Here is a 72,089-nt window from a genome sequence, read left to right on the forward strand (position 1 = left end):
TACATGTCATGATCTGACCCATTTAACTCGAATGGTCAAACTAGGGTGACCCACGCCTCAAAGGTAAAAGCAATTCAGCCTCTAGGTTTATTTTTAAAACATTGTTGTTGCCAACAGTCCAACAGTTGAATGAGACAAAAAATGCCCCTTTTAATGATAGATTTTTATGAAGCTTAAAATGATCATTGCCTTATTTACATGGGAAATAAAAAACATGGGTAAATGCACTTACCCGGGTAAGTGTTTCCCAAGAAAAACTTACCTAGATAACTGTATTTACCCGAGTAATTAATTTACTGAAAAGTGAATATGGCCTTTGGAGGGAGATATTCCCAATATATCGACAATCAGGCATAAATTCGATGAACTTGGATTTGATCATAATTGAGCCGCCTCACAGCCTTTTTGCAGTCGTGCATTAGAATCATCTTTGTATTTGCATTTTTTATTGAATGAGAGATATTCCCATTGCACGGCTGAAATGGATTATGAGGATAATGTGAGGTGGCTTGTGAGGACTAAATACGAATTCCACTGGAGCCCTACCCATTCCTACTCACACCACACATTACAACCAAGATGTTCACGATGTGCGTATGTGGTGCATATCCATAAAGCAAAGTGTGTATGAAACACATTGATAACACGAAAATACAAATTTACAATTAGGGTAAAATACAAAACCTCCCTTGAGGTTTTGACAATCATAAAAATATCCCCTATAGTTTCACTTTAATAAAATCCTCCCTTTGAATTTTTAAAAAATTCAACAAAAACCTCCCTTCTGTCACTAATCCAGGTGGAAAAGCATTAAACTAGTGCATCAAAAATTTCCAAATACCCATTTTACCCTAACAAAATCGGTAGCAACACACCCAAAACCGCTATTGTATTTTCGTTCTAGTCAAATAATGCAGCTCTTCCCTATGGTCATCGAAACAATAACCCTCTCTCTCATCCTACTCTTAGTCGGGGTCACCGATGCACACAATATCACGTGCATCCTAGCAAAGTACCCCGAATCTCCATCTTCAACCAACACTTAGCTATCACTCAACTCGTCGTAGAGAACAACCAATGCGAGACCATCATGATCTGCGCAATCTACAATGGCAGCATGTCAGACCTCCTACCCAAGCACCTCTCCATCTACACCATTAAATTATCAAAAACATCCTATCCCTTCATGTTCTCCTCGATAATTTTGGTGCACAGAAGTTGCATAAAATGGCAAACAATATGGTCTTGACTACCACTATGTTCCAAGCACTGGCTCCGCCCCCAGCTCTTCTAGCTTCGTCAATATCCCCGATCTCAAAGGCAGCAAGGTCGGCTTTGGAGTTGAATCCAACCATGGCAAGGTCATGGCATCCATTGAAGATGAAACCCCCACTCCGGGTCCCAGCTAGCTAAACCTCACATCTCTAATGTCAGAGCGAGGTTGTAAGGTTTCCGCGGATATGCTAGTGGCTTCCAAAGCTGAGTAGACATTTGACAACAACATTGAAGGAGGGTTAATAGTGTTCTGCCCCACTAACCAGGTGTTTAAGGACTTCATGCCCAAATGCAATAACCTAACAGCGGATGGGAAGAATTTGTTGTTGTATCATGAAATTCCTGTTTACTATTCCATGAAAATGTTGAGGTCGAACAATAGAGTTGTGAACACGTTAGCAATAGATGGTGCCAATAAGTATTATTCCAAAATTAAGAACAACGGTGAGTTGGTAAAATTGGAGAAGATCGTGGCGTCCAAGATAACGAGGATGTTGCTAGACCAACATCCTCAGGCGATTTACACGATTGACAAAGTGTTGTTACCCAAGGAGTTATTCAAGGCTTTGCCAATGCCAATGCTAACACTGGCTCCAACATTGGCGCCTATGGTTGCTAAGTCTTCAAGGCATTAAAGCATGCATCACCACCAGTACCAGAGTCTATGTTTTTGAATGGTGAATTGTTTCATCAAACCCTAGCTAATGTCAAATGGCATTGTTAGGAGATGGACAATAGTGGTTTTGGATATGTTGCTTCCGACTTGGCTAGGGTAAAATGGGTATTTGGAAAATCTAGGGGAGGATTTTGTGACAAAAGTGAGATTTTTGTTGAATTTTTTAAAAATTAAGGGGAGGTTTTTGTGATTGTCAAAAACTTAAAGGGAGGTTTTTATATTATACCCTTAAATTATATGATTGAGATGAGACGGATCTGCTCCTCACATATGGCGCCTCACACACACATCCTACCATGCATTGGGAGCATCTCCCGTACTTATGAATTATTATTCACGGGAGATGTTCTCAATGCATGGCGGATGTACATATGAGGCGCCCGTTCGTGAGGTGCAGATAGATATTGTCTCGATGGAGATTTAGACTCTATCTCGTCTTAGTGACGGGATCTGCTCCTCACAAATGGGCGCCTCACAGGCATATCCACCATGCATTGGAAACATCTCCTGTGAATAATAATCAATGGGAGATGTTCCCAATGCATGATAGGATGTGCGTGTGGGGCGCCTGTGAGGCGCCAAGTGTTTGAAGCTGATCCGGTCTACATTCGACATGACTCGGGATTTATATGACTTGTGAGCCAAGTCAAGCGAAGTCTCCAACTGTTAATCTATAATCAAACTCGGACGGCCTAATCCTGTCCGTCATTTTTGCCATCCGTTTCGTTTCCAATTTTACCGAAAAGAAAAACTGAGCGGGAAAATAAAAAGAAAATCATTCAAAAGATAATAAAACCAGCGCCATCATGCGGTTATTCTTCTGCCTACCCGTTCAATGGTTGGTTGTAAATGTGGACCCCAGTGCCAAGCAATTGGATTTAGAATGGTGCAGGCTGTACCTTAGAAACCCCTTCTTCACAGATGGCAGTTAGGTGGGACCTACACCATTCCTTCTTTTTTCTTTGTTTTGGTAGTAAAGAAGAACTCACCATTAAGTGGGTACAATACAACATGGATAGGTCGCACATTGAGATTTTCATATACCTTACAATGTGGGCGTTCGAAGAGATGGCCAGGATATCTACTGAAAAAGATGAAAAGAGACATTCTAGTATTGAACGGATGGGATTAACATGGGCGTGAACCATCTATGTGGAATGAGCCAGTAGTAGTTTATCTACAATGAATTTAGATTATGCAGTATTTCTGAGCTCCAACCCTATGTCATGCAGAGAGCTGGTTTGGTCGACTCGCAGTCGAGAACCTACTGAAGCATGAAATTGCGCCATTACACTGAACTACATTCCTCTGCCTTTTCTCTCTGTTCTCCTTCTTCTTTACAATGAATCAAAGAAAGCTTCTTCTTCGTAACAAGGTTGAGGTAAGTCTATTTATCCTTTACTTTATTTCCGTTATTTCTGCTTTCTTTCTTTCCTTTTCCTTTCTATTCTGTTCGATTTCATCATTTCGATGAATTTATTGTTTTACTCGCTCTTCCCAGTAGAGTAATGCATTCGTTCTTCATATAATCTACTGGCAATGAATGCTTTTAGGTTCTACAATGCGTTTTTCTCTAAATTTCTGTCAGGTTTGTAGCTTTTTCTGATTGCCCAAGTTGTAGAGTTCTTTTATAGTTTCTTTTGATGGGTGAGTTTCTCTTATGTTTTAACTTTAACTTATGAGTTTTTCGAAGAGATTGAGTAAAGCTGAGATTGAACCACTATACTGGTGGTGGGTACATATACTCTGTTTTTCTTGTTTTCTCCATGTTCTGTTCATTATAGTCTCCGGGTATCTCGTCATTTCCGTTAATTCGTTGGAACCAAGCGATATAAGGTATGCCAGAGAAAATGTTTTTTTTTTAATAGGCATCGGCAACTTCTTGTGAAATCTCTTTTGCTTCCATAAGCTTTCCTTCATTTATTTATTTTTTTAATGTTAAATTATTGTCAATGTTTGAAGCAGTACTTTAGGTGGCTGTTTGTCGAAATTTAAATTTATCTTTCTGATTTTGATGAAATGCATGAATAGAGCTGAATTGTGTTGATATGGTGGTTGATGCCTAGGTGAGGCAATTTGAGGAAGGTCTACGTGGCTCATGGCATCCTGGAATAGTTGTTGCAGTCTCTGACTTAAGTCGCTCTGTTGAGTATGACGAGCTTCTATGTGACAAAGGTGAGTCAAAGCTTGTAGAGGCCATACCTGTTACAAAAGCGGTGGAGGGCCTCTGCCTCCGCCATCGTGTCCGAACAACCTACCGTGGATGTATCCGACCCCCACCTCCCCCTTTGTCAACTAAAACATGCCAGCGTAAGCTGACTTATGGTCTCTGTGTTGATGCATTCTATGAGGACGCATGGTGGGAGGGCGTGGTGTTTGATCAGGAAGAGGGTTCGGAGGAACGTTCTGTGTTTTTTCCTGACGAGGGGGACGAGCGCAAGTTCAAGGTTGATGATTTGCGCATAAGCCGTGATTGGGATGAATTCTCGGGTGGTTGGAGAGATCGAGGCACCTGGGTTTTGATGGGGTTGGCTGAGGAACTTGAGCGAGATACACCGTTATCTGCTTTTGTGAAGAAGCTTTGGTACAATTTACGAGTTAATGCTGGTTTTGTGGAAATGATTTCAGAGTGGACATGTGGTATCAAGATTTTGTGGAGTAAGTACCTCATGCAGGTTGCTATGGAGATTGCAGTTGAATCTAGTCGCCAAGTGCTTCTTCCACCCAATCTTCCAGCTGGTGTCTCGAGGAAAAAAGGGAAAAAGTCAAAAAATTCTAAGCAGATTGATACTCACTTGCTGTTGCGTGCTCCAGATTTTCAACAAGGCAGCTGCAATAGCTTCCACATTGACACAAGCATAAATAACGTAAAATCATCTCCTGTTTTACCCAAACAAAAGAAGCAGTCAATTGATTTGCAGTGGGTATTGCAGGGCATTCACAACCAAGGCACGGGTAATGCTTGCATGGCTAATAATTCTAGAGGAAAAAATGTAAAGGCAGTTAATAACTCACCTAAGGAAATCAATAAGACTGTTACTAAAGGAAGGAATTCTAAAAGACCAAAGAAGAGTAAGGTCAACTCATGTTCACAGGCTGTGGTAGTTGAGAAAGAAAACTCTGAAAGCATTCTGGTCGACTGCTCTGGTCAGGCTAAAAAGTTGTCTCTTATTTTACTACCTCAACAAGAAAATGAGCCACTTAAGTTGAGACTGAAAATATTGGAACCAGAGTCCCTTGTGATTTCAAGTGGGAAAGAGGAAATAGTGAATGATGCTTCTCTCGTGCACAGTAATGCTACTACTGAAAGTACCTGTGATCCTGTCCCCTTTGATTTCTCAGCTCAGTGTAAAAGAAAGATATCCGGTATCGTTCAACCTAAAGAAAAGAAGAAGCCAGTCAAGAAAATATTGACGCCAAAAAAACCAAAGGGCCTTGTAATTCATGAAACTAAGGATAAGGGACTTCTAGTTGACACCTCAGGCACAGGAAATGAAATGTCAACTGATGTTTTCTTTAAACAGTGTAATGTTGTTGGTAAAGATAACAGAAAACCAATCCCCATTGATTGCCTTGGTCAGAGAAAACGACGGGTATTATGTGTTCCGCCCAATAATAAGAAGCTTAGTGCCCAGACAAAGAAGACCGTAGAGAAACCAAAGGACCTTTTGTTGCACCAAACTAAGGATAATGAATCTCTGGTTGATCACTTAACTGGAAAAAGTGAAAAGGCATTACAAAGCAATCACTCAGTTCTTGAAAGGCAGAATTTGATGGAACCAAATCAAACTGGGAATATGAATATCTTAACAGTGGCATTTCCCATCAGTCACGAGAGAAGGAAGAGAAAGGCTTCATTTTCTGTCACTAGAAAAAACAATTGTCTACATGCAAGAAAAAGGGCCTTTCAAGAAATTCAGCAGGTCAGTGTTAATATCAAATCACAGTCAGAGGAAGATGAAGGGGCAATTGATTTATCCCTTAATCGAGCTGATGGATATATTAAACGTTGTTGTCACTCTCTTCTGTCTTCCAATTCTGACAAAATGGTCAGGCTTAAAAATATGGTATCCTGTCCTCAAAAGCGAAGGAAGAAGTATCATAGTAGCCAACAAAGTGATGCAGTATGCTTTGTGTGCCATTTTGGAGGAATGCTTATTCTCTGTGATTACTGCCCATCCTCATATCATTTGAGCTGCATTGACCTTAAGGTGAGCCTTTTGTTTCCAGAATTATTGATCGTATACCTATTTTAACGAAGGGCTAGAAAAAGAAAAAAAAAGAAAACTATCATCTGAAACAGGTGGTCAAATTTGTCATTTCCAAACTCAAAAGCTATGTTAGTCAACTCTGTAACTTCTATCAATGGTGAAGATCTACTTAAACTATATAACAAATACCTAAAAAAAAAAGGAAACGTTAGTTTGTCAGTTTGTGCTTGGTACTTGAGTTCTCTAGTTTTCTGTAAAAATTCCACTGGACTGAGGTACTCTTTCTTTTCACCAAAAAAAGGTACTCTTTCTCAGGGAAATCATAACTTATCAATTTGTGTAAAAAATTTGAGCCATGATCTGATTAGAATTTTTATTATTTATGTTTCTAAGGTTGTAAAGAATGCTTGATTCAGAGAAGTGACTGGTTGGTTTTGCTAAAAATTTCCAACTCTCAATCTAACTATTAATACACTGAAATATTCAGGGCACCGTATAAGTTACTCAAAGCATCTCACTATTCCTTTCTGTGACTTATAAGTATCATAATATTTTCCCTTTATTATGCCAAAGTTACTAGTATTCTAGGTTCTAACTTTGATATTTCATGGTGGAAGAAATTAGACCAGGTAACAATTCTGGTACAATATGCTTAAGACACAGTGTCTTGGTGCAGGCCTACTTAGGGCCATGTCTGAGCTAGCTCTATAGCCCTTGTGTTAAACACTACCAGAGTCTGACCTGCCCTGAAGGTCACCCTTATGTGGCAGGCTTATAGGAGTCAAATTGTATGCCCATGAGCTTGGCATGGTCAAAGTCAGTTTGTTGGAAAGGTGTTCGCTTGCTTCTTGGGTCATGCCAAGCATATAAACAAGTTGGTAAAGTTGTCACTGTATATATGATGCTCAACGGTTTTTTTTTGGTTAAGCTATGATGTTTAATGATTTTACATACAGATCCTTGCATCACCCCAAGCAGTTACATGGTATACATGCTTTTTGTGGTGAAAAATTGCAGTTCTCTTTGTTGAAAGAGTTCTCTTTCTATTTTTGAGTTGCCAAGTGTTATAATGTTGTGAAATATATCCTTTGGCAGCATTATATGTTCACATTGTCTAAATTGTTTCTGAGGTAGCTTCTGACTTTCTGTGATATAACTAATCTGTGCAGATCGGCAAATATTACTTGTTTGTTAATATCTTCCTAGATTAAATGAGATGTAGAATTTTAGTAGGTATCGTTTCTGAATGGAAAGTGACCTGTTTGATGTTTGTTCTATTTCAGGATGTTCCTGAAGGGAAATGGTACTGTCCTTCTTGTCGATGTGGTATATGTGACTCGAGGGATGCGAACACTGATGGCCAGTCATTCACTGAGATTTGCTATCAATGCACACGCCAGTGTTGGTCTCCTATAAATTCCTTACATGTTTTGGTCATTCTTATTTCAAAGACTAATCTGTTTCTAATTCCTTCTTGTAGACCATAAAGAGTGTCTCGGTAGAATGAAATTGCTAGCCACTCGAAGTTGTTCAGCAGAGACATTTTGCAGTCAAAATTGTTTGCAGGTATTTTGCTTATACTAGCAATTCAAGCCCTCTTGGAAGGTGCTTATAAATATATTTTACATTATTATGCTCTATAGCAGCTTCCTGACGTTTGGTTTATTTTTCTAACTCAATGAAGTTACTTACGATGTGCAAACTGTCTAAATTAAATTTTATATTATGAAATTAGTCATATCAATGAGATATAATCTTGTTGACTTTGTTATTGTGAGTTCTGATTTTGTACAGTAATTAATAATCACCTATGCTCCCTGATTGGTAGTTACTAAGGTTAATGGTGGTAGAATGGTTCGGATCTGGAAAAACAAATGGGCTGTTTGGTTCTGTCAGTACTTGGTAGACCTGTTTCAAACTTGGTTTTGGAGTTGGGTGGTGGGTTGACTTCATTGGGTTTGGTGTGACAACACTGGCCTAACTCAGGTGCTCATGTAATTAAGATATAGTATGGGATATGAATTGATTCAAAAGGATCTGTTGCTGCAAGGTTCCCTAACCCAAAAATCTGAGTTCAAATTTGAGATTCAACATAATCGAGTTGGATTTGGATGTGAAGCTGATAGTCAACAAATAGGGGTGTAAACTATACCCAAAAATCCGAGTTCAAATTTGAGATTTGACATAATCGAGTTGGGTTTGGATGTGACATGATTTGATTTGATAAATATCTCAACTGATTATATATTTATTTTATAATATAAATTACATAAATAATTTATATATATTTATATACTTTATATAAAAATATTTATATGTTATATATTTATGTTAATTGCCTAAAATAATTAATTGGCTGAATTCAGATAAAATCAAATATCCAATTATTTAATTGAATTAGTAGAAGTTCAAGACTGCTATCAGCCTTGAACCCTAATAGATTTCAGGTTCGAAAATAGAAGGAAAATGTAGAGAAGAGAAGAGAGAACTGTAGAACACAAAGGGTTGAAAGGAGGGACAAAATCTGAATGTTCTGCCGCCGCCACTTCTATTTAGTATTTATAGGTTATGCTCATTACATGGAAAGGACGGATCTGCCCTTAGTATTTACATAACAAATAGAACAAAATAAAACTGAAATAAATAACAACTGAAATAACCGACTGACCACCAGCTAACCCTAGGATGACTAGAACACATTCTACCCTACGAACACAGTGGGACCATAGCCGATTGTAGTCTGCTAGCTGCATGTTGGATGTGATGTACGGGAGACACACTTCTTGTGATGAGACCCTCTCTCGTACAAAATGTCGATCAACTTCAATATGTTTAGTTTTGTCATGCTGCATCGGATTGTGTGCTATATTAATAGCCGCTTGATTATTGCAATACAGCATCAGGGGCTTCTCATACTCAATGCCCAACTCCTCAAGTAGTGATCTCAGCCACTCCGTTAGCCATTGACCTGTATTCAGCTTCAACACTAGATCGGGAGACAACACTCTGTTTTTTACTCCTCCAAGAGACAAGGTTACCTCCCACAAGGGCACAATATCTAGAGGTAGACCTTCTGTCATCAACACTCCCAGCCCAATTGACATCCGTATAGACCTCCACCTTCATGTGGTCATTGTTCTTGAACAGTATACCTCTACCCGGGCATCTCTTCAGGTATGCTAATATTCTTTTTGCTGCAAGAAGATGCGTGGTTTTAGGAGAATGCATGTACTGGCTGCTGGCTGACAACACTAACTGCATAACTGATATCTGGCCGAGTGAGGCAGAGATATAAGAGATTTTCCACTAATCGCTGGAACATAACTTTGTCTTCAAGAGGCTCCCCACTCTCTGCACTAATCCTGTGGTTCTGTTCAATGGGTGTATCCGCAGGCTTGACACCTAACTTTCCAGTTTCCGCCAACAGATCTAGAACATATTTCCTTTGAGAGACAAAGATCCCCTGTTTAGATCTAGCAACCTCAATACCCAAAAAATACTGTAGTGCACCAAGATCTTTCACCTTAAACTCTTGATGAAGGAGCTGTTTGAGGGACTCAATCTCATGGCTATCATTTCCTGTCACCACAATATCATCAACATATACTGCAAGTAGTGTCAGAGAGGATTCCACCCTCTTGATGAACAGTGTATGATCTGACTGGGCCTGTACATAATCGAATTTCCCAAGGGCTAGTCTGAATCTATCAAACCAAGCTCTAGGTGACTGCTTCAAACCATACAATGCCTTATTGAGCCGGTAGACCATCTTACCTGTCTCTGTATCATTGAATCCAGGAGGCAAACCGCATGTAAACCTCTTCCTGTAGGTCTTCATTCAGAAAAGCATTTTTAACGTCCATTTGGTACAAAGGCCAAGTATGGCTTGCTGCAAGAGATAATAGAACTCGAATGGTGGTCATCTTGGCTACCGGGGCAAAGGTCTCCAAGTAATCTATACCATAAGTCATGCAGAGACAACACCTTAAGTCATTACAAATGAAACCTTTCTTTAGAAGGTGAGAGGGTGAGGAACTGTGTTTTCGTCTGTTGCCATTGTCTGAGCTGGTGAGAGGGTGAGAGGGTGAGGAACTGTGTTTTCGTCTGTTGCCATTGTCTGAGATGGTGAGAGGATGAAGCAAAGAGAGGGTTGCTGTGAGGGTGAGGAACTGAGATGGGAGAATTTGTGGAGGTAGACCGTTGGAAAAAAGCTTTGAAGATTGAACCTAAGGAGCTCCTATTTGAGGAACTGAGATTAAATGGTCAGCTGAGCTTGAAAATCAGGGAAGCAAAGAGAGGGATGGTGCTGTTAGAAGGGGTGGGGGTAATTGAAGGGCTCAAGGAGTTTGTGGAAGGTGCAAGTAACAAAGGCAAGCAAAATAGTTGGAAAGAGCTCTCAGAAACTGGAAGAAGGTTTGTTGTAGAGTGTAAGAGAAACCTTAAAGGTTATTTTATCTCCTTGACAGAATTTTTTGGCAAGGGTAGAAAGCAGATGATCTGCTTTTCAGAAGGAAGGAAGAGTCAGGGCTGGAAGGCAGTTCATGGTGCCTTATGTGAACTGTTGAAACGCCTGAGTGTTAAAAGAGAAGCAATAGGAAAAAGGAAGATAAGCAGTTCTAGTAGTATGGTGAACAATATTAAGCAAGAGACTCTTTTAGTGATAGTTGGGGTAGGTAATTACAGAATTGGAGTAAACATACAGAGAGGTGATTGGGAAAGTAAACTGATAGTTAAAGCTTCAGCTCCCATTCTTGACTGGAGGAAAGTTGCAGATCTGTTAACAACAAGTTTAAAGTTGAAGAGCACATTTATTTTAACACCTTTTGAGAAGGACAAGGCTTTGCTGGATCTGCTTGAGAACAGAGTAGAAGTTGAGGCTTTAAATATCCAAGCTAAACTTGGAAATTTCACAGTGTCAAGATGGTGTCCGAGATCAAACTCCAAAGATTTCTTGGTTGAAGATGGAGTGCTGGTGCATCTTTTAGGTCTTCCCTTTCACTTGTGGAAGCAAGAAACTGCTGAAGCCATTGCTTTGATGTGTGGAGGATCACTAGGAGGTGCCTTTTGGGGAGACCTTCGTTCAGCTTCCATTTTATTGAATGGAGTAAAACCTAAGGAGGTTCCTCGGAAGATAGAGGTGCTAGTCGAAGGGCATTGCTACTCAGTGTGGCTGGCTTCATCCACTGAATCGATGCTCTGGAAAGAGGCTCATAGGGAGGGAGATGAGATGGTTGAAGAAGAAGAGCTGCGTGGCAAGAAAGGGTTGGGGAATTCAAACAAGAAAAGCACTTTCACTAAAATGGAAAAACATTTGCTGGAGAAACAAAAGGGTAGCAGGCAGGGGGTGGGATTTTCGCGTGTGGAAGCAGTGAACAGTCTGGAGGGTGGTAGGTCCTTTGCATAGGTTGTAACCGGCGCCAATTTGACTTGTTTGAACAAGGAAAAGGGGTTGGTCCAAGGAAGAACCGAACCGAGACCTGTTAAAACCAAACCGAGCCCGGGGTTGGACGTGCGTGACCTTCTTAAAAGTCACGTGAGCTCGCGGGTGTTTAAGAATGGGCCAAAGCAAAAGCCCATGTGGGCCGCTAATGGTATTTTTAAAGGCCCAAACAGGTCAGCGGGCCCGACCCAGCTTGTTAAAAAGGCGTGTGAGCCTTTAATGAAACACGTGACTGGGGTTTCGACTATGATAGACATCGGTTACAGTTTATCAGCGTCCCCAGTCGCGAGCCAAAAGGGGGAATGCGCGTAGCGCCGGAAACTAGAAAAGAAGAGGGCGTTACAGTGGGTCTCCCGGCGCAGTTTGTAGGAGCTTAGCCCCGTGCGAGGCTTCTCAGAGAGGCCGAAGCCAAGTTTCACTAGGGGAAGAACTGAAGAGAAGAAAGAGAAGTTTGAAGGATGGGTGCAGTGCGGTGAAGGCGATGATGAATCGGATGACCTTTCTGTTGATGGCTCTAGCGTGGGCAGTGTAAATGATGAAGGCAGCTGTGTTGGAGGTGATATGGAAGGGTGGAATATTGCAAGATTATTCCAGGGTGAAGACTGCAATCGGCTTATCTCACTCCCAAGACCACAGAGTGCGCAAGGTTTATCAGAAGGGGAAAACCGGGAGAACCGGAAGCAGAGCAGGAATACGCCATCTAGTGGTGACCCAGGGGTAGAGTGGAAAGATCACCAGGTTGATCAAAAGACAGAAGTACTTCCCAACCAACTTAGGAAGATAATTGTTTACCAACCTCCGGAACAAGAGAAGGAGGCCGGGAGCAGTCCTATTCTAGCTTGTCCATCAGTCCCAGGTAACCATGTGATTTCGGTTTGTGCTACTAATGTGTCTCCTGTGTCTTTGGTTCCAGATTCCGTTCCTGTACCATGTTTTGTAGGCCATGAATATGCAGTCGAGCTAATAGGCGGGCTCTCTGAGGAGGGGGAGAGGGGAAGGAAGGATTGTGGGAAGGTGTGGGAAGAAAGGTATAGGAGTGGAAAAGTGTGGGAAATCATTGAAAGAGTGTTTAAGGATGTGGAAGGGAAGCTGATTTGGAGGAGGGAAGGGGAGGAAGGAAGAGAGGAGGGGTTAGTGGAGAGGAGGGAAAGGAATGAGGGTAGAGTTGGAGAGGATTACGGGGAGAAAGCAGGGAAGGAGGGAGGTAACTTTAAGGGGAGGAAGGTTGGAGAGGAAAGAACTGAGGTGGGACTAGAGGAGAGGAAGGAAAGGCAGGTGGACAGAGATGAAGGGGATTTTGTAGGAAGGGTAGGGGTGGTGGAATCGGGAGAGAAGACACGATAGCAGAATTTGTAGGGAGGTTGGGCTGTAGGCTGGAAGATTTGAACGAGTTGAAAGAAAGTTTACAGAAGAGGAAGATGCAGATCATAACAAAGAAGAGGAGGTTGAGTGAAGTAGAGAGATTAAAGAGAGATGTAGAAGGAGACAAGAAGCTCGAGGTAAAAGGAGATAGAAGGAAAGGGGGAAAGTAGTGGGTAGGTGGCAAGGGGTTTGTAAAAAGAAGTGGAATGAGGATTCTTAGTTGGAATGTGAGGGGAATTGGGAGTGCGAAGAAGAGAGCAACAATAAAAGAGGTAATAAGACGGTATGACCTAGACATTGTGCTGCTGCAAGAGTCTAAGAGAATGGAGTTTAATGACAAATGGGCAAGGAGTGTATGGAAAGCCAGGGGGATTAGCTGGGTGGCGGCTCCATCGTGGGGTGCTTCTGGGGGGATTGTAACAATGTGGAAGAGGGATGTGGTTGAAGGTCTGGAGGAGTTGATCGGAAAGTACTCGGTTTCCATGAAGTTTAAGCAGCAAGAGGATGATTATATGTGGGTGCTCACAAATGTTTACAGACCGAATGACTACAGAGAGAGAAAGGAGCTGTGGGAGGAATTGGCTGATGTTAGAGGGTTGTGGGATGGGCCTTGGTGCATGGGTGGGGATTTCAATGTGATTAGATTCTCAGAAGAGTCCAACAGGATTAACCAGAGGGTGACAAAAAGCATGGGGAAGTTTAACAGTTTTGTGGATGCCTTTGAGCTTAAAGAGATTACCCTAGCACATAAGGCATTTACATGGTCAAATCTCCAATCTAGACCCATTTGCTCTAAGCTGGATAGATTCCTGTTCTCTTTGGATTGGGAAGAACATTAGGGAACCTTGGATGCTAGAGCTCTCCCAAGGGTGACCTCGGATCACTGGCCCATAGTGTTATGTAAGGTGGAAAGAAGGTGTGGAGGTCCTACCCCCTTTAGATTTGAAAATATGTGGTTACTTCATCCAGGGTTTCCTAACAAAGTGAGGGAGTGGTGGCATGAGTGTAACCCGTTGGTGGAGTGGGAGGGGATGAGATTCCATAAGAAACTACAATTCTTGAAAGCAAAAATCAAGGAGTGGAATTTGATGGAGTTCGGGAGGACATAAGAAAGAAAGGGAGACTTGATGAAGAAGATTGAAACTTGAGTTTAAAGAGGAAAGGGGAGAATTTGGAGAGGAAGACAATGACCTCAGGAGAGAATTGAGAAGACAGTTAGAGGACTGCCTGCACAAGGAGGAAATTAGCTGGAGGCAAAAATCTCGGTGTAAATGGGTGCAAGAGGGAGATAGAAACACTAAGTATTTCCACTCTCTAGCAGATGGCAGGAGAAGGAAGAACTTTATCTCCAAATTGGTAGTAGATGGAGTTGAGTTAGTACAGCAAGAGGAGATTGCCAGGGCTTGTGTGGAGCACTTCAAATCTATTCTAAGAAGGCCTGTGAGTAGAAGGGTGTGGGTAGAAGGGTGTGGGTAGAAGGGTGTGGGTAGAAGGTTTGGATTGGCCAGATGTAGGGGTGGAGAACAGGAGAAGGATGGAAAGAAGCTTTAATATAGAAGAGATCAAGGAGGCTGTGTTTTCTATGGATAGAACAAAAGCACCAGGGCCGGATGGGTTTACAATGGCTTTTTATCAGGATTGTTGGGATATCTTGAAAGATGATCTCTTGCGGGTGTTTGAGGAGTTTTTCAGGAGAGGAATTGTCAATCCGGGTGTGAACTCTACATTTATAGCCTTAATTCCAAAAATGAAAGATGCATCCCACCCGAAGGATTTTAGGCCAATAAGCTTGGTTAATAGCTTGTATAAGATCATTGCAAAAGTGTTGTCTTTGAGGCTGAAGAAGGTACTGCCAGATATCATTGCACACTATCAAGGAGCTTTTGTGAGTGGAAGACAAATTACAGACCAGATTTTAATTGCTAATGAGAGTGTGGAGAACTTTAAGAGGGATAAGAAGAAGGGAGTGGTCTGTAAGCTAGACTTGGAAAAAGGCTTATGACTTGGTGGACTGGGAGTTCTTGAGGAAAGTTTCAACTAAATTCGGGTTTGGGGCTAGATGGTGTAAGTGGATCATGGGCTGTGTTCGGAATTGTCATTATTCAGTGCTAGTGAATGGGACAGTGGTAGATTTCTTTCCAGCCAGTAGGGGTATAAGACAAGGAGACCCCCTTTCTCCTTTCTTGTTCATTTTAATTGCGGAGGTTTTGGGGAAACTGATTCATAGAGCAGATTCTAGGGGGCTCATTAGAGGCTGGAGGGTTGGGAGGGTGGAAACCCCCGTCACTCACTTACAGTTTGCTGATGACACGATTTTGTTTTGTGAAGGTGGTAATGTGAGGTTTATCAGGAACTTAAAGTCGGTGATACAACTGTTTGAGCAAATGTCAAATTTGAAGGTTAACCTTGGGAAAAGCTGTGTAGTGGGGGTGAATTTGGAGGAGGGAGAGATCAGGGAGAGTGCTGAAATGCTGGGGTGTGAAGTTTCGGGGTGGCCTCTGAACTACTTAGGATTACCATTAGGTGATAATCCCAAGAGAGAGAGTTTCTGGAACCCGGTGATGGAAAGGTTTGAAAAAAGATTGGTATCCTGGAAAAAGAACTACCTCTCTCTTGGTGGGAGAATTACACTAATTAAGGCCATGCTTGCTAACTTACCCATATTTTTCATGTCGGTGTTTAAAATCCCAATGAAGATTGCTAACAGATTAGAGAAGATAATGAGAGATTTCCTGTGGGAGCTGGGAGAAGAGAAGAGGGATCATAGAGTTAGCTGGGAGATAGTGTGTAGGAGTAAGTCATGTGGTGGTTTGGGGCTTGGGAGTATTAGGAGAAGGAATATGATTCTGCTGGGGAAGTGGTTGTGGAGGTTTCCTATGGAGAAGGAGAAGCTATGGGCTAGAATAGTGGCAAGTATTCATGGGCTGGAGCACAATGGATGAGGCGCTGGAATCAGAGCTAGGATCACAAGCAATTCTCCTTGGAAAGCCATTCATGACCTGCTACCAGTTTTCACTCCTAATATCAGGTATGACTTGAATTTCAGTAACTCCATAAAATTTTGGGAACAAACCTGGGTGGGGAGCGCCCCTCTAAAGGATCAGTTTCCGTCTTTGTATGCTCTTTCTGATTTGAAAAATGAGCCGATCTCGTCTTTCACCACCCCGTCCTCTTCCACTTTTGGGATTGGGTGGAACTTGGGTCTAAGAAGGGATTTGAGGGACTCAGACTTCAACTGTATTTCGAGCCTTCTTGCACTTCTTGATAACGTTGTCTTATACCTCACTAGGGCGGATTCTAGAATTTGGACACCTACCCCCAATGGCATTTTCTCTTGTGCTTCGTTCTTCAAAGTCTTAAGTCAGTCCACCAGTCCTACCTTGTCCCCTTTCCCTGTTGGTGAGGTTTGGTGCAGAGCTATACCTCCTAGGGTTGGTAGTTTTTGTTGGGAAGCCTATCTGGAAAGAATCAACACTGGTGATCTACTCCAAAAGAAGAGACCCAATACTTACTTGTCACCTCAGTTGTGTGTTCTGTGTAAAGCAGATGGGGAGACTGGTTTTCACCTAATGGTGTCTTGCCACTTCGCGAGGTCATTGTGGGGTTGGGCTTTCTCCTTATTTGGATGCAGCTGGAAACCCCCATCAGACATGCAGGGCCTTTTCTCACCTTCTTTTTTCAGGTGGCGGTTAAAAAGGGGAAGGACAATGTGGAGAGGACTAAGGGCTGCATTATGTTGGACACTGTGGGAAGAAAGAAACTCCAGGATATTCTCAGAAACTTAGAGAGGAACAACAGATCTGAGGGCTATCATACATTTTAGGGCGGTACAGTGGCTGAAATCTTTGGAAATATTCACAGATTACACTGTGGATGACATGTTGAGGAAGTGGGGTGAAATTGCAAATTGCATGCAGACCAAGTCAGTAATGAGTGTGGCTTGGACCCCCCCACCTAGTGGATTCTTGAAATTAAACTTTGATGGATGCAGTAGGAGAAACCCGGGACATTCGGGGATCGGGGGTGCTTTTAGAGATGAAAATGGGGTCATCTCTGCTATGTTATCAGGCCCAATTGGAGTGGGTGACTCCCTTAGAGCTGAGATATGTGCAGTTATGGAAGGAGCCCGGAAAGCTAAGGAATTGAACATCAAGAAACTTGTAATTGAAGGGGATTCAGAGGTGGTGATAGGGTGGCTGACTAAAGATCAAAATGATTTATGGAAGTATAATAATGAGAAGAGGAAATTCAAATGGCTGGTGCGGGAGATGGAAGTTAAGACATGTTGGATTAAAAGATTAGCTAATTCCCTAGCTGACGGTTTAGCAAAACAAGGGTCAGAAAGGGATTCTTTGTTTTGGGCTAAGCTGTAACGTTAGTGTCTTTGTATCTTTGTTTTTTCTTTTTTCATTCTTGAAGTTCTTTGTGACTCTTGGAAGATAAGTGTGTTTGTCTTCCACTTGTAAATTTTCTACTGATGAATTAATGAAAGTGTTATTGATCAAAAAAAAAAAAATCTATACCATAAGTCTGGTGAACCCTTTTGCAACTAGCCGAGCTTTGTACCTCTCAATGGAGCCATCCGCATTGTGCTTCACAGTAAATACCCATCTGCATCCAACTGGTTTCTTTCCTTTGGGTAGATCAACTAGCTCCCCGGTATTATTTTTCAACATGGCATCCATTGCAACTTGCATTGCACCTTTCCACTCCGGGACTGATAGGGCTTCTTGCACTGTTCTTGGAATAGGGACATTGGCAATGGAAGTAAGATAGGACCTGTCGGAGGGAGATAGGCGATCATAGGATAAAAACTGGGAAATGCAGTGGGCTGTAGATGTGGTGCAATGCCGTTTCCCTTTACGAACGGCAATGGGAAGGTCAAGGTCGTCTGCAGGAGGTGAAGTGGCAACAGTGGAATGAGTTTGTGGGCCCTGGGACTATAATACCTGGACTTGGAGCCGCAGAAGAGGTTGGAGCTGGCCTGGACTGCTGATGACCGGGATCAACTTGCCTGCATCGCCTGTGCTAGACTCTCAACTCCTGATCCCTCTGACCACCCTCACTAATGTTGCCCTCATCACCCAATGGAATAGGTAAGGGAACAACCCCAAAAGTATTAACCCTACCCTCACTGCGCTCCTCCTGAAGAAAAGGACCCAAATCCCCACTCTCATTGCTCTCCCCCTGAGGAGAAACCTGAGAATAATAGGGTGTCTCCTCAAAGAAAGTGACATCCATGGAGACAAACTTCTTCCTTGAGATAGGATCATAGCAGCAATAACCCTTTTGAGTTTGTGCATAACCAAGAAAGATGCATTTGGAGGCCCTTGGTTCGAACTTGGAGTGATGGGGTCCGAGAAGCTGAACAAAACAGGTACAACCAAATGTTTTAAGGGGAACAATAAACAACTCCTCATTCGGGTATAGAAGGGAAAAAGGAGATTTCATATCAAGAACCCAGGAAGGAACCCTATTAATAAGATATACCGCCGTGAGGATAGCATCACCCCAGAAACGAATAGGGACATTGGAGGTAAACATAATACTTCTAGCCACCTCCAAGATGTGCATATTCTTCCTTTCTGCAACCCCATTCTGCTGAGGTGTATGAGGGCAAGTGCTCTGGTGGATAACCCCATGATTAAGAAGGTAAGATGCCAATGGCTTAGCAAAGTATTCCTTTGCATTATCAGATCTAAGAACTTTGATCTTGGCATCAAACTGGGTTAGGATCATTTGGTGGAAGTTTTGGGTCAGGGCGGGAACCTCATCTCGTGAACGCATAAGATAAACCCAAGAAAACCGAGTATGGTCATCAACAAATAACAAAAAATATCTGTATCCACCCATAGAAGGGATGTGATATGGCCCCCAAACATCAGTATGCACAATATGAAAAGAACTATTACTCCTTTTATTACTCAATGAATAAGATTTTCTACAATGCTTAGCAAACTCATAACTTTCACATTTCAACTGGGACAACTCAACAGATTCAAACAAAGTAGGAAACAGACTCTTTAAGGACTGAAAAGACAAATGACCCAATCGGTTATGCCGAAGCATAACCGGACTCACAATCTAAGAAACAAATGACTTCTTATCCACTGACTCTTCCTGATGAGAACTCTCCCCGAGCAGATAGATCCCATTCGTCTCACGGCCAGTCCCAATCACCTTCTTCGTTTCCAAGTCCTGAAAAACACATCGGTCAGGGAAGAAAGTTACTGAGCAGTTCATATGTTTGGTAATACTACTGACTGAAATATAGTTAGTATCAAGCTTAGGAACATGCAAGACAGAGGACAAGGAGATAGTATCCGATAGCTTGATGTCACCCTTGCCAGAAATGGGAACAAGAGAACCATCAGCAATAGATACTTTATCCCTACCAGAAGACAAATGATAAGTGGTAAACAATGAAGGCAAGCTAGTCATATGGTCGGATGCACCTGAATCTATTACCCAACAGGGTTTAGTAGTACCTGGAGCTGAGGCATGGTAGGCTGAGGCTCGAGTACCTGAATGTGCGAAAGCAGATGTGGCAGGGGCTGATGGTGACTGCGGTGGCTGAGCTGAGTTCCCAACTTCCTTTTCCAACTGTATTAAAGCAGCCCGAACTGCAGCTAAGGTCTCTAAAGGTGTGCCTCTTGTGCCAGACGAGGATGCTAAATCAGTGTTCACGGCCACATGAGCATTACCCTTCTTGCTTCTCAACTTTGTTGGGACCAAATGAGGATGCGGTTTCCAACATGTTTCTTTTGTGTGTTTGGGTTTCTTATAATGCTCACATACCACATCTCTTTTATCTTCCTTCTTCCTGTCCCTTTCTGAATCACCTTCTGATTTGGGTTTAACAGCTACAAGGGCTGGTGTAAGGGGCTGAGGTTGCATCATGACTTTCCTCCTAGTCTCTTCACTATGCACTAAGGAGTATGCCTGGGAGAGAGTCACACTATCTCTAGTCAATATCTGTTGCCGCACAATATCATACTCTGAATTCAGACCTGCCAGAAACTCAAACACCTTGTTTGTCTCGACTTGCTTTCTATGGGTCTGTGCATCTTTGGGATTCTCCCACTCAAGAGTCTCTAAGTGATCAATCTCATGCCACAGGGACTTCAAGGTAGAGAAGTAGACCGAAGCCGGTTTCTCTCCTTGTTTAAGAGTGTTCACTTCACATTTCAATTCATAAGCTCTAGCAACATTAAGGGGTTGGGAATAAGTTTCTTTCATAACATCCCATATCTCCTTGGCTGTCTTTGCCCACAGGTAATTTCGGCTGATATGAGGCTGTGTAGAATTACACAGCCATGTCATAACCAAGTAGTTTCTTGGACCCACTTGGTATACATGGGGTCTCCCTTGGAAGGTTCTTTCACATCTCCCAAGAGATACCCTAATTTATCCCTTCCCCCAATAGCCATCATGGCTGATTGGGCCCATTCCAAATAGTTTGATCCATCAAATCCTACGGTTGTAATCTGAAAACCTGTCTTAGAAACACTACCAGAACTGCTGTTCCCAAAACTGCTTTCTGCCTGATTTTTAAACTCCATTTCGTTCAAGAACCAGTAGTCTCAAAAATTAGGGTTACTATAGTTGAAGATTAACACTTGGACTATCAGTCACAATAAAAAATCAGTATAGAACTAATCTGTATTCACGGTATATGTGCATGAAACCGGTATAAGTCTGATCTGAAACCAATTAGCAAACACAACAACAACAGTCCGTACAGTTTTCACCCCTTAAAAGCTCTGATATGCTGAACCAGAATTAGGGTTTTAATCAGTCCTTAAAAAAAAATTCTCAGCCGCACATTCCAAGCAGTACCGTACAGATAAGACTTGTAGTAGGGTTAATATGAAACCCTAAAACTGATCAATGCTGAGAAAAAAAAAACTTAAGAAGAGCTTCACAGGTAGATCACAAGGCTTGGCCCAGCAATAGGGTTTGCAGCAAGATTAGTAGGGTTTGCCGCAAGATCAATATCAAGCCCTAGAGAATAGAAAGAAGAAAACCCTAGAATGGTTCGACCGCCCTTTCTAGATATCCAACCTATCTTCTCTGATAGTACTTCTCTTAGAAAATAAAATAACTTACAAGAGAATGCTGTTCGCTGCCTTCCAAGGTTACCCGAACCCTAGCCTTCTCTGATTCTTCCTGATCACCAACACTTTGCAACCGTGGCAAGTCTTCAACAGCTGCTAAACCCTCTGGCGATCTCCAAGAATCAGTCAACGAACTCTACTTTCTCAGCTTCCAGCCCTAGATGGTTCTCATGTTGTCGGTTGGACTAGACTCACATGAGAAACCCTAACCTTGCTCTGATACCAAGTAAAAGTTCAAGACTGCTATCAGCCTTGAACCCTAATAGATTTCAGGTTCGAAAATAGAAGGAAAATGTAGAGAAGAGAAGAGAGAACTGTAGAACACAAAGGGTTGAAAGGAGGGACAGAATCTGAATGTTCTGCCGCCGCCACTTCTATTTAGTATTTATAGGTTATGCTCATTACATGGAAAGGACAGATCTGCCCTTAGTATTTACATAACAAATAGAACAAAATAAAACTGAAATAACCGACTGACCACCAGCTAACCCTAGGATGACTAGAACACATTCTACCCTACGAACACAGTGGGACCATAGCTGTGGGGCCCACATCAGTGTTCTCTACAGAATTCAAATTCAGTTTTCATTTTTTCAATAACTATTGGATATCGAATTGAATTTGAGTGTTGCTTGATTTGATTTGAATTCACTATGTTTACACCCCTATCAACAAAGGAAGTAGTTGAATTCATTGGTTAAATGGATCATTGTTAGACCTGAAATTAGGAACAACTTGAAATTTGTAAGTTCCAAGTTTTCCTCTTGGATATTTTATATGATGATCAAATCAGTAGAATGTCATTCTTTATCAATCAATTCAGGCATGATCTTGTCCTCAAAGACGTTCTACTAAGCCACTATATTCTATTAATGAGTGCCTTTCAGATTATAGCATGGGAATGGGATGCCATATTTGATGCCTGTGTAAAATGGGATATGTAGATACATTAATACACTTTAGTAATTTAAAGAAGTTATTAAATAATGAAATACAATTATTTTGCTATGGCTTGGTCATGGACAGTGAAGAATATGGATATATTGGTAAGAAGTGCTTTGAAAGGTTAGATATGCTAATATGTTGAGTTGGTTTAAAACAATTTATTAAATAATAACCTTTTTGCAATGGCTCGCACATGTACAATGAAGAATAGCGGATACATCAGTGAGGATTGCTTTTATGCAGGCTCAAGGATCTAAAGGGTTGGTACTTGGTAGAAGATTTACAATGTGGATCAATGTTGTAACAAATCTGGAAAGATGGGATTTGGTGGAACATATTGTCTCTTTATGGGTTGAAATGGCAGACTAATATTTCTATTTTTGACCCAAATGGATAATGCTGATGAATAAGAATTATTATTGGTAATTATGGGTTTATTTATACAGGGGTGGTGATTTTTGATTTTTATTTTACTGATAATAATTTTTAGGATGTCTTATGAATTGCATATCAGTTGATTATAGCATATATGAATGTAGTCTGACATATATTTGTTACTGGTATGGGCCCTAAGGTACTTCTGTTTACAATCTTTTGCAAATGTTGGGTCTATGTCATGCAATTTAAGAAAAAAAAAAGAAAAGGGAAAGCCAAACATATTGAAACCAATCCTTATTGGTGACATGTTTCACTCATTTTACAATAATCCATGCTACATTGACAAGATATATGTGTTTTTATCTTTTGAACTTGGCTTTTCATTTCCTTTTCTCCTTTAGGAAGGCATATGATATGGAATGGTTTTGTTACTTTATTGTCCTTTTCATTTCTTTAATTTTTGTTAAATTCTCATAGCATTTTGATGTGTTTGATTTTGATGGTGCTTTCTATGACTACGTAATTGCTCTTCAGATATTTAAGCATCTTCAGCAAATTCTTGGGAAACCAAATCCAACAAGTGTGAAAGGCTTATATTGGACTATTTTGAGATCAGGGAGAAATGATTGTAGCGTTCATGATTCATCATCAAGGATGCATATCAATATTAAGCTGTCTCGTGCTGTTGATGTCATGCATGAGTGCTTTGAGCCTATCATTGAGCCCCATACAAAAAGAAATATTGTTGGGGATGTTCTTCTCAATAGAGTGTAAGATGTCTATCATTTCTCTATTAGTGTATGTTTATTTCTTCAAGCAAGGATACATATATATGAACAACTATGGCACTCAGGTACTTGTACAAGGGTGTCATGTCATGTTTGATACTTTAATTTTTCAGTATAAATTCTGTAATTGACACCATGCCCAGCAGTCTCCTTTCCATATCTGGGCCACCAATGGTTTGTTGTGGTTAAAATTGTGTGTGTTGCATTCTATGCTTATCATGCTAGCATTTGTTTCTCTATCAAGCCAAGTAGTACTTTGGTGCATAATGGGTTTTTTTAGAACAACAAAAAGATGTTTTTTTTGCTGGAATTATATGTTCAGGGTGCCATATCATGTTTGGTGCTTTTAATTTTTGTCATAATCTATCCTGTTTCTTTTAAGCTCATCATATTTATATTCTTAGTTGCATTCTTTTTTTCTTTTTTGTTTTTTAGAGAAAACTGAATTTCATTAAAGAGAGAGTTGCAATTATGCTCTGCATAGCTGAAATTTGGATTTTGTTCTTTTCTAATGATCTTAATGATGAAGAATCTTATGACTTGGGAAAGACTTAAGATTTCCATTGGCAAGTGATGAGCTCTGGATTTGACAGAATTTCCATTGTTATTCTTTAAAAGATGCTAGGGAATTATAAAGGGTAATCCAATGGTGGTGATGACAATTTTATTTGACTATAATGCTGAGCTTAGTCTTCTCTTTCACCAAAGGGTTGTGTTCAAGGTAGATGGATGAATTTTGTATAAAGTATTATGGTAGTAGTAGAGTGATTTGAGAATCACAAGCAAGAGGCCTGGGGGACTTGATGCAATAGTGACGTTGAGACTTTCTGTAAAATTTGTCCCTGCATAGGGACTTTGTAATTTGTATTCTTTGAAGGGATTCTTTGGAAATATTTCAACATTAACCTAATTAAGGTTATTTGGTCGATTGTAAGGTGATAACCCAGAAAACTCTGTTCTAATGTCTTATGCTCGAGTACTCTGTTTTCTTGAGATCTGAATTTATAACTTAAAGAGATTAAATCCTTGCTGATTAGATCAACGAGGACAGACAGACATGGTATCAGAGCAAAGGCCAAGGGAAAGAAATACAGTTTCTGCATATTGAAGTTTGAATGAGAAAATTGATAGCTATACAGGAATCAAGAAGAAACTGTAAAATTTAAAAACGGATATGGCACGAACAGAATGGCAAAACAGGATTCATGTAGCTTACCCATATAGTTGGAACAAGCCTTTTTGATGATGAATAAGAAATTGTGGATACAAACCTAGGTAACTAAATTGAAGCTAACTTGACTTGTTTTTATTTGTTTTAGTCAAAGGGATTATTTAGGTTTTCTGGAAAATTTGGAGGCTTTTAGGAGAGTTTAGAGGTTGTTTTAATTGGCTTAAGTCTTTTTTTTTTTTTCAAATTCCAGAAGCCAGTCTGGATGACTACATATTTGGAGTTTATAGTTGATTCTAGTTGGGTATGTATCACCAAAAAGGACCTAATTGTTTGGTCATGCCTGCTTTTTAATTGGTATTCTGGTTTATTTTCAAAACTTCAATAAGATATTGAGTTCTCTGAGAGCCAAGTCTACTTTTGGTAGTTGTGAAAAAAGATTTAGAAACAACAGCTTTTGTTCGAGTTATCTATGACTATGGATAAGAATGATATTCTATAAATGATACCTAGATACCTGTACAAGGGTGTCTTATCGTGTTGGATGTTTCATTTTTTAGTTAAAATTTTGTATCTGACACCATATCCAGCCATGTTGTATCCAGGTAACATGACTCCCATCAATTAAATTTGATGGTTCAAATTATGGTGTTTGGCATTTCCACTTCAAATTTTTTGTTGAAAGAAGATCTCAAACCCACTGAGAATGATATGGAAGCTCTCAGACAATGGAGGAATGACAATGCTAAAATTACTTATAAAAATGATAATGCTAAAATTATTTCTTGGATATTGGGTTTGATGGATTTGAGTGTTGGGATTCCCATGCATGGATTACACTACCAAACAGATGTGTGAATATCTTGAAAGGGTGTATCAACAGTTTAATTTAGAAAGGAACTTTTAGATTGAGTATGATATTTTGTTTTGTGCATAAAGGGAAAAGAAGATTGAAGAATATAATCTGAGTTTATGACTCTGGTTGGAATTTAAGATGGCCAACTTAGATGCTTAATTTGGTTGTAACAAGGTATCAAAGAAGATCCCAGATGAGAAGTGAGTTATGCAATTCTTCTTGATGTTGAGACCTGATTATGAATTAATTTGGGTCAATATTTGAATGAGGGTATTCTTCCAGACGTGTATTCTGTTCTCAATGAGTTGCTTCAGGAGGATACATGCATTACTATATGGATAATGTAAGAATGGAAGGAGATGGGGGCTACTGTTTGATAAATAAATTTAAGAGAGAAGCATCTATTTTGGAATTTTTTGTACATAATGTCATGTATACAAGGAATATGAAGATATTGCTTGACATTACCAGGGAAGGATTTTTTTTTTTTGGTACTATGAATATAATGACCATATTGTGAGTGTACTATTGTAACATAGAAGGGCTTTTACAGAGAAAGGTAATAAGGCTTATTGGGCTACTTGAGATGATCATGGGTCAGAAAATAAGGTAGATAGTTCTCCTGTGAGTCAACCACCTCAGCCATGGTGTTTGTTTATCTGATGAAGTTTGTTGGTTGGTCCAGAATTGAATGCCCACGGCCATCTCTCTTCATTTATAACCATTGGATTAACTGATAAATGTTCCTGCTTTTGCTCTCCATCCAGTCCAGTCCTTTGTTGATCATTGATTTTGTCAATTTGGGTATCAACCATTTTACTAGTAATAGTCATAGGTACTCACATTTTGCATGCCTTCTTTAGCTTCTGGTTCTTTTCATTTGTCCAATGTCTTTCTTGTACCTTGGTTGTCTACTAATCTTAATTTGGTTGTTAAGTTAATGATGGTAACCTCGTCACTTTTCTTGCGAAGGTGAAAGGAAGGGGCATAAGATTCATTGTAGGAGTGATCATGGGCTGGGCTCAGGCCCAACCAGGCTTAGCACATATGATAAGGGTTATTGCCCAAGCCTTGCTTTGGCTAATCCCCTGTCCTGGGCTTGAAACATAAACCCAGTTCCAGGCCTACAATTTTAAAACATTATATTAAGTATATAGTATATTTTATATTATGACATATAACATCATCATCATCATCTAAGCCTTGTCTCAACTTATGGGGTCAGCTACATGAATCCTTCTTCTCCAATCTGTTCCATTTAGTGCCATATCCACTGTCATATTATGGGTGCTTAAATCATTTCTTGGTACTTCCACCGAAGTCCTTTTTGGTCTTCCCCTGGCTCTTCTAGCCCCTTCAACTTGTAACAGCTCACTTCTTCTAATGGGATCTTTGATGGTCTTCTATGCACATGACCAAACTGCCTAATCACCTTAGTCTTCTTTCTCTCATTTTATCACCTATTGGAGCTACTCCTAGGTTCCTTTGTATGACTTTGTTTCTGATCCTATCCTTTCTGTCACACTAATTTCTTAGACATGTTTCTTAACTGCCCAACGCTTTTCTCCATACAACATAGCTGGCCTTGCAATTGTTTTATAGAATTTTCCTTTTAGCTGAAGTGGTATTTTCCTATCACATAAGACTCTGGATACACCCCCTCCATTTTTTCCATCCTGCTGGACCTGCTCTAGTATTATGAGTGACATCTTCAATCCCCTTTCTTATGAATTATTGAGCCCAAGTAACGAAAAAGGTCACACTGGATTATCTCTTGGTCTCCAATCATAGGTGTATCCTAGGTTTTCTCTCCTATTACTATTAAACTTACATTGCATATATTCTGTTTTAGTCCTACTTCTTTTAAAACCTCATGTTTCTAATGTACTTGTCCATAAACCTAATTTTGCATTTAACTCTTTGTTAGTTTCATTAATTAATACTATATTATCAACAAATACTAAGTACCACGGGACCTCCTCTTGGATATGTATAGTCAATTCATCTATGGCTAGTGCAAATAAATAAGGACCAAGTGCTGACCCTTGGTGAAGATCCACGGGACCTCCTCTATCATAGATTGCTTGATTGCCTTTGCTTTTGGCAAGCTAGTTTCCTGGGTGGCTGCAGGAGATTCAGGCTTCAGTCCTCCGTTCTCAGCTGAGATCTAGGAATTTTCTTGAGTTATGATGTATTGTAGTTGTTAAGTGAGTTTCGGCTCCTTGTCTTAGGGGCCTTGGTTGTAATCTGCCATTTTTGGCTATTTGAATAAAATTTTACCTTATCTTTTATCCAAAAAAAAAAGATCCATTATAACTGCAAAATCTGATGTTTCCTACAGGTATTCTAATGTTGGTTTTTTGCACCCTCATACATATCCTTAAGTATCTGTACATATTGGGACTCCGTTTTTCCCCCCTTTAAGAACCCATCATATTACCTATCTAGGGACTCCCATACTCTATCTCTAAATCAATGAAAACCATACGAAGATCTCTCTCTGTCTGTCTGTCTGTCTCTCCCTCTCTCTTTCTCTCGATAAGTAACAAAATAATTTTATTAAACTTGTAAATAAAGTGTACAATAATTCTACCCTTACATATACAAAGAAGCCTTGAGAGTATAGTCCATGTTATCTATGCCCAATTAAATCACATTGCAATTGAGCCCCAAAAAAATTAAAATTTTATTTCTATTTACCCCTTGCCTAGCAAGTGAATCACCCAGGATTCCCAAAGCTGCTACCATCAAAATTCGGCTTTATAATGCCCCTTTATGGATTTGTCCACTGCTTCACCACTTTTTTCTTTTTTGAAGAGGATCTTGCAATTTCTTTTTTTTTGTTCAACAGGATCTTGCAATTTACGCCCAACTTATCATGATATCATCAAAGGAAAATCTGAAAGGGATGAGCCTCCCTAACTGAAATACTTTCAATTATTGCCTCCGTAGTTCTCTCATTATCTGGAAATAATCTAGCACTCTTTTCCTCCTTAGTTCAATCAATTATATCACCCTTGTATGATGACATATAGCATATGTATAAACTATATGTTATACTTTATATAATATAAAAATATTACATATAATTTCTACTATATGTGTCATATTATATAATATACAACACAGCTATATATTGTAGGCCAGAGAAGAATTAAGAGAAGGCATGAGGTGGCTTATTTCATCGGAAGAAATCTTCATTTGCTGTTTTGTCGGTGGCTGCTGCTTCTAATGTTCGAAGAAAGGGGCTCTGCTCAGTGATACGCGAAGTTAAAATGAAGTCTAAGAAGTCTAAGGATTTTCTTCAAGGTAAGTTGGGCAAGGTCACGTCCAATGCTCTACTTCTTGAACCAGCTGAAGGTACACAAGGCCCAAGTCCTGCTTCTTGTTCAGAGTTGATACTTGAGAGAGGAGAGTAGGGTTTTTGGTTTTGGTTATCAAGAGGAAGTTTTAGAGAGGGAATTGGGAGTAAGGGGCGTGAGTGAAGTTAGGGTGGAGGCGGTGGAAGAGAGGGTGAATGATGAGACCAAGGACTGAGAGGAGGGAGGTGGCAGCTTAAAAGAAGTTGAGGATGAGAAGGTGAATGATTTAGAATTGCTAAATCAAGACGCTTTGCTTGGGAACAATGCAGATTATTTGGTATCTGAAGTGTTTGTCAGAAGGCTGAGAGTTGATTTGGGCCACAGGGGCAAGGAGACGAGTTTGGCTGGAAGTTATGACGTTTTGGAGACCCCAAAGAAGACCAGAGCTTCAACCAAATTCAATGTGGTGGTTCATGTTATGGAGGTCTTTTTAAGGGTGAAAGATGGTCTAGTGGGAGTTGGGCCGGCCAATAAGTATAAAAGGATTTATAAAAGAAGAGGGATTAAACTCAGGCCTCTGAGTCTTGAAAAAACCCTTGTTGGGAACCTTCTCACTTATTCAAAGTGGATTGAAAGTTGATCCTTCTGGTGGATTCTCATTGGGAGGAGTCGAAAAAGTCTGACCTATCAGAGAATTAGGGATGAATCTGCTTCGAATATGTTGGAGGAAAAGAAAATGAAGAAAGGTAGCATGGACTTGAACACTCTAGTTGACAAAGAGGTGGAAATTGGCAAGTATTTGGGCTTGTTCTTCCTAGGACGAGAGAATTTTTCTAGAAGAGATTTTGAAGCATTGGAGAGAAAGAGGAAAGAAGAAAGCTTGAAAAAGGCTCCTGAGCCTTTAGGGGGAGAAATGTGGTATGAGAAAGGAGGCCAAAAGAGTTTGGTGAGGTGGAAGATTGACCTAAGCCTTGTAATTTCTCTGTTGGTATTGTGATTGCTGTGCAAGATCGATGTCATCTCTTGTTTTTTCTGTTGTTCTAGGTGGTTAGTTGGAGTTGTTGGCTTTGTTGGGTGTTTCTTAACATCTGCCTTTAGGTTGTATTCAGTTTTTTTTCTTTTAATAAAAATTTTCTTGTTACATGTGTGTGTGTGTGTATCATGGCTGGCTAGAAGTGATCACTCTTAATTGGTTGTCTCTTTGCCTTAGAGTTTGAGAAGATTGATATACTGACTCCAGCATTTTTTAGTTAATTTTTTTTTTCAGTTTGAAATAGTTTTGATTATTCTAGTTTAAATATAATTTGACACTTATGAAATAAATTCTTGAGCACTTATATTCTAATAAACTCGGTAATTTATTTCATTCTTGCTTATTGAATAAAAAGTTGTCTTCTTTGTATTAAATTGATAAATCATGCAGTAGTTGTTCTTTTCTACTATGCTGTTCCCTACATGCACATCTATTTCCACTACAGTTTTTGATGCAATACATAGTGATATACGGGGACTTGCTCCCGTTTTGTCTTGTTTGGGCTTTGTTACTATGTTTTGTTTATGGGTGACTTGTTGTACTTGGACTTATTTTCCATGAAAAATTATAAGTATTTTATATAAAAGTCTTTTGAGCTATGTTTACAACACAATTTTCTATGACAATTAATGTTTTAAGGTTATATTCAAGGAGACTATCTAAATGGGGAATTTAAACATCACCTGAATACATATGAAATCACATCCCATTTCTTGTGTCCTTGAACTCAACAAAATGGATTAGCTAAGAGGAAGAAACATAGACATTTTGGGAGTTGTTTGAAAACTCCTTTAAGATTCTCGTTTCTCTTATTATTCATTAGTTGCTAAGTCTCCTTTTTATTTATTTTCCGATTTGCCTAGTTTTGATCTTTCTGTTTCAGATACCTCAATGGAGTTGTCATTTACCAATTCAAAGAAACTTCTTCAGGTCTTTAAAAGGAGGGCATAGGCTCCATTTATTGACTCTTTCCCTCTTACTCCAATTGCTGATCCTCCTCCCTTAGTAAGTTCTTGCCTTTCACTTCTACCTCTACAGATTCACCAGTTTTTCTCTTTGGAGGTCTATGTTTTTCTTGTCCTCTAGATCATTATGGGTTTCTCATTATTCGTTGTGCTTTAATCACTTCACTTGATTCAATATGTATCCCTTCCACTTACCAACATGTGGCGGTATTTTGATGTTAAAATTCAGGTATAAATTGAGAATAATACATAGGACCTAGTTATGCCTCTGTTCGATACACCACTTATTGGTAGTAATTGGTATTTTAATGAAGTTAAAAATCTGATGGTAGTGTTGAATTGTTTTTTTTTTTTTTTTTGGATAAGTTGTTAGTGTTGAATTGTTGATCAGTATTCTTGTAACAAGAAGCACATCTAGTAGCTCATGGCTACAAGGAAGAATATGGGATATCCTATGATGAAATGTTTTTTTTTTTTTGATAATTGAAAGAAATTTATTAATCAGATCAGCAATGGAAAGTAATACAATGTCCCCAAGGAGAGGCACGAGCTGCAACCTCTCTAGGTTAGTTAAGTACAGATTTCCAAAATAATAACAATTTACAAAGTAGCACAAAAAAGATCTTCCCTGGAAGCCCCCTGTTTGGCTAAAGAATCAGCCATAGTATTAGCAGACCTGCTAACCCATTTTACCTCAACTCTCATATTGCTAGTTAACCACTTTACTTTTTTGATGAGATCTTTGTAGCCCCAAATGATAGTATCCGGGTTTAGAAGCCACCTTGTTACCACTTGAGAGTCCCCTTCAACTAGGAGATGCTCCACCCCAAGCTGGTTAGCGATCTAAATTCCTCGTATTGCAGCTAGTATTTCTGCCCTTGTAGAGTCCCCCACTCCTACCGGTCCTGAGAATAAGGAAATTATGTTGCTGTCCTTATTCCTCAGGACACCCCCTATACCTGAAGGCCCAGGGTTACCTTGGATGCTTCCATCAAAATTCAACTTGATGACACCTTCTAGAGGCGGAAACCATTCTGACAAACTTCTATTCTTCTTTGTCGAAGTATTAGCTATTACTAACCAATTCCTCCATAAGTCATCAAAGGAGAAATCATAAAGAATATCCAAGGTTTTCATCCAATGAATTGCTTTTGTTAGGATGCAGTCCTTCACTTCATCTAATCTTCTTTCCTTCTCTAAAAAGACTCTTGCATTCTTTTTCTCCCAGAGAGTCCATAAGGTGGCTGTCCTGACACATTTCCACATGAACTTACCTCTTCTAGTGTGCCATACAAAAAAAAATGGGTTAAATAACGAACTCAAATCAGATGGCAGAAACCACCTACTTCCAAATAAACAAAGGCTCCAACTCCATAAAGCTGTAGCAAAGGAACAGGAGATCAGCAAATGGAAACAGTCCTCATTCTGGGCCTTACACAAGGAGCACCAATTCGGGGAGAGACAAAGAGAGGGTCTCTTTTTCTGCAAGTTTTCCAAGGTATTGATTTTCCCATAGTAGACTTCCCAGCAGAATACGACAATTTTTGGAGGAATAGGTCGCGCCCATACTTCTTTGAAGGGGAACCCTTAGGAATTAGGGTTAGAACTGAGGGATTTTAGAAAAGAAGAACAAGTAAATGTACCTTTTGGAAGAGGAGTCTAAACTCTTTGATCAGAAGATGCGGGGTCCAAACAAACGAACTCTAGTAAATGAATTAGCTCAATAACACAACTCGATTCACCGTCCCTTAACCCTCTACGAAAACCGAAATCCCAGTTTAAAGACAAGGGAATTAACGGGTTTGGGAGAAAATTTACAATCGGCTCATTTTTATGAAGGGAGAGGGAATAGAGCAAGGGGAATCGATCTTTGAGGGGTTGAGTACCCACCCAAATATCCTCCTAGAACTGAATAACATCACCAGAACAAGCCTCATACCTAATAAAACTGAGGAAGCGAGGGAGAATGCCATGTATAGCCTTCCAAGGTGTTGTAAGGGTAGCTTGACGAGATATCTCGGCATCCCAACCATTTCTTGAGCAGCCATGAATGCTTGGCACCACCTCATGCCATAATCTCTCTCTCTTTCTCTCTCTCTCAGGGCCATCTCCATAACCACTTCCTTAGGGGGGCTACAATCTTCAGCACTATGTTCCCTGTAGAGAACACTAATGTGGACCCTACTAAGGTGGTCCCCACTGTTCGTATGTCAGCAATAAGTTATGATTAGAATTAGTTCTTTATGATAATATTAGGATTAGTCTTTTATAAGATTAGGACTAGTCTTTTATAAGATTAGGATTAGTCTTTTTTCATCTTTATCTTATCTTATCTTGTTATCTTATCTTATCTTGCCATGTAAGTAATTCAGTCCTTTTACAAGTATGATACTATGTATATAAATTTAAGGGGGGGGGGTTGGCTGTTTAAACACATCAACCCAACTATCTTTTATCAAAATCTCTCTCTCTCTCTCTCTCTTTTATCCCTATTCTTTTCTTATTTTTTCTTCTCTTTTTAAGTGTCTATTCAATCTTAAGTGACTACTTGGTATCAGAGCATTCGATCTGGGGTTTCCCATGTGGAATTAATTCATCCGACCACATGAGAATTATTTAGGGCTGAGTTTTTTTCATTCGACTGATTCTTGGAGATTACAAGAAGTCTTCAGCAACTGTCCAAGGATTGGAAAGTGCTCCTTGTAATCAGGAAGAATCAGAGAAGAATTAAGTGATCAAGGTTAGGTTTTTGATCAAGATTGGAGGTGCCAATCAGATTTTTTGGTTCTCTCATCAAGATTGAAGTTGGCGATCAAGAAGATTTTTCTCCGAGATCAGTTCTGTTTCAGAAGTTTCTCGGGTTGATCAGAATCAAGATCAGTTTTGAGCAAACTGAAGTTGGCGATCAGATTTTCAGCAAGAATTTTTTGAATCAGGATCAGGTTTTTTTTTTTCTCAGAAATTCCTGGGTAAGGTCTTATTCCTTCTTGAGGGCAGCAATAAGGATAGCTTAATTTGTGAGGTACGGCTATATAGAATTTTTTTTTCTTTTTCTCTTCTAGGGTTTTAAGAGAAAACCCTGAAATCCAGGACTGTTACTGTGTCTGGATAAGAGATTAGACTTGTTTTTAAGTTTTGGCTGCTATCAGATTTCTATTCTCCGATCTTTGTTTTTGGAGTTCTGTACCCAGGACAACTGCTATTAGTTCTCAGATTTAGTAGGCTGATTGATACAGTGATACGGTGAATTGGAATTTTTTTTTCTTTCTCTGAATCTGATTTCTGCTTCTAGACCTACTGTCGTTAGATTTTTCAGACCCAGTAGGCTGATTGTTACAGTAAATAGAAGGTGTTTTTTGCTTAACCGCTAACCAAGAATGGAGTTCAAGCACCAAGGGGAGGGTGTTTTTGGGACTGGTTCAGGTGGCATGACTAAAAACACCTTCCGGATTACAACTGTAAAGTTTGATGGTTCAAACTACTTAGAGTGGGCCCAATCAGCCATGATGGCCATTAGGGAGGAGGAAAACTGAACTATTTGTTGGGAGATGTGAAGGAACAAAATAAGGAGGACCCCACTTATGCTAAGTGGATTCATGAAAATTATTTGGTGATGACATGGCTGTGCAATTCCATGCAGCCACACATCAGCCGAAATTACTTATGGGCAAAAACAATTAAAGAAATATGGGATGTTGTGAAAGAAACCTTACTCTTAGCCCCCTAATGTTGCTAGGGCTTATGAGCTGAAATATGAGGTTAAAAATTTTAAGCAAGGTGAGAAACAAGTTTCTGTTTATTTTTCAATCTTGAAATCCCTATGACATGAAATTGACCACCTTGAATCAATTGAATGGGAAAGTAAGAAGGATGTACAAATTTACAGAAAGAAGATTGAAACTAATAGAGTGTTTGAGTTCTTGGATGATCTAAATTCGGAATATGATATTGTGAGGCAACAACTGTTGACAAGAAACAGTGTAACTCTGTCCTAGGCCTATTCCTTAGTGCACAACGAAGAGACTAGGAGAAAAGTTATGCTACAGTAACAGCCTTTTGAATCAGCTCTGGCAGCAGTTAAGCCCAAATCTGGGAGTGATAAGGAAAGAGACATGAAGAAGGAAGCTAAGAAGGACCTAGTATGTGAGCATTGCAAGAAACCTAAACATACTAAAGAGACCTGTTGGAAGTTACATCCACATCTAGTTCCAGCAAAACTCAGAAATAAAAAGGGGAATGCAAATATGTCTGTTAGCACTGATAGTACAACCTCATCTAGCACAAGAGGCAATCCTCTAGATACTCTAGTTGCTGCCTGAGCTGCTCTAATTCAGCTGGAAAATGAAATTGGTAATTCAGCTCCACCTCCTTAGACACCATCAGCACCCCCTACCTCAGCTTTTGCTCATTCAGGTAATCGGGCCTCAGCTCACCATGCCTCAATTACAGGTAATACAGAACATTCATGGATAATAGATTCTAGAGCATCTGACCATATGACTGGCTTGTCGTCACTATTTACTACCTATTACTTATCTTTAGGCAGAGACAAAGTGTCCATTGTTGACGACTCCCTTGTTCCTATTTCTGGCAAGGGAGACATCAAGTTGTCTAATGCTATTTCCTTATCTTCGGTTTTGCATGTTCCTAAGCTTAGTACTAACTTGCTTTAGTTAGTAGCATTACAAAAAACTAGAATTGTTCAGTAACCTTTTTTCCAGATCGATGTGTTTTTTAGGATCTGGAGACAAGGAAGGTGATTGGGACTGGCCATGAGGCAAATGGAGTCTATCTGCTTGGAGGGAGTCCTCGTTGGGGAGATAGTGAGATTAAGAGGTCTTGTGTTTCTCAGTCTGTTTATCAGGCTATGCTTTGGCATAATAGGATGGGTCATTTATCTTTTCGGGCTTTGAAGAGTTTGTTTCCTAGTTTATTTGAATCTATCTAGATGTCTAGTTTGAAATGTGAGAGTTGTGAACTTGCAAAACATTGCAGGACAACCTATTCATTAATTAATAATAGAAGTAATGTTCCCTTTGAAATTGTGCATACTGATGTTTGGGGACCTTACCATACCACTGCCATGGGGGGGGGTACAGATATTTCCTTTTGTTTGTTGATGATTATACTCGTTTTTTGTGGATTTATCTCATGCGTTCTCGAGATGAGGTTCCAGCATTAACTCGGATCTTTCATCAGATGATTTTAACCCAATTTAGGGTCAAAATCAAAATTTTTAGATCTGATAATGTGAAAGAATATTTTGCAAACCCATTAGCCTCCTATTTGCTTGAACATGGGATTATCCATTAGAGTACCTGTCCTCATACACCACAGCAAAATGGGGTTGTTGAGAGAAAGAATAGATACATATCGGAGGTAGCCAGAAGCATCATGTTTACTTCCAATGTGCCTATACATTTATGGGGGGATGCTGTTCTTACAACAGTGTATCTCATCAATAGGATTCCTTCATGGGTTCTTGACATGAAATCTCCATTTACCCTCTTATATCCTGATAAAGAGTTATCTACCATTCCCCTTAAAACCTTTGGTTGTACATACTTTGTTCAGATTCTTGGCCCTCATCGTTCCAAGTTTGATTCTAAGGCCTCAAAATGTATTTTCCTTGGTTATGCACAAACTCAAAAGGGACATTGCTGCTATGAACCTACTTCTGGGAAAAGATTTGTCTCAATGGATGTCACTTTCTTTGAAGATGCACCCTATTATCCAAGGGTTTCTCCTCAGGGGGAGAGTAGTAAGGATGGGGTTAACTCGTCAGAAGTTCCTTTACCTATCCCATTAAGTGAAGAAGGGTGTAATGGGGATGGCTGTCAGAGATGCAAGGATGTGAGAGTCCATCACAGACGATGGAGACAGGTGTTGATTTCAGACATCAACAGTGCAGGTTAGTCCCAGTCTCCTCTGCAGATTCAGATCCCGGTACCACAGTAGCCCCAGTTCCTTCTGTAGAGCCAAATCCAGGTACCACAGATACTACAGATGAGAGACATCCCACCATGGAGCCTTCACCTTCATTAGATGATCTTGATCTTCCCATAGCAGTTCGTAAGGGCAAGCATTGTTGCACCACATCCACAACTCACAACATTTCTCAGTTCTTGTCCTACGATCATTTGTTTCCCTCCTATAAGTCTTTTCTCGCATCCATTGTTGATGTTCCCATTCCCAGAACAATACAGGAAGCATTGGAAGTACTAGAATGGAAAGATGCAATAAAAGCAGAAATAGATGTCCTCATCAGAAACAATACTTGGGAGATAGTTGATCAGCCTAAAGGTAAGAAACCGGTTGGATGTAGATGGGTATTCACTGTGAAACATAATGTTGATGGTTCTATTGAAAGGTATAAGGCCCAGTTAGTTGCAAAAGGATTTACTCAGATATATGGTATTGACTACTTGGAAACTTTTGCACCAGTAGCAAAGATGACCACTATCAGAGTCTTATTATCTCTTGCAGCCAATTACTCTTGGCCGTTGTATCAGATGGATGTTAAAACTGCCTTCCTCAATGGAGACTTGCAAGAAGAGGTTTACATGCAGTTGTCTCCTGGATTTTATGGTACAGAGACAGGAAAGAAGGTTTGTCGGTTGAATAAAGCCTTGTATGGAATAAAACAGTCCTCTAGAGCTTGGTTTGATAGATTTAGACAAGCCCTTGAAAGGTTCGGATATGTATAGGCCCAGTCAGACCACACCTTGTTTATTAAGAGAGTGGATTCTTCCTTAACCTTGCTTGCTGTATATGTGGATGATATTGTAGTAACAGGAAATGATAATACTGAGATTGAGTCCCTTAAGCAACTCCTTCATCAAGAGTTTGAGGTAAAAGATCTGGGAGAACTACGATACTTTTTCGGCATTGAAGTAGCCAGATCCAAGCATGGGATTTTTGTTTCTCAAAGAAAGTATGTTCTTGACCTGTTGGAAGAAACAGGAAAGTTGGGTGTTAAGCCTGTTGACACACCCATTGAACAAAGCCACAAGATCAGTGCAGAGGGTGGAGAACCCCTTGAAGATAAAGCTATGTTCCAACGGTTAGTTGGAAAACTTCTCTTTGTTTCACTCGACCCGACATCAGTTATGCAGTCAGTGTGGTTAGTCAGTATATGCACTCTCCTAGGACTACTCACCTCCTTGCAGTTGAGAGGATACTAGCATATTTGAAGAGGTGCCCAGGTAGAGGCATTTTATTCAAGAATAATGATCACATGAAGATAGAAGTTTTCACATATGCTGATTGGGCTGGGTGTGTTTATGATCGAAGATCTACCTCTGGATATTGTGCTTTTGTAGGAGGTAACCTTGTTTCTTGGAGGAGTAAAAAACAAAATGTTGTTTCTTATTCCAGTGCTGAAGCTGAATATAGGTCCATGGCAAATGGTGTAGCTGAGATCCTATGGTTGAGATCATTATTTGAGGAGTTAGGTATTGTTTATGAGAAACCCTTGATGTTGTATTGTGATAATCAAGCTGCCATCAATATAGCCCATAATCCGGTACAACACGATAGAACTAAGCATATTGAAGTGGATCGACATTTTATCAGAGAAAGGGTTACATCTCAAGAAGTATGTCTTCCATACATCACCTCCGACATGAGCTGGCAGACCTTCTCACCAAGGCGGTTTCAAGGAAGAAGTTGAGGCAGATCTATGCAAGTTGGGAATGACAAACATTTATTCCCAACTTGTGGGGGAGTGTAGAGAACACTAATGTGGACCCCACTAAGTGGTCCCCACTGTTCGCATGTTAGTAATAAGTTATGATTAGGATTAGTTCTTTATGATAATATTAGGACTAGTCTTTTATAAGATTAGGACAAGATTAGGATTAGGACTAGTCTTTTATAAGATTAGGATTAGTCTTTTTCAGCTTTATCTTATCTTATCTTGCCATGTAAGCAATTCAATCCTTTTACAAGTATGGTACTATGTATATAAATTTAAGGGGGGGGGGCTGTTTAAACACATAAACCCAACTCTCTTTTATCAAAATCTCTCTCTCTCTCTCTTTTCTCCCTCTTCTTTTCTTATTTTTTTCTTCTCTTTTTAAGTGTCTGTTCAATCTTGAGTGACTACTTTCCCTATCCCTAGACCCCCTTCTTCCTTTGGTTTATTAACTATCTCCCATCTAACCAGATGATCCTTTTTCACCTCTCCTGGTTCCCACAGAAAGTCCCACATTCTCTTCTCTAGTTTCTTAGACTCCCTTGGAGGAATCTTGAACACTGAAAGGAAGTAGGTTGGAAGGTTGGCAAATGTGGCCCTAATCAAAGTCACCCTACCCTCTATTGAAATGTAATTCTTTTCCCAAGCCGCCAAGCATTTATCAAATTTCTCCACAATAGGGGCCCAAAAACTACTTTCTTTAGGGTTAGCTCCTAAGGGTAGCCCTGAGTAGGTCAAAGGCCAAGAAGAGGTGTTGCAACCTAAGAACTTTGCAATGGATTCAATCTCCCTATCCTCCAAATTCACTCTAGCCACACAACTTTTATCAAACTTTACCCTCAAGTTGGAGGCAATCTCAAAGGTTCTTATTAAATTCTTAAGGTTCTCCACCTTGCTTAATTCATTCCCTTCGCAGAAAATAACAATATCATCAGCAAACTGAAGTTGAGTTACTGGAATGCCTACCCTCCCTATTCTCCAGCCCTTTATTTGGCCCTCCTCATCTGCTTTGGAGATGATTCTATTGAAAACATCAACAACAAGTGTAAAGAGGAAAGGGGAAAGTGGATCACCTTGTCTTAAACCTCTATTGGCTGGAAATAAGTCCTTAATCACTCCATTCACCAAGACTGAATAATGACATGAATTTAAACATCCTCTTATCCAATTGCACCATTTATCCCCAAATCCACGTCTTCTTGACACCTCTAGCAAGAAACCCCAGTCCACTAAATCATAAGCCTTTTCCAAATCCAATTTCAAAACAAAGCCTTTTTTTCCTGATCTCCTCATCTCTTCCACACTTTCATTTGCAATGAGGATCTGATCTATAATTTGTCTATCCTATACAAAGGCTCCTTGTGCTTGGTTAATGAGGGAAGGGAGAACTGCTTTGATCCTCCTAGAGAGCACTTTTGCCAAAATCTTATAGATGCTTGTCACCAAGCTGATTGACTGAAAATCTTTGGGGTGTTTGGCATCGGTCTTTTTAGGAACTAAAGCTAGAAAGGTGGCATTGATTCCGGGACTCACAATATGTTTATCCTCAAATTCTCTAATGGCTCCAATTAAGTCTTCTTTGACTATGTCCCAATAGTCCTGATAAAATGCCATTATAAATCCATCTGGACCCGGTGCCTTAGCTTTGTCCATAGAGAAGACAACTTGTTTAATTTCCTATTCCTCAATCATCCTTTCTAGCCATCCCCTATCTGTCTGGTCCAAAGTTGGCCAATCCTCCTCCCCCACTGTTAACCGATTCTCCAAGGGTCTTTGGAAGATTGATTTGAAGTGATCCACAATCCTACTAGCAATCTCCTCTTGAGAGGTTATCTCCACACCATCAATTTTAAGCTTTAGTATCAAAATTTTCCTTCTCCCATTAGCCATAACATGAAAGAATTTGGTATTCCCATCCCCTTCCTTGATCTGCTTATGTCTAGATTGTTGTCTCCACGATATCTCCTCACTCAACAAAACCTCCTCTAACTCCTTTTTCAATTTCCCTCTCAGTTCTCTGTCTTGCACATCCATCATCCCTTGGGATTCTTTTGCATCTAAGTCCTCAATCCAAATCATTAATCTAGCTTTTACCTCCACTCTTCCAAATTGATCCCTATTCCATTCTTTTATTTTGCCTCTCAACCTTTTTAATTTTTTGTGGAATCTAACCCCATTCCATTTCACTTCCCTCATCTCTTCACTCCATCATTCCTTAACCTTCGACAAAAATTCCGGATATGTTAACCACATATTCTCAAATCTGAATGGTCTAGGTCTATTACCAAGAGGTTCTTGTCCTACTTCTATGGGGCAATGATCAGAGGTTATCCTAGGTAGAGCCGTAGCTATCAAACCTCTCCAGTGGCTCTCCTAACCCTCATTAAAAGGAAATCTATCAAGTTTCGAGCAAGTTGGGTTAGTTGGACCAGGTGAAGATATTATGTAGTAAAGGAAGCTCTTGTAACTCATAGGAGTTAATGAAGTCATTGAACTTCCTCATACTAGTTGTGATGGCCTGACTGGGATTATTTAACTAACCTTATTGCATTAAAGTCCCCCCCCAAATACCAAGGGCCTTCCTATAAACCTTGAATACCATGGAGCTCCTCCCATAACTCATTCCTCTCTCTATAATTATTTGGCCCATACACATTTGTTAGCACCCAAATGAAGCCATCTTCCACATCCTGAATTTTAGGGATACAATGAAGTTTTCTATTAGCTCTTCTATTGGTTCTACGAAGTCCTCCCTCCACAAAGTTACTATTCCCCCCGAAGCTCCCCATGACGGAGTTGAACACCATCTTACCCCTCTTACTTTCCAAATCTATCTGACCCACCTCCTATCCAGTTCAGCTATTTTTGTCTCTTGTAACATCACAACATCAAGTCTTTCTCTCCTAAGTAATTCCTTAATCAATCTCCTTTTCCTGGCACTGCCCAAACCCCTCACATTCCAACTGATTATCTTCATTAACCTTCATGAATTTAGCCCTCCAAGATAGTATTTTCCTTCATTTAGAAACCTTTTCCTTTTCCCTCTTCCACTGAATTCGATATCCCCTTCAATGTCCATTATTAGTTTCTCTACTTCAGACTTTTTCTTCTTTTTCCTACCCTTATTGCCCATTGACTTCCTAGGCGGCCCTTTATTTCCTGTTTCCTGCCCCAATCTATTGGGCCTTGCATCTGATTCAGGGTTTTATGGAATCACCTCTATCATTTCCTCTTTCTGTTTATATTCCTCTAACAGGGTACAAATTTGCTTCCAAATACGTTCTAGTTCCTCCTGTTGCCTTTGTACCAACCAAACTCCTTTCTCAGTTCGAATTCCAGCATTAACATTCGTCACTTCCCTGCTGCCACTTGGTTGGCTAGGCTGAGATTCTAGGATATCTGTTACAGGCACAAAACCCATATTAGTATCTAAAACCAAATGGACAGGCTTACCTGAAGTTAGCAGAGGTGGTTGCACACGAACCATATGTTGGGTAGCAATTCTTGGGTAGAAATCCTATGATGAAATGTTGTGACTGATTGTAACTTGTTGTGAACCTATCACCTGAGTTTAGAGACTGCTGTAGTATTTGGTTGGTGACTGAGAGTTCAGAATTAGAGATAGCAGTGGGGGAGACATAATGGCAGCAACAGGAGATGGTTCTAGTGACCATAAACCGAGTGTGATGATCCCCTCCGATTATTTGGGTGTGCAGATGACCTCCATTAAACTTAATGGTGAGAATTATGTGCCATGGGCCAAGTCAGTGGAAGTTTTCCTCAAGGTAAAGAGGAAAGTGAAACACGTGAAGGAAGATAAACCATCAGCTAACTCTCCAGGGTTTGATGACTGGGAACAGGAAGATGCCCAAATCATGACATGGTTATGGAATAGTATGGAATCCAAAATAAGTACCAACTTTATGTTCTTAGATACAACTAAGGACATATGGGAACATGCCAAGAAGCTTTATTCTGGGCAGGATAATACTACAAGGGTATATCAGCTCTATCAGGAGTATTTCAATCTGCAATAAGGGAATAAAACCCTAGAAGAGTACTATGCCAGTATGAAGAACCTCAGAAATGAACTCAATGTCTATCATACCCTCACTCCAGATGTTAAGGTTCAGCAACAACTAGATGTCACTAGGTTCTTAGTGGGGTTGAAATTAGAATATGAACCAGTTAGGGCCCAAATATTGGGAGGCTCTACTCTTCCTACACTTGAAGTTTTTGCACGGCTTCGTAGGATTTCTTTGGGATCTACAGAGAATCCCACACAGTTTGACAGATCAACATTTGTGATAGCCAGAGGAGGTGGACGTGGTACTAGAGGGGGAGGACATTCCTCCCGAGGAGGTCGTGGTAGTTCCTTATTTGGTTGTGGTGGTTCCTTATTTGGTTGTGGTGGTGGTCGTGACTCAGGGGGAGGCTGTGGTAAAGGAAAAAGTAACTCTACAAGGAAGTGTACCCATTGTGGCAAGGACGAACATTCGGTGAATTTCTGTTATGATCTCCATGGCCCTCCTACATGGGCTAATCATGCAGTAGCTGGTGGGGTTGATGTCAGTGATAACCAATAGGCAGATCTAACACCTTCTACATCTACATCTGTTTTCGGGAAGGAGATGGTGAGCGTACCGCGCGATGAATATGAGAGGTTCCTCCAGGCTACTTCATAACATACTACAGCCACCCTTGCCCACTCAGGTATAGCTTGTCTGGTATCCAAACCCTTTCCCTGGATTATTGATTCTGGAGCCTCTGATCACATGACCGGGACTCCAGGTGTGTTCTCTTCCCTCTCTGAAACTTCCACATCTCAAACTGTTACCCTTGCCAACGGTTCCTCCTCTCCCATCTGTGGTGTTGGTAATGTTGACACAACTCTTTCTTTATCATTTGTTCTATATGTCCCCAAGTTTCCACTCAATCTTATGTCTGTTAGTAAATTAACCAAGACTCTTAATTGCTCTATTACATTTTTCCCTTCCTTTTGTGTTTTTTAGGATCTCAAGATGGGGAAGAAGATTGGTGGGGGGCATGAGGCTGGTGGATTGTATTACTTTGATGGTGGTGGATTGTCAGTTGCACTTCAGACTTCACTCACTCCTCTATAGTGGCATTGCCGACTAGGACATCCATCTCTCAAGGCACTCAAGATCTGGTTCCGTCTTTGAGTCATTTGTTGTCTTTACAGTGTGAGTCGTGTCAGTATGGGAAACATCGTCAGGTTCCCTTCTGTCCTAGAGTTGATAGTCGTATGTTAAGTCCTTTTTCTTTGGTTCATTCAAATGTTTGGGGTCCGATTAAAAGTCTTATAATGGTTACAAGTATTTTGTCACTTTTATTGATGATTATTCAAGGATGACATGGATTTACTTAATGAAAGAAAGGAGTGAATTATTTTCCATTTTTCAAAAATTCCATGCTGAAATACGTACACGATTTGGTGTTCCAATCAAAGTTCTTCGTTCAGATAACGATCGTGAATACTTTCTTACTTCCTTTCAACAGTATTTAGAACAGCATGGCATCATTCATCAAACTTCATGTGCATCCACTCCTCAACAAAATGGGGTGACTGAATGAAAGAACCGTCATCTCCTTGAAACTACTCGGTCTATTCTTCATCATATGAGTGTTCCTAAACGATTTTAGAGTGATGTTGTACTTACTGCGTGTTTCCTTATTGATCGGGTGCCCTCCTTCATTCTTCATGGTCGGTCTCCCTTTTCTATTTTGTTCCCCACCTTGTCTCCCTTTCCATTAACACCCCACATCTTTGGCTGTGTGTGCTTTGTTCACAATCTGAGTCCTGGGATAGACAAGGTGGATGCACGCTCTATTAAGTGTGTCTTTCTTGGCTACTCTCGGATTCAAAAAGGGTATAAGTGTTACAATCCCATTACTTGGAAGTGCTATGTCTGTCCTGATGTCACATTTTTTGAGTCTGTCCCCTTATTCTCGGGACTTGAAGCATCGGTGTCTTCACCTTTGCTTCCTCTTCCTCTTCCAGTCCGTGATCCCGTTTCGGTTGTTCCAGTTGGGGTTGACCCTTCACCTCTTCCAGTGCAGATCCCTACTGAACGACCACCGATCCGACGCGTGCATACTCATCGATAGACACCGGCTCCTCCAACTTCTACCTTGTCTGCGGATCCTGTTGTTTCTCCTGTCGCAGAACCTTCAGGACTTGATCTTCCCATTGCTTTACGGAAAGGTAAAGGTAGTTGTACCCTCCATCCCATTTCCAATTTTGTTTCAGTCTCTCGCCTTTTCGCTTCACATCGCCAGTTTGTTTCACTGTTGTCATCTATTTCTATACCTAAGAATGTCCAAGAGGCTCTTAGCTCACTTGGGTGGCGGCAGGCAATGGAGGAGGAACTCTCTGCCCTTCAGCATACTCGAACGTGGGAGCTCACTACTCTTCCTCTCGGTAAGCATGTTGTGGGTTGTAAATGGGTGTATACTGTTAAATACTTGCTAGATGGTAGTGTGGAGCGTCTGAAGGCCAAACTTGTTGCTAAAGGTTATTCACAGTTGTATGGGGTGGACTATATGGAGACCTTCTCTCCAGTGGCTAAGATTGGCTCTGTTTGTGTCTTAATTTCCCTGGCAGTTATGTATGATTAGCCCTTGTTTCAACTTGACATTAAAAATGCCTTCCTTCATGGTGACCTTATGGAGGAGGTATATATGGATCAACCTCCTAGGTTTGTTGCTCAGGGGGAGGATGGTAAAGTGTGCAGATTGAAAAAGGCAATTTATGGGTTGAAACAATCGCCTCGTGCTTGGTTTGGGAAGTTTAGTGAAGTGGTGAAGAATTTTGGAATGAAACAATGCCAGGTTGACCACTCGGTGTTTAGCTATGATTCAGAAGTTGGGAAGATTTTATTAGTGGTCTATGTGGATGATATTGTCATAACTGGTAGTGACAAATTAGGGATCGATAAACCAAAGGTCTTTCTGCAAAACCATTTTCAAACAAAAGATCTTGGGACATTGAAGTACTTCTTGGGTATAGAAGTTGCTAGATCAAAACAAGGTGTAAACCTGTGCCAAAGAAAATATGTTCTTGATCTGTTGGATGAAACAGGACTGTTAGGTGCAAAATTGGCTGAAACTCCCATGGAGCCAAATGGTAAGTTAAGCAGTGGTACAGGGGAAATATTTGATGATCCTGGAAGTGTACTATGACAATCAAGCTGCACTCCACATCTCATCTAACCCTGTTTTTCATGAGAGAACAAAGCACATAGAGATTGATTGCCACTTTGTGAGGGAGAAGGTCCTTACTGGAGAGATAAGCACAGAACATGTGGGCTCAGGTGATCAATGGGCAGATTTGTTTACAAAAGGCTTAAGCTCAGGGAGAGTGAACTATATATGTAACAAGCTGGGATCATATGACATATATTCTCCAGCTTGAGGGGGAGTGTTAGAGCTAGCCGAATAAGGGTAGATTAGTCATTTTATTTCTGTTAAGTTATGTGCTTATGTGGCAGTTTTAATAGAGACTTCCTGTCCCATACTTAAGTGGGGGGCAGTTTAGTCTTTGTACAACTAATTAGAGGATAATTCATATTAGGGTTGACTGATAGGGTTTATGCTATCAGATTCGACTATTCCTTTTCTTCTTCTTCTTCTTTTTCTTCCTCTGGTTCGAACTGCTGAAGCCACTGAGATAACAGTTTGTTTACTTAAGAACTCGCTCAATGGATTTAAATAAGTCCCAAGAACATGGTTTGAACAATTTAAGGATATCATTATTAATGTTGAGTTTTCTTAAAACCAACATAATTTATTCACTTGTTAGTTGTCACAATTCTAATGGATTGACATATCTTTTTGTATATGTATATGACATTTTACTTTTGGGAAATGATGTAGAAGGTTTTTGACATCTACAACCAAGGTTCAAAATTTCGATACAATAATGCCCCGTATCGGGTGTATCAGTAGCTCCTTTGATACCCCAAATAAGGGGTGTTTTGGATTTTGAGCACTTTCAGGGGGTAGGCATGCCTAAAACCGACTTCCCTATATGCTTGTTCGTGCATACTTTGAACCTTGTCTACAATAGTGGTTACATAGATCCTTTAAGATAAAAAGATTTGGGACCATTGACATAATTTCTAGGGTTCGAGGCCCATTCATTTCTTGGGTTTTCTGTTAATTGGAGGAAGTATGCCATGGATTCAATCATGTTGGCTCATTTGATAGAAAAGAAGCATGTGGACACCCTGTACTTTTTTTTTTGAAAGGTAAGGTAAGGTAAGAATTTATTGAAAGAAAGAGAAGGTTACAACAACTCCCTGGTACAACTCACCGGAAAAAGAGGAGCACTCATTCCAGACTCCAGACTGACTGAGAGTGAAGCATCTAAAATACATTTTGATGCTTAAACTCAGGTCTAACTGACAACCAAGATGCAATCTTACAAACAGAAATCTGTATCAAATCATATATATATATATTTTTCTGTTACAGAAAATGCGACTATTCCTCTCAGACCAAATGGTCACAATAACAGCCGTAGGTATAGTGCTCCGGATCAGCTTCCCTTTTCTCTTAAGGCCAGTCAATTTCCAGCAGTAGAACAAATCCTTGATGGAACTAGGCATGACCCAGTCGACCCCAACAGTTTTAAGAAAATGAATCCAAAGCTTCATAGCAAAGTGGCAGTGGAGAAAGAGGTGGTCGCTTGTCTCTGGTGCTAATCCAGACATCCCACAATTCAGATCAGGGATCTGCAGCCCTCTCCTATCCAGATTGACTCTTGAAAGACCTTTGTTAAGGATCAATACCCACACTAGAAAGTTTGCCTTGGAAGGGCAGATTGGGTTTCACACCTGTTTTCTTGGGAAGTCGGCCACCCCAATCCGACTTAGTTTTGAGGTTATAGACTTGACAGATAAAGTGCCATCCGTACTCCACTTCCAAATCCACTCATCCTCCAAATTGACTGAGATGCTTTGTCTCTGTAGAACTTGCATGAACTCCATAAACGGTTCCAGCTCCCAGTCGAAAAGATTTCTCCTAAATAGAGAACTCCAGGAGATAGAGTCACCACTCGTATCATAGGAATCAGCAACTGAGATATCTGGGTCTGCAGCACACTGATAAAGCAGGGGGAAAACTTCAGCAAGAGGGATAACCATGCACCATGAGCCCTTCCAGAACTTTAGTCTATTTCCTCTACCAATTCTGAAACCTAAACCAGATGAGAAAACTGAAAGGGATTTAAGAATTCCTTTCCAAAGAGAGCAACCACAGTTCTGTAGAGGGTCCAAAAGATCTCGAATCACCTCAATCCACCCCAAACTTAGATGCAAGTAGTCTCCTCCACCAAGCATTCCTCTCAGTTCCAAATCTCCACCACCATTTACTAAGAGGGGCAGTACTAAAAGTTTTTAATTTTCTTAAACCCAAACCTCCTTCCTCTGGAGGCAACCACACCTGGTCCCACTTCACAAGATGAATTTTCTTTTTGTCTTCCTACCCCCTCCAAAGGAAATTCCTCTGAAGTGCTTCAAAATTTTTAGCCACCTTGGCAGGGATAGGAAAGAGAGAAAGGAAGTAGGTGGGGAGATTTGAGAGAGTACTCTTCAGAAGTGTCACTCTACCACCAGCCAAAAGGTGTTTGGCCTTCCAAGAGGCCAACTTCCTTTCCATCCTTTCAATTATAGGATCCCAGATCGACACAATTACATTTAGCTCCGAGGGGTTCACTAGTAAAATTTTCCTTAAATAGTTCGCTGTCTTTATCCTTTTATTGTGAGAATGTTTATCATGTAAAATGGCCTTGGGGATGATTAATCTCTCAAATATATAGTATAGAAGTTAAAATCTGTTAGTGAAGGGGTATTTCGGTCTTTGTACCTGTTGAGAATGCTGATGTGTACTATTATGTTAGTTCGAGTGCCTCTTACTTAAATAAGGGCACTTATGTCTTTTCCAATTATATTAATAATATAATAACAGGTCTGGCCGAAACTAGGGTAGATTTTTTCCCTAATTCGAACCAGACCTTTTCTCTTCTTCTTCCTCTTTCTTCCTTCTTCTTTCCTCTCTTCCTTCTTGCTGTTTACTTTACTTTTCAACTAACAAACAAAACAGACTTCTAGGGCAGGCCGAATTCAACATGGTATCAGAGCCACATTAAACAAATCAGACTTCCTAGAATTCTGTTTTCTGTGCATTCGAACTAGGGTTTCTCTTGGATTTCTCAGCCATTGGTTGGAGACTGGGAAAAGGGCTGAAAAGGAGTGATCGCCCTCTTCCGTTGGAGGTTTCTATGCCTTCGGTGGTGTCGTTGGTGATTGGTTGCTGTGGTTTCTAAGCCCTCCCCTAATTAATGTAGGGCTGGTGCGTGTGGTGCAGTGGTGTTTCATTCCTTCGTGTGGTTGGCCTTCAGGCGATGAGGTAAGGAGTTTTTTTTTTTATGCATAATTTCTGTTATGGAACACATGAGAGGTGTGGTACAGATCGTATGATGGGTTTTCAGATTGCAGTATGCTAGGGTTTATGCTGGTTTGTGTGTGATTCGAAGGGAAGTAGTGTTTACTTAATTGTGAAACTTCCGGTAGCTGTAGAGTAGGGTTTGTGGTGTTACAAGTACAGCTTTCAGCCTTTATTATTGCTGAAATCAGTGTGCAGATTTCGGTGAAGTGTCTGTGTGCAGTGTGCAGTGTGTAGTGCTCAGGATTCAGTGATAAGGGAATTCGGCAATGGTAGATAACAGTGATAGTAAACCTAGTGTGATGATATCTACTGACTACCTGAATGTCCAAATGACCTCCATTAAATTGAATGGAGAGAATTATGTCCCTTGGGCCAAGTCTGTAAAGGTTTTTCTGAAGGCGAAGAAGAAGGTAAAGCACATAAGAGAGGAGAAACCCCCCACTAATTCTCAGGAGTACGAAGACTGGGAACAGGAAGATACACAGATCATCACATGGTTGTGGAACAATATGGAACCCATAATCATTGTGAACTTCATGTTTCTTGACACAGCCAAAGAGGTGTGGGATCATGCTAAGAAATTGTATTCTGGTCAGGATAATACAACTAGGGTATATCAACTGTATCAGGAATACTTCAATCTGCAACAGGGAAATCAGAGCCTTGAGGAGTACTATGCCAGTATGAGAAATATCCGTAATGAGTTAAATGTCTATCATCCTCTCACTTCTGATGTCAAGGTTCAACAGCAACAGAGAGAGCAGCTTGATGTGACTCGGTTTCTGGTGGGGCTCGAGGTCTATGGAAAACTCTAATATCTCAGATAAATCAACATTTGCAGTGTCGAGAGGTCGAGGTGGCAGAAGTAGGACTCGAGGAGCCCAGCCTGGCCATGGTGGCAGTAGTAGTCCAGTGTATGGCCGGAGTGGTAGTGGTGGATCTACACATATTTGTGGTGGTGGTCGTACTGGAGGTAGAGATTTGGGGGGAGCTCGTGGTAGAGGACGTGGCTCGGGTCCACAAAGGTGTACTCATTGTGGTTTGGATGGACATACTATTAACTACTGCTATGACTTACATGGTCCACCCTCGACGTGGGCCAACCATGCCATGACTAGTGACACCAGTTCCAGCTTTAGACAGGAGAACCGGTCAGCTGACCAGATGCCTTCTACCTCTTCAGATGGTCCAGGCAAGGAGATGGTGAGTGTTCCTCGTGACGAGTATGAAAGGTTTGTTCAATCCACGTCGCAGCAGAACACAACTACCTTTGCACACTCAGGTATGGCTTGTTTGGCATCCACACCCAACCCCTGGATTATTGACTCTAGAGCCTTCGATCACATGACGAGAACTCCAAGTGTGTTTTCATCTCTCACTCATTGCTCAACATCACAATCTGTTACCCTTGCTAATGGCTCCACATCATCTATTCGTGGTGTTGGTAATGTTGACCTAGACCCTGTATCCCTATCCTCTATTTTATATGTACCTAAGCTTCCATTTAATCTTATGTCTGTTAGTAAGCTGACCAGGTCCTTTAATTGCTCCATTACATTTTACCCCTCTATGTGTGTTTTTCAGGATCTCAAGACGGGGATGAAGATTGGTGGAGGGCATGAAGCCGGTGGACTGTATTATCTTGATGGTGGTGGAAGAACGTCAACGACCCTTCAGTCATCTATTTCTCCTCTCTAGTGGCATTGTAGATTTGGTCATCCTTCGCTGAAAGTGCTGAAGTCCTTGGTCCCTTCATTGAGTCAACTTTCTGTTCTAGATTGTGAGTCGTGTCAAATTGGGAAACACCATCGTGTTCCCTTTAGTTCTAGGGTTGATAACCGTGTGTCGAGTCCTTTTTCTTTAATTCATTCAGATGTTTGGGGCCCTTATAAAGTGATGTCATATAATGGATACAAATATTTTGTTATTTTTGTTGATGACTTTTCAAGAATGACGTGGCTCTATTTAATGAAAGAAAGAAGTGAATTATTTGCCATCTTCCAGAAATTTTATGCTGAGATCCGCAATCAATTTGGCGTTCACATCAAAATTTTCCGTTCTGATAATGGCCGTGAATACTTGTCTTCATCTTTTCAAGAATACTTGGACCAACATGGCATTATACACCAAACTTCATGTACCTACACCCCACAACAAAATGGGGTTGCTGAGAGAAAGAACCGACATCTTGTAGAAACGACACGCTCACTCATGCACCACATGAATGTTCCCAAACCCTTTTGGAGTGATGCAATGCTCACCTCTTGTTTCTTAATTAATCGGATGCCCACGTCTATTCTTGATGGTCGTTCTCCTTTTAATGTCTTGTTCCCCAACATGTCTCCGTTTCCGCTTCCTCCTCGGGTATTTGGGTGTGTCCGCTTTGTCCATAATCTGGGTCCCGGGACTGACAAGTTAGATGCACGATCCCTTAAGTGTATCTTCCTTGGCTATTCCTGGACTCAGAAAGGGTACAAGTGTTACCATCCCAGTTCTCGTCATTCCTTGGTATGTGCCGATGTTACTTTCTTCGAGTCTACTCCGTTCTTCGTGGGGTCCGATGATGCTGCTTCCTCCACATCACCTCCTCCTCTTCCCCTTCCTGTGGCTGATCCTCCTCTGGTTCCAGTTGTGCCTACGTCCTTGCCTCCGGTGCCACCATCCGTTGACCGTCCACCTATTCGTCACATGTATACACATCGCCCACGTGTACTGGCTGCAACTCCTTCGGCTTCATCACCATCGACAGATCCATCTCCAGATCCGACACCAGCCTCCGACTTTGATCTTCCTATTGCCTTACGGAAAGGTAAACACACCTGCACCCTTCACCCTATTTCCAATTTTTGTTTCCCTTACTCACCTCTCCGCCTCCCATCGCCAGTTCATCTCTTTGTTATCCTTAGTGGTTGTTCCTAAGGATGTCCATGAAGCCCTTACCTCTCTAGAGTGGTGTCGTGCTATGGAAGAAGAGCTCTCTGCCCTCCATCATAATCACGCTTGGGACCTCACCGCTCTTCCTCCTGGGAAGAGCAGGTTGTCGGTTGTAAGTGGGTGTATACCGTTAAGTACTTGCCAAATGGTCGTGTTGAGCGCCTGAAGGCGCGGCTGGTTGCAAAAGGGTACTCCCAAACCTATGGCATTGACTACACAGAGACATTCTCCCCGGTTGCTAAGCTAGGGTCAGTTCGTGTTGTCATCTCCCTTGCAGCTATGTATTATTGGTCTCTATATCAGGTAGATATCAAAAATGCCTTTTTGCATGGTGATTTGCTCGAGGAGGTCTACATGGAGCAACCACCAGGGTTTGTTGCTCAGGGGGAGGATGGTAAGGTATGCAGACTTAAGAAGGCTATATATGGACTTAAACAGTCCCCTCGAGAATGGTTTGGTAGGTTCAGTGAGGTGGTCAAGAAGTTTGGTATGAAACAGTGCCAAGTTGATCACTCTGTCTTCAGTCATGACTCTCCGACAGGCAAAATACTACTGGTGGTGTATGTAGATGATATCGTTGTGACTGGGAATGATAAAATGGGCATTGACAAATTGAAGGCATTCCTACAGGAACACTTTCAGACAAAGGACCTTGGCAAATTGAAATACTTTTTGGGCATAGAGGTAGCAAGATCTAAGCATGGCATTAATTTGTGTCAGAGGAAATATGTGCTTGATTTACTGGAAGAAACAGATTTGTTGGGTACTAAACCGATTGAGACACCTATGGAAACAAATACGAGGCTGAGCAGAGATATAGGTGAAGTATTTGAAGACCCTGGCAGATACCGATGACTTGTAGGCAAACTAAACTACCTAACCATTACTCAGCCAGATATTTCATTTGCGGTTAGTGTGGTGAGTCAGTTCATGTAGAAACCTTTGGTCCCACATTGGAATGCAGTGCTAAGGATTGTGAGGTACTTGAAAGGAGCTCCTGGCCGTGATTTGTTGTACAAAAGTAGCGGAAAACTGGAAGTAGAAGGATACACCGATGCTGATTGGGCAGGTTCTATGTCTGATAGACGGTCTACCACAGGCTATTGCACCTTTCTGGGGGGCAACCTGGTAACGTGGAAAAGTAAGAAGCAAACAGTTGTGGCAAGAAGCAGTGTAGAAGCAGAATATAGGGCCATGACACATACTGCTTGTGAATTAGTGTGGCTAAGGAACCTTCTACAGGAGATAGGATATGACATCAATACTCCAATGAAGTTCTATTGTGACAATCTGGCAGTGGTTCATATCTCTTCCAATCCGGTGTTTCATGAAAGAACCAAGCACATCGAAGTTGACTGTCATTTTGTGAGAGAGAAGGTGTTGAATGGAGTGATAGAGACTGCATATGTTAATACGGGAAACCAGTGGGCAGACTTGTTTACAAAAGGTTTGAGTCGGGGGAGAGTGGACTACATATGTAACAAGCTGGGATTATATGATATATACTCACCAGTTTGAGGGGGAGTGTTAGTGAAGGGGTATTTCGGTCTTTGTACCTGTTGAGAATGCTGTTGTGTACTATTATATTAGTTCGAGTGCCTCTTACTTAAATAAGGGCACTTATGTCTTTTCCAATTATATTAATAATATAATAACAGGTCTGGCCGAAACTAGGGTAGATTTTTTCCCTAATTCGAACCAGACCTTTTCTCTTCTTCTTCCTCTTTCTTCTTTCTTCTTTCCTCTCTTCCTTCTTGCTGTTTACTTTACTTTTCAGCTAACAAACAAAACAAACTTCTAGGGCAGGCCGAACTTCAACAAAATCAAACCTAAGATTGAAATTGAATAAGGAACCCCATTTATAATATCTCCCCTATATAGAGGCTGGGATTATTACTGTTCTGAGAGATTGAGAAGTTCTATTTTTCTATTTCTTCTTTTGATCAAGTTCATGTTGGAAGCATGCTAGCCTGGACTGGATTGTTTGCGAAAAAGAGGTGAAAAACTTCACTACTAAAAATTATGAAATCCTCGAAGTGTACAAATATTTTACTTTGTAAATCAGCACTACTATTTTTCCAACACAAGTTCTATGTACATAATATTAACTTTAATTGACTGAAAGGAAATGTACATAATAATGCAGGTAGAAATTACAAAAGGGCCTGTTTACAAATGAAGCAACTCTTATGAATAAATAAACATCACAGTTGAACTATTACTGTTATCTTTTAGTACTTATTGATACTCCAGTTTTGCCTACTTCTTTCATTTTCTTCCACAGATCAAATATTAGGAGATTGAACTTTAATGGATTTTATACAATGGTTCTGCAAAAAAGAGATGAATTGATATCTGTGGCCACAGTGAGGTAACTGTTCTGTCTCAATGATTGTTTCCCGTTTAATTTCTTAATTCTGTAGGAATTTGTGATGTTCATAGGCATCATTTGTGGTTGCCGTGTTAAATTTTCAGGGTCCATGGACAAATGGTTGCAGAGATGCCTCTAATTGCAACCCGTTTTCAACACCGCCAGCAGGGTATGTGCCATCTTCTTGTGAATGAACTGGAGAAGGTAACCTTCATCTATCCCAATAATTTTGTGAAGAATTCATTCTTTTGGAGCGGCTGATCTGAATATGATATTAAACTTTGATGTCATGAGACACACATTGCTTTGCAATTTACAGATGCTATCTAGATTGGGAGTAGAAAGACTTGTCTTGCCGGCTATTCCTCAGCGAACACAAACCTGGAAAACTTCCTTTGGGTTTACAGAGATGCCAATTGAGGACAGATTAGATCTTATGGGTTATCCCTTCCTGGGTTTTCAGGGCACCACGATGTGCCAAAAATTCCTTCCCAGGCCTAGTAGAATAGTCAAATCAAGAGGTACAGTTGGAACAGTTTTCTTTTTCGGTCATAATAACATCACTCTTTAATTCAATAGGTATTTTCTTCACTTTATTGTTTGTTTTATCTTGTTCATATTGGTGGAGTTTCTGCAGGCAAGTCCAGAAGATTAAGGGAGAGGCTTTTGGAAAATTTTGTGGTATTCTGAACTTAGCTTTCACTTCATTCTGGGTATCATGGTCTCAGGTTAGTTCTGGTGATTTAAATTAATTTTCATGCCGCAGGAAAATTATGTGGGTGATTGCAAGCAAAGATTCAGTGGCTTTTGCTATGAGCGCAAACTGAGGAAGAACTTGGGGAAGAGAACATAGAGAGTTCTGATGGAAATACATAAAATGTGCAAGAACGTTTAGAGGTGAAGAGCGCTGTCTAGCGAAGGTATGAGTATATATCGGTAGCTACCTACTGCTCAAGCAAACTTTAGTTGATTTCTATTGTGCATCCAATTGCTGATGCCATGATTCTTTTTGTTTTTTCCTTGTTAGCTTAGCCTCGGGTTATATATAGGTTGTACAGTGCTTTAGCGGGGAAAAATTTAAAAGAAATTGCAAATGACCGTTACCCATATGTTAATTTAAAGCAATATAGGGGACAGGATTCAGGAATGGCTGTACATAGGATAAGCTAATTTTTCATGTACAGTGGATAATTGTCAAGTTGAATTAGTTCTTCAAAGCAAGCTTTATGCTCCCAGTGGAAATTTAATAATGCAGAGCTCTCTGTATTTGTGCACCAGCCCGGAACTTTGTAGTGTGAGGGTTAGCACTAGCAGTTGACCATGGCGGGACACAGGGTGGAAAGATGATGACTGGCTGCAAACTAGTTTGCACTTAGAATATGAATCTGTGAAAGATTCATATTTCATAATGGTCCAGCCCTGCCAAATGAAGGGGAGTTTTTACACCACTGGAAACATCGACTGTGATTCTATGAACAGAAATAAGACTTTTAGAAAATACAAATCCGACAACTAATAGAAACAGCAGGGGCAAGAGATGGACTTGATGTGCTTGTTCCGAAGGCCTTTAAAAGGGCTGCTCAAGCAGTGACTAGTAGTGGAAGGACTGGAGGGGGTTGATGGAGCCCCCGGCAGCGTATGTAGTAGAAAAACTCCACGATGACCGACCAGATCATCTTCTTCACTCGACCTCTCTCCGGAGGCATCGTCGGAGAAACGTCTGCGTACTGGAGCTTGACCGCACCGCGAGTTGAAGCTCAGAGCTTGATGCCTCTTCCAACGTCAGGCTCTCTCTCTCAGCGTAGTTGTGAGTGAAACAGGGTCTCTTTTACGCGGAACTTAAAATTGCAGAATGCAGATATAAAGTGGAGAGAAATCGGAGTTAAATAGTAGGAACTCTTTTAAGTTTAGCAAATTGCAGATAGATACTCTGTAATTTGGGATAGTTGCACTTGTAGGGCTTAAAATTTTCGAATGTTCTATTTTAATACCTGGAACTACCAGACATATACATTCCAAAGTGAGAACTCTTTGTTTTCTGCCGGTTTGCATCGGAAAGGTGAAGAAGATGGGTTGTGAAGATAGAGAATCAAAACGTGGGCATTTTTATAATTTACCATTCACGATGATGTTAGTTTAATGGAATAGGACTTGATGTATATTTTTTGAAAATTCAGGCACTAAAGGTAGCACATTTGAAAGTTTAGTTTCTAAAATGAGACCATCCCTATTCCCTAGCAATTATCTATGTTCTGCAATTTACCCAAAAAAATTAATAGTAAATCCTTCAGTCACAGGTTCACATGTAAATTGACATCGACATCCCTTGTTAACTGACGGCATTGTGGCAGGGAGCTAGGGATAGAACCTTTTTTCACACGGTGTTTGAAACGTTTTGGAAATCTAGAATAGAAATACCCCTATGATTACTTGATAATAATGTTTTAAAAAACTATTTGGAATCGGATGGCCCATTTTGACCAAAAATAAAATATTAAAATAAAAATGGCTAAAACCATTGAGTGGGTCGGAATGAGTTGACAGTTTGACCTCTTGAGTCAATGGTTTTTGGCCAGGATCGGGTTTGAGGTAAAACGGAATTGATTGTCTCGGTGGTTCCCGGGCTGAACAGTCCAACCATCCAGGTCAACAGCAGTTTGAAAACATTGCTTGAAGATCTCAAGAACCAAAATACCCTCATCTGTCCTCCCAGCTCCTCTTATCTTTATCTTATGTGAGTCATCGTCTTCTATTGTGATTATAGACTTATAGTGGCGGATTCAGGACATTTGATCAGTGGGGGTGTGTCTCTGGCCTCCTCTCTTGGGCCTTTTTAAAACAATGAAAAAAGACTTCATTTCATAAGTCAAATTTTATTTGACCACGTACTAATTTATTTGAAACATTTTTAAATCTCAGTGGGACAATTGCTCACACTGGCTTTTATATAAACCCCCTACTGGTGATTTGAATTTGGGATGGAGGGTTTGCTTGGATGATGGACTCCATTTTTCCTAATAAAAGATTGTAAGGATGTTGCAACTTGTAGCCAAGGCGGTATTGGAGACCAGTATTGTGACATATAACCAAGTAACAATTATGGGCAAATATATGGATAACACATCATCATCATCATCACCTTGTCTCAACTATACTGGATTGATTACATAAATTTTGTTCCACCATTCCATTCTCTGTCATATTCATCATTAAACTATAGGCACAAATCATTCCTTTTTATTTCCACGTTAGTTATCTTTGGTCTACCCTTTATTTCCACCCGGTTGAGATGCCCCCTTGCAAATTTATTTGCACTAGTACAAATGCATGGGAGTGCAAATGTAAAAAAAAAAAAAAAATGCAAATTCTTGTTCAATTTTTTTTGGATTTACTTTATTCTGCTTTATATCTTAATTTACTTCATTTGTACTCAATTAAATAAAATAAGTTAAATTTTAAAACAAAAATAGCTTAGAATTTACTCTCAAATCATTTGCACTGCCATGATTTTGCATCAGTGCAAATTTATTTGCATTGCAACCAAACACAGCCTTGAGGAAAAAAAAGATGAAAATGACCATTTACCACTACGGGCCATATTTAAGAACGGGATGCAATGTTCCAGTTTTCTCTTTTTAACCCGACAACGCTTTATACATACTCTTTCACCCCTGGCTTTGGGCAAAAGTCGGGTGTGATACAATCACAAGTTTGCGGCTTTTGACCCAACCAGGAGGGCAAGAGGCTTTGTAGAGAAGAAAAATCAGGCTAAAATCGTAAAATCATGGCCTTTGGTGCAATTGTTGTGCCTCACTTCACGTTGGAGAACAAATCCAATAATCCCGTTTGAAGAATTTACACGGTTTTACTAAAATTTTAATAATTTCCCAATCCGAACCCATCAAAATTAGACTCATTTATTTGGATAATCCTGTATTTAGATTCATATCAATCGGATACGAGGATCGGGTGTTATACAGATCCCAATCTAACGTGATATATTGCTTCCAAACAAATATTAAAGCTATACTTTTGATTGACTGTCCACACGGGGAGGTTGTTGGGAATTGATTGAGCAACGGGAAAACGAAGCGCCGTCGATGAAGCAAATTTGCTTTCACGGCTGCAGCTGAAGCCATAAAGTCAGACAAAAATAAGCCACAGTCCAACTCAGACAGTCGACATCACTCGTCAATCATACCACCCACCGGCCACACGTGCAGCTCTCTTTTTTCACACTCTTTTTCCTTCCTTTCATTTTCTTTTCTTTTCTTTTCTTTTATTCTTCGTCTTTCAATTTAAAGCTGACATCGACTTATTCGGCTTTTCAGATGGCTACGGCGCCGGAAAGATTGATAGATCGTGCGAGTCCGGAAAGAAAGGGGTGAGTTTAAGTAACGCCAGATCTGGCCGGTGTAGCGTCGGGAACTCGGGATTTGGTGGGGGCGACCTCCTTTCTAGGTCTATGCAGGGCAAAACTACAACCAGCAATTGATTGAGGGAAATACAGACAGAAATGGCAAATGAAAAATAGAAATTGAAAAGGATGGATAGCGAAGCAAAAATACAAGAACAGAAAATTTTGCAGCTTTTTTAGGGAAAAGAAATTAAAAAAAAAGCAACACAAAAATTATAGATATATATGATATATATATCCTTCAAAGTTCAGACATCAATTCTCTGTATACAGACTACCTATTACACTGCTTCTTTTTTAATGTGACTACCCTCCTCACATAAACCCCATAAGGCATCAACATCTCCTAATTCGCCTTATTATTCTATTCCTGTAGATTAAATAAATCAGACAAGATCCTTCTCATCACGTTGCCTCTCCTTGGGGGAATCGTTGCCGAACCTTCTGTGAGTTGGAGACGTATGGTCCAATTCCAGCTCCAGCTCCAGCGTGAGTGTGATATCGAGCCCGATCTCGAGTCTGCCGTCCATCCCTTGTTGCCGTCTCCACGGTAATGGTTTCAGCTCTCTCTCCGGCGCCGTCCGCCTCCATCGGTGGATCTGTGCGTGCGTGAGGGACAAAACAAAGTGAGAGTATAAGGAGAGAGAGAGAGAGAGAGGTGTGAAGAGACAATGGCAAAAAACCAACCGGGGCAGTTGTTTTATGGGGAAGAAGTCACGTGCGAGCCTCATGTGATCACGAACGTGTGAGGTTGCCGGATCATCAGAGGAACGAGGAATCTGCTGCATCTCCCATCAATTGTTTTTGTGTATTTCAGGTTTGGAGTTGCATGTAAATTGGAGAGACGTGTTTAAAGATATTGTCTAATAATGTTATTTGTTCCGATTCAGTTTTGTTGAGTTTATTGTTGGGTTACATGTAAATTCGTTCCTAAATGCAAGAGAACGCCTTAGGCAAGAATCTGCAATCAGTAAAGTTGAAGACTCTTCAAAGAAACCTTTTGTGAGACAGTAACAGATAGAGATAGAATAGAGAGAGACTAGTGATTTTCAAAAAGTTGTGTTCAATTGCTTCATTCACACTCTTTAAATAATTTATGAGGAGTCATCGAGCAGAGGAAGGTGCTGATTCAAAAGAGGTTCATTGAACAGTCACAATTTCAAACATTGTGATTGTTAAAAGGTAATTAACAGTTAATGGCTGCTAACTTTGAATAGTGTCTCTTGATAACACCTGATTGGATCGTGACCGTTGAAATCACCAACGGTTAGCCTTGCACCAAAAGTCAAAGTCACCTTACGCAAACAGAGTAAGTTTTCTATTTTTGTTTTTTGCTACTATGAATTTTGTTATTTAATCTATTTTCGTTTTTTAAATAATGTTTAAAATATGATTTAGTATTCAAATTTTTATATTGAAAACATTTAAAATTTATTTAAAAATAATATATAAAACATAAATAATACCCTGCCCCACCACGAACAGGGTAAGTTTTCTTGAATCTTAAATAGGGATAGGGAAGAGATAGGGTGGGGATTAGGGGTGTAAATGATAGTCGAAAATCCAATTTCGAATTTGATATTCAATACAATCGAATCAAATTCGGATAATTTGAATATCCAATCGGTCGAATTTGGATATCCTATTCATATCGAATAGTTAATCAGATTCAAATTTGGATATGACCTAATTCGATTCGATACATATCCGAATTCTACCAATTATTTAATTCTTATATATAATATATAAAATATTTTTATATAATATATATATATATATATAATAATAATTAAGTTATATAAATAATTTATAATTTATATACTTTATATCAATAAAATAATTATTTTATATATTTATTAATTAATCAAATTCAAATCGAATTAAATATTTGAATATTTAATTAGATTCAAATTTGAATATTAATTTTCAATATCTGTTGGATATCAAATCGAATTCAGATATCGGATTGTCTAATCGGATTCGAATTCAGCTATTGCCTGATTCAATTCGAATTCAATACATTTACACCCCTAGTGGGGATGGGGAAAATATTTTTGCTTCAAATCAAGGAAGGGGAAGGGACAGGGTTTGCATAAAACCCCCCAAACTCGATAGTAAATTAGTAAAATATCAGTAGATTTAATATTGACTTTTAAAATATCTATAAGTTTTTTCTCATATTCTTATAATCCTAGGATCCCACAATTCCACTTATAAAATGCCCCCAAATTGTCATAATCCAATTCCTAAAATACCCCCAAATTCTCATAATCTTATTTGTAAAATATCCATAAATTAGATTGTTTTTAGGTGGTTGCCTCGGGGCGAGGAAAGTTTGTGGATTCCCAATCCCCAACGGGGAATAGGTGCCTTACCTCCAACCTGCCCTGCCACCAGGGACGGGGCGGGGATGGGGTTGAGTGTCTTGACTACATGGGCAAAGCATAGGGAGGGGTGCCACATCCCGTGCATTACATGGGCCCCCACTAGTTATAATTACTTTTGTGCTTTTGATAATTTTTTTTAAAGTTATTACATAATCTTGTTATTTAATCTATTTTTTGTTTTGAAATAATATATAAAATATGATTTAATTATTAATATTTTGATATTTTAAAGTTTTTAAAAATTAGTTATTTATAATATAATATAATTATTTATTAAATTTAATAATCCATGAAATTATAATTTATACTATTATTACATAATTTCGTTATTAATTTTGTAAAATATAAAATTATTATTAATTCAAAAGTTATGAAATCTATTATAACTATTATTCTACTCTTAAGAGATTTTTTTAAAACCTATTACATAATTTCGTTATTTTAACTATTTAAAATTTAGTTATGTTAAATATTTTATTATTTAAATATTTAAATAATATGTAAAATTAATTTGTAATATTTTTTGTTATTTAAATTTTATTTCTTTAAAGTTTTTATGTAATTTTAAATATTTTGTTAAATAATTATTTATCTATTTTTAATATTTTGTTATTTAAATAGTTTATATTTATGTTTTTAAAATATTAATTACTTAATTATTATAGTCATTGAATAATCCATAAAATTATAATATATATTGTTATTACATAATTTCATTATGAATTTCATAAAAAATATAAAATTATTAATAATATGAATATTATTAAACCTATTATAATTATTTTTTGTGTTTTTAATAAATATTTTAAAGTTATTAATATAATTTCAAATTGTAATATTTAAATAATTGTTAAACGTTTTAATTGAAACTTTCTTTAGATAGATATATATGAAAAGTGGGGGAGAGGATAAATAGGAATTAAAGATATTTTAGGAGATAAATAGGAATTAGGGAGAGATAGAGATAATTTAGGAGAAAGTGGGGGATAATTAGTTTCCTAATAAAAAGGAAAGGAAAAAAGGAGATAAACCATGTTAGGTGGCAACTCTTAGTGCTTCTACAGGGAATCTTGCACCCCCTTTAGAATTGCTTGGTTTGGGTAATGAAGCAAGGAGAGGATTGCTGACATGGCAAGCTCTACTTTAGTATATATACTAGCGGGCCCTGTGTGATGTACGGGATGGGGCATTCCTCCCTGTCTTTCACCCCCATAGTCAAAACACTCTACCCCATCCCTACCTTGTCCACGGTGGTGGGGCGGGTTCGAGGCAAGGCATCCAATCCCTATCAGGGGATGGGGAATCCCCAAGTTTTCCCTCCTCGAGGAAACCACCTAAAAATAATCTAATTTGTGAATATTTTACAAATAGGATTATAGGAATTTGGGGGTATTTTAGGAATTAGATTATGACAATTTGGAGGTATTTTATAAATGGAATTGTGGGATCCTAGGATTATAAGAATATGAGGAAAACTTAGAGATATTTAAAAAATCAATACTGATATTTTACTAATTTACCATCGGGCTTGGGAAGTTATATGAAAACCTCATCCCTTCCCCATCCTTGATTTGAAGCAAAAATATTTTCCCCATCCCTACCCTATCTCTTCCCTATCCCTATTTAAAATTCAAGAAAACTTGCCTTATGGGGTAGGGCAGGGCCCTAGTTTTACAGGGAAAATTTCCATCCCTACAATTCTAATAATTTTCTATAACTAATTAACTAATAGTAAATTAAATAACAATAAATTACAATATTTTATGATAATTTCCAAAAATTATTGAAATTGTTGTTGTTAGCAAAAATATATAGTAAATTAGTTATTTACAATAACAATAAATTAATGTGAATTAATGTAAATTATTTACTTTTTAAGCCTAAATTATTTACTATTAATCAAAGTGATGTAATTATAGTAAATTAATGTAATTATGATAAATTACATTAATTTTAATTAAAAGTAAATCATTTGTTGTTAATTATTGTAAAACCAAGTATGGCTAAAGTCAACCAAGTGGTTTAGATCGATGTGGATAGATTTAATAATTTTCCTGAATTATTTCCTGAATTATTTATTAAAATAATAATAATAATGGATTGTTATTTAAATAAATATGAAATAATTTCTTATAGATTAATTTCCTAATTTAATTTTCCAAAAATTTTAATAATTATTTAGTTTAATAATAATAGTAGACTATTATTTAAATAGTTTTGGAGAATATTTGTTTTCATAGATTAAATTCTTAATTTTTTAATTATTATTTATTTAAAAAATTACGGATTATTAGTTGAAGAGTTTCCCTGAATTATTTGATAATTGTTAACTATAACTATTGATTTATAGAAATTATTAAATTTCACAAATTAGTAATATCTTTTGTAATAAATAATTGTTGTAAAAATTTAATGAAAATTTATTAAATTACAATAATTAATGTAAATTATGCTAGACATTAAAAAGTTGAACATTTATTAATTAACCAATGGTTGGTCAGTTTCGAGTGACCAACTCCCTAACCCAACCAGATCAGTTTGGCTAGCCAGACAATTTCTAACCGAACTGAATTTCCTAGTGAACATTCCTAATTTCAGCTAAATTAATAGTCTAATATCTAACAAATAACAATAGTTTAATCTCAAATAATTATTGAAAATTTATAGCAAAAATACACAATTGCTAAAAACATGTTTATAACAAAAATACAATAAATAACTAATAAAAAGCTTTAATACCTTTAAGTTATATAATCTACTTCCACTAGTTCAATAATACTAATTTTTTCATTTATTTATATTTTATATTCTTATAAAGTTACTACATAATTTTTGCCATTTAATCTATTTTTCTTGCTTTTAAATAATGTTTAAAATATGATTTAGTATTCAATTTTTGTATTGAAAACATTTAAAATTTATTTAAAAAGAGTATATAAAACATAAATAATTATTAAGAAATATATAAATATAATACCTTGCCCGACCCCGAACGAGGTAAGTTTTCTCGAATTTAAAATAGGGATGGGGTAGGGATAGGGAAAATATTTTTGCTCCAAATCAAGGACGAGGTTTGTATATAATTCCCCAAACCCCATGATAAATTAGTAAAATATTGGTAGATTTAATATTAACTTTTAAAATATCTCTAAGTTTTTCCTCAAATTCTTATAATCCTAGGATCCCATAATTCCATTTATAAAATACCCCTAAATTATCATAATCAAATTCCTAAAACACCCCAAATTCCCATAATCGTATTTATAAAATGTCCACAAATTAGATTATTTTTAGGTGGTTGCCTCTCGTGGGGAAAATTTGGAGATTCCCCGTCTCTGACGGGGAATGGGTGCCTTCCTCCAAGTTTTCCCGCCACCGAGGACGGGGCAGGGATGGGGTAGAATGTCTTGACTACGGGGCGAGGGATAAGGAGGGGTGCCACATCCTGTGCATATCACATGGGGCCCTACTAGTTATAATTACTTTTGTGCTTTTGATATATATTTTTAAAGTTATAACATAATTTTGTTATTTAATTTATAATAATAATAATATAAATTATAATTTCATAGATTATTAAATTTAATAAATAATTAATATCTTAAAATTTTAAATAATGGTATTATTTAAATAATTAAATAAATATTATAAACAACTAATTTTTAAATACTTTAAATATCAATATGTTAATAATTAAATAATATCTTATATATTATTTCAAAAACAAAAAATATATAATTTCCTTTTCAATTTTATAAAATATAAAATTATTATTTATTCAGAAGTTATGAAATCTATCATAGTTATTGTTCTACTCTTAAGAATTTTTTTTTTTTAAATTTATTACATAACTTCGTTATTTTAACAATTTAAATATTTAAAGAATATGTAAAATGTTTAATATTTTTTGTTTTTTAAATTTTATTTCTTTAAAGTTATTATGTAATTTTAAATATTTTGTGACATAATTATTTAGCTATTTTTAATATTTTGTTATTTATGTTTTTAAAATATTTTTTAGTTATTGATATTTTTAAAATATTATTTAGTTATAATTTATCTTGTTATTATATAAATCCATAAAAATATAAAATTATGATTAATATGAATATTATTTAACCTATTATAATTATTTTTTGTGTTTTTAATAAATTTTAAAGTTGTTACATAATTTCATTATAATATTTAAATAATTGTTAAATGTTTTAATTGAAACTTTCTTTAGATAGATATAGATGAAAAGTGGGGGAGAGGATAAATTGGAATTAGAGATAACTTAGGAGGTAAATAGGAATTAGGGACAGATAGAGATAATTTAGGAAAAAGTGGGTGATAGTTAGTTTTCTAATAAAAAGGAGAGGAAAAACAAGGAGATAAGCCATGTTAGGTGGCAACTCCTAGTTCTTCTAGAGGGAATCTTGCACCCCCTTTAGAATTGCTTGGTTTGGATAATGGAGCAAGGAGAGGACTGTTGACATAGCAAGCTCTACTTTAGTATATACTAGCGGGGACTCGTGAAGCATAGGCTTTGATGGAGCGCGATCTGGATACTTCTAGCTGAAAGATGTTCTGGACACTAGTCGCGTGGCAAGCTAGACCAAGCTGCAAGATAAAATATCAAAGAACCCGGGGTGGCTAGATCGGCGAGGTCGCTCCGATGCTTAAGTCAATACTATATTATGGATGCGAGTTGAATGTTTGAATGCTAGAGTGCTAGTGAGCAAAGAATCGCGCGTACCTTCGTCTTGAGGATTGATGCCCTTATATAGTTGAGTAGTCGTGAATCTTATGAAAAGGCTCCAGGATCTCCAGGCTGCATAGATAAGACCCGCAAGATTCATTCCATTTCCGAAGGAGAACAATGCGCCAGTTGATAAGGTTTATCACTTTCCTCCGATTCGAGCGGAGTGAGGATGAGCTCTGTTATTGTCATGATCCCAGGAGATTCGGAATCCGTTGGGGAAGTTTTTGGAGTTGGTTACATGTGCTCCGACTCTTTGGTCCCAAACTGGAACCTCAGTTCTTTGGCTCTGAACTGGAAACTCGGTTCTTTGGCCCCAAACTGAATTAGGTGTCGAGGTGCCTTTATGGCAAGGTGCTCAAGGCCCCGAACTCTCGAGTTGCTAGCGAGGCTCCCTTGCTGAGTTGTCACCCTAGTGGCTGATCGCGTCCACGTGTACCTCGGTCACTAGGTCATGCCAAATCACCCTTCATCAATTGCCCCCCACTCCCCATGCCAGGGGTCGTAACCCCGGTACGGGGAGTTCACGGTCAGCACAAGGAGGTTGGCTCGATTTCTTCTTGGTTCACCTCCCGATTTTATGGTCGGACCGTTGTAACCCATGTGGCTTAGTGAAAAAAACCAGGTCGCATGTCGGGGATGCGCGGACTCGACGCGGTTTATAAACTCCACGGATGCCAAAAACTGTGCTCAACCGAAATCTTTCCTCGAGGGTAGTGCGGCCATTTTTCACGAGAGCCGTAGGATCCTATCGATCTGAACCGTTAGTTCCCGAATATGGTGGCTATAACTGGGGGGACCCAGGTCCCCTTTCCTTCATCCTTCAAAGTGCATTCGAGAGTTGAGGTTGTGCATCCGTTCTTCAGCTCACGTCTTGTATTCGGGTTAGTTCGTTTCCTCTTTCGTCTTTCACTGAGTTCGCCTTGTTCCGACCCCCTTTCTTACTTCGAGTTTGTTTATTCCCTTTTTATTCATTATGTCTGGCCTTAGTTTAGATAGCCTTCTAGATGGGAGTGGTGAGTCCGCTGGGGCCGAGGTGGGTACCTCGGCACAAACTGCGGGGCTTCATCCTACTGAGGTGGGCACTTCGGCATAGGATGAGGACCCCAATCCATCAGAGGTAGACTCACCTCGGTGAGAGCGAGAAGCTTCTAGAAAATTGGCCTCTTCCTCACACCGAGGTCGCCTGCCAGACAGCTTCGGTCCATTTACAATGACAACGGATAAGCTCCTATCCTTGGTTGACCGCTACAGACTTCCTAATGATCTCGTTTATGGTATCCCCTTAGGCTGATTTCCTTGGGATCATGGTCATGACGAGATCGTATTCTTCGAGGAACAACTTGTAGTTGGCCTTCGTTTTCCACTCCACCCTTTCAATGTCGAGATCGTCAAATTTTTTGACATCGCCATAGACCAGTTCCACCCAAACTCCATTCGTAATATTGTAGGTACCATCTCCCTTTTTCATGACTATAACCGACCTCTTGACCTCGACATTTTTTCCTCGATCCTTTCCATTAAAAAGAATTCTGCATGTATTCTACCCGAGCACAGGCGTAGTTACTACATATCTCCACGCCCCGAGTACAAGTTGTTACACAAGCGTCCCAACAAAGTCTCGGCCTGGAAGAGGCGTTACTTCATAGTTCTTAACGCGGAAGGGTGGCCTTTTCTAACCCACTGGAGACCTGCCATCCCGGACCCTGGCGTTAGGTTGGATAAAAAAGTGCAGGAGAAAGTCTGGGCTTGGGCGAAGCTAGGCTTGAAGTTCGAGAACTTCGTGACCGAAGAGAAGCTCGCACAGGCCGGCCTAAGTCCTCTCGGTAGGTCACTAACTATTGTGCTCTTTTTCTTGTTTTGTTTTACTTCGATGATATTGCATCTGACTCTATTCGTTGCTTTCTTGCAGTCATTATGGCCGACTCCTCTGCTGACAAGCTCTTCAAAGGCATGCAGAAGGGCAAGAAGAAGAAGAGGGCCTCCAAGAAGGCCCGCATTCAAGAGGAGGTTCCTACTTCGGGTGTTGGTGCCATCTCCTCCGAACCCCCAGCTGACACCGAACAACCCTCGGTAATCAACCTGGTCGAGGAGGACCAGGATAGGGCTTTCCCATTCTAGTTGCCCAAGGAAACCACATCCTCTGAGGCCTGACAAGTTCATGAGGTCATCCCATTGAGCAACGATGTCCTAGCTCGGAGCGTCTTGAGCCCAAGGCTTGGTCTCCTCAAGAGCAAAGATGCGGTCTTCCCTGAAGAGGTTACTCGGTGGGCTGAACTATCGGCCGCTCAGCTCGGAGGAAGAGCGGCAACACACTACATGGTGGTATGTACCCAATCTTCAATCCTTCTGTACTTAGATTTTTTCTCAGTACTTATGTCTCATTTCTTCTCTTATCAGGTGAACTCTTCGATCCACGCCCTGGTCTACCAGTCCGAGAAGAACTTGAAACGGGCTCTTTAAGCCGAGGAATCATCTCGCAAGGCTCACTCCGATTTGAACCGGGCTCGCAGCGAGAACAACAAATTATTGAGGGATGCGCGAGCTCAAAAAGAATTATTGACCATTCTGATGGTGGAGAAGGAGGAGCTGAAGGAGCTCGAGGTGACCCTTAAGAGAGAGATCCAGAACCTCGAGGAGTTGGTGAAGGAGCGAACTGACATCCTGCTTCGCTCGATGGAGGAGGCGAAGATTAAGGCCGTCGAGGAGTATAAGTCTTCGGTAGAACAACGCGAGCTGCTTTTTGAGACCGGAACAGCGGGCTACCGCAAAGGCTTCAAGATCAACAGGTGGTTAACCCGTTGTGACTTTCCTCACCTCGACCTCAGTGCCATCACAACATCAAAGATCACTGAGGAGATGGCCCTCGAGGAAGCTAAGGACCCCGACTCCGAGGAGGAGGAGATTGACGACCTCTTCTGCGAGGAGACTATGGAAGGGGAGGAGGGAGGTGATGCCACCGACGCCACCAACGATCTCATGGAGACTGATGAACTCACTAACGCTGCTACTGGGGTCGAAGAGCCCCGAAATGATTGATACCTTTCGCCTCTTTTCTTGGACCCCCCGTATATAGTGTATGTCCCAGGCCTCCGAGCTCGGTTGTAGTATCAATTGCTTTCTTTTCTATATGTTATTTTATTTTTTCTAGTTTTTTCCCATGTACTTGGAACTTTTTGTTAATGAAGCATAACAATTCAAAAAGTCTCATGTGTGTGCAAAAATTTTCTAAGTGTTGGTTATCCCGAAGAGCCGAGCTAACGAGCTGGACTCCAATTAGGAATAACCCTGCATTGATGTATGCCGTGGTGGATGGACACTATAGGGTATGTACCCGACCTGTCTATGCATGGTCTACTTACTTGCCCAAGCCGAAGAGGCGATTGGAACTTGTCGCGCCTATGCCGAGGAGGCATTTAGGACTTATCTGCCCATGTCGAAGAGGCGATTGGGACTTGTCTGCCTATGCCAAAGAGGCGACTAAGACTTATCTTCCCATGCCGAAGAGGCAATTGGGATTTGTCTACCTATGCCGAAGAGACGACTAGGACTTGTCTACCTATGCTGAGAAGGCATTTATGACTGATTTGCCCATGCCGAAGAAGCGATTGAGACTTGTCTGCCTATGCCGAAGAGGCGACTAGGACTTATTGTAGTGCCGAGGTCTTCTGTCTGCTCGACACCATGGCCCTTAGGCTTTTGGGGGTGACTCAAAGTCCTCTCTCCAGCTCGTCATCTTTTTGACCAGTTTGGTGGTCCCATGGTCGTGGACTCATAAGTAGTACCTTCTTAGGTTATCAATGTTCCATGCTTGGGGTACCTGCTTCCCTTCCAAAGTCTCGAGCTCGTACGTGCCTTCCCCGAACACCCACCTTACTCGGTATGGACCTTCCCAGTTCAGTCCGAGCTTCCCTGTGCCAGGCTCAGGTACCAAAACTTTCCTAAGAACCAGATCGCCGACGCGGAACTATCGCTTCTTGACCCGGGTGTTATAGTACTGAGCTACTTTCTGCTATTAGGCCGCAGTCCAAATGTAGGCCAGGTCCCGCACCTCTTCTACCAGGTCCAAGTTGGTACTGAGCTCGTCGTCGTTTGTTTCCTCATCATAGGCCTCAAATCGCATTGTGGGTACCTCGATCTTCGCCGGGGTCACCACCTCTGTACCATATGTGAGGTTGAAGGGGGTCTCACCCGTCACGGTCTTGATAGTAGTTCGGTAGGCCAAAAGGACACTGGGCAGGTCGTCCACCCATAATCCCTTTGCTCGAGGTAGGCGAGTTTTCAGTCCACGAAGTATCGTCTTGTTAGTTACTTCTGCTTGTCTGTTCGCTTGAGGGTGTGCCACCGAGGTGAAGTTTTGCTGAATCCCCACCTCGGCACACCAGTTTTGAAACTTAATATCTTTGAACTGCTTCCCATTGTCGGATATCAGCACCCAGGGTAGTCTGAAGCGGCATACTATGCTTCTCCAGAATAAATTCTGTATGTTACGAGCTGTGATGGTTACCAGGGGTTCGGCTTCCACCCACTTCGTAAAATAATCTACTACTACACCCAAGAACCTTCTCTGCCCTGTTGCTGGCGGAAAGGACCGAGGATGTTGATTCCCCACTGCGCGAAGGGCCACGGGCTAGTAAGGTACTTCAAATCAGCAGTAGGTTAGTGGTGGATATTGGCATGCCTCTGACATTTGTCACACTTCTTGACGAGATCAAGTGCATCCACCTTCATTATGGGCCAATAATAGCCCTGCCTTAACACTTTCTGTGCGAGGTCTCTGCCCCCTATGTGTCCACCGCACAAGCCTTCATGGGTGTCGCGAAGTACGAGCTCAGCTTCTGAGGGTCGCAGGCCGCGCATGTAGGGGAGCGTGAAGGATCTCTTGTAGAGCCGTCTGTCTATGAGGACGTATTTGGTTGACTGATGCTCTACCCTCCGAGCCGCATTGCGTTCTACAGGTAGGGTCCCATGGAGTAAGTAATCAGCGAGCGGGTCGATCCACCTCGGTTCTGCTCGCAACACGGGAGAGACCTCTTCTGCCCCCCCGAGAATGCTGTGCCGAGGTAAGTCCTCTATGTACACAGTTTGCCTAGTGTTGTCGCTCGTGCTCACTAGACGTGATAAGGCATCAACCTCAGCATTTTTGGACCTCAGAATTTGCCTGATAAAGCAGGAGATGAAGTTATGCAGAATCTCTTTGACTTTGGCCAGGTAAGCTGCCATAGTTGGATCGCGGGTTTCGTAATCGCCAGTGACTTGGTTGACCACTAGTTGTGAATCGCTGCATATGATGAGGTGCTTTGCTTTCATTTCCCTTGCTAGGTTCAGCTCGGTGATCAGCGCTTCATACTCTGCCTCGTTGTTCGACGTCTCGAATCTGAACCAGAGAGCATACTCCAGCTTCACCTCGCTTGGGCCATATAGTATCGGTCCTGCACTGCTTCCCCGCTAGTTGGATGAGCCGTCAATGTGGAGGATCTAGGGCTCCTCGTCCAAGGTCGATGCCACTCTGACTGGGTCCGGTGCCGCACTGGTTGACGCCTCCGTCGTGTGAGCGAGCTCGATCAATTCGGGGGTCGTTGTGCCAAACGTGCACTCTGCTACAAAGTCTTCCAAGACTTGGGCTTTGATTTCTGGTCGTGGCTCGAATCGGATATCGTATTCGCTCAACTCGATGGACCACTTTGTTAATTTTCCAGACACCTCAGGCTTAAGCAGAATCTGCCTCAGGGGTCTGTTGGTGAGAACAACGATAGTATGGGCCTGGAAGTATGGGCGTAGTTTCCAGGCTGCTATGACTAGCGCGTATGCTAGTTTCTCGATCTCCAAATACCTAGTCTCTACATCCTGCAAAACTTTATTAACATAGTAGATGGGTCATTGGACCCGATCTACTTTTTTGATCAGTACCGATCTAACTACTTCATCACTCGCGGAGAGGTATAGTTTTAACACATCCCCTTCTTCAGGTTGAGTTAAAACTAGTGTGGTACTTAAGTACCTTTTTCAACTCGTCAAAGGCGAGTTGGCACTCTTCGGTCCATTCGAAGTTCTTGTTCTTTTTTATAGTTCAAAAAAAGGGTAGGCATCGGTCTGCCGATTTAGACATGAAGCGGCTTAGGGAAGCTATCCAACCAGTCAGCCTTTGTACTTCTTTTATTTTCTGGGGTGGTCTCATATCTAGGATTGCCTTTATTTTTTCTGGGTTGGCCTCGATGCTACGTCGGTTGAGTATATAGCCTAGGAATTTACCCAAAGTGACTCCGAAGATGCATTTATTCGGATTCAATTTCATATTATATTTTCTTAAAATTTGAAAAACATCATTTAAATCATTCAACAAAGAGTTCGAAAACTAGGTCTTCACGACCATGTCATCAATGTAACATTCTACTTTATTACCGATCAATGGCTCAAAAACATTATTTACAAAGCGCTGGAATGTTGCCCCAACATTTTCCAATCCAAAGGGCATGACCTTGTAACAATATAGCTCGAGCTCAGTTATGAAAGTGGTTTTGTCTTCGCCAGCATGATCCATCCTAATTTGGTTGTAA

At 40.1% G+C, this 72,089-nt stretch overlaps 1 protein-coding gene and 1 pseudogene across 6 annotated transcripts; both read left to right on the plus strand.

Annotated features, from left to right (window-relative positions):
* The first annotated feature begins 911 nt into the window (after window positions 1–911).
* Window positions 912–1,999, plus strand: LOC148791431 (fasciclin-like arabinogalactan protein 1 pseudogene; annotated as a pseudogene).
* Window positions 2,000–2,982: 983 nt separating this feature from the next.
* LOC104606694 (uncharacterized) lies at window positions 2,983–59,314 on the plus strand. 6 transcript variants are annotated; one of them, XR_016076619.1, is made up of 11 exons: window positions 2,986–3,332; window positions 4,018–6,162; window positions 7,446–7,563; window positions 7,643–7,728; window positions 22,939–23,174; window positions 53,901–53,987; window positions 54,092–54,191; window positions 54,307–54,508; window positions 54,625–54,668; window positions 54,754–54,907; window positions 58,319–59,314. XR_016076619.1 is itself a non-coding variant. In XM_010272024.3 (10 exons), the coding sequence occupies exons 1-10, from the start codon at window positions 3,294–3,296 to the stop codon at window positions 54,838–54,840; spliced, it is 3,144 nt and encodes a 1,047-aa protein (XP_010270326.1). In that variant the 5' UTR covers window positions 2,987–3,293; the 3' UTR covers window positions 54,841–55,191. The 6 variants fall into 6 exon arrangements, 1 of the variants encoding a protein (XP_010270326.1); XR_736804.3 differs by lacking the exon at window positions 58,319–59,314 and adding an exon at window positions 55,266–56,175 and having other exon boundaries at window positions 2,987–3,332; XR_736805.3 differs by lacking the exon at window positions 58,319–59,314 and adding an exon at window positions 55,020–55,191 and having other exon boundaries at window positions 2,987–3,332.
* Window positions 59,315–72,089: the final 12,775 nt, after the last annotated feature.

This window comes from Nelumbo nucifera, chromosome 5 (genome assembly GCF_055504915.1).
Source record: "Nelumbo nucifera cultivar China Antique chromosome 5, China Antique-T2T, whole genome shotgun sequence".
NCBI classification, from domain to species: Eukaryota; Viridiplantae; Streptophyta; class Magnoliopsida; order Proteales; family Nelumbonaceae; genus Nelumbo; species Nelumbo nucifera.

Coding starts and splice junctions, on each gene's coding strand:
- LOC104606694 (XM_010272024.3), top strand. CDS start 3,294: ATGAATCAAAGAAAGCTTCTTCTTCGTAACAAGGTTGAG. Junction 53,988..54,091: donor ATATCTGTGGCCACAGTGAG/GTAACTGTTCTG, acceptor TTAAATTTTCAG/GGTCCATGGACAAATGGTTG. Junction 54,669..54,753: donor GGCTTTTGGAAAATTTTGTG/GTATTCTGAACT, acceptor TTCATGCCGCAG/GAAAATTATGTGGGTGATTG.